Consider the following 72,089-nt stretch of genomic DNA (forward strand, 5'->3'; position numbering starts at 1 on the left):
CTTACAGAAAATAATGCATTTACTATTTACATAATGACATATTATTTTATATTAAACCTTTGGACTAGTTGGTGTAGCAAGTAAAAGTGTTATAAAATCGTATATTTTTCCACGGTACGTGCAGCGAGAGTGAAGTGAAAAAAGTCGTTTCGTCAGAAGTTTAGTACCTATATACTATAATAATATTACAGTATACGTCCACGATAACACCTAACCCAATCGTTCACAATATTTGGTTTTACGAAATCTCTGGGCTTACCGGGAAAACCTAACCCATTCGGACTATATAATAATAATAATAATAATCAGGGAGGGACTTATCAGTTATCGCGGGAGTCGAGCGGCCGGCCGCCGTCGTGGTACGCAAGGGAATTTCGTGTCTACGTGCCAAGGTCGTGTGCTGAGCCGACCGCGACCGCTCCGACACCGGTGCAGCGCACATGACTGACCTCATGTTAGCACTCGGTTGACCCACTGCCGCCGCTCGCGCACGCATTGAAACGTGTATAATAATAATTAATATTGTTATTGTATTTACAAACGCGCCGACGAGTGTTGTGATAATAACAAATTCATAATATAATATTATATACATATTATATTTTAGAACGCTGGCGGTGGTGGCAGGATAAGATTCATATGATTCCAAGCTTCCTGATTCAATTACTATACGTACACGTACGCCACGCGCGAACATCCTGATTAATGTAATATTATTATTATTATAGTTACTGTCGACCGACACGGCCGCGCGCGTTGCATTGGCCGTGGTCGTTACGCGCGCATTTCCAAATGGGGGATTTAAACGCGTCGCAAAATTATTATCGTATTATGATATCGCCCGGGTGTATCGTCACAGAATATAACAGTTCTCAAGACGATTATATATGTGTCTATATTATAATATAATAGGTAACAATAATATGTCCGTTTGACACTTCCGGACCGTTCCGACAATACCTATACATAGGTACGCATTGCACGCGCGTTTCGTCGCGATTTTCGTGCAATTACACAATATTTGAGAACGATCGTATTTAGCTCATGACCCGCACAGGTTATGTGAGCGGAATCGTAATAATTCTAATATCCGATTTGCGAAGGCGGGCCAGGGTCCTTTTAATATACGTCTTAGATCCATAATTCTCGGTTAGTTGTACTCCGTAGTTAGTAACCTATATGTTGAAAACGCGTCGCAAATTACTATAATATTATGATCGCTCGGGTGTATCGTCACAGAATATAACAGTTCTCAAAACGATTATGTGTGTCTATATTATATAATAGGTAACAATATGTCCGTTTGACACTTCCGGACCGTTCCGACAATACCTATACATAGGTACGCATTACACGCGCGTTTCGTTGCGATTTTCGTGCAATTACACAATATTTGAGAACGATCGTATTTAGCTTTTGATGTGCAGGTTATGTGAGTTTTCCGATTTGTGAACCAGCAGGGGCCTTTTAATATACGTCTTACTGGTAGAGCCATAAATCTCGGTTAGTTGTACATAGTAGTTAGTGGGTAACCTATATTAAAAAGGAGGATATTACCATCGTATATAGTAGCGGTCAATCAAATGTGCATTTTTACGTACATTACAACTATACGTATAAATTATATTTATATAATTATATATATTCGTGTTGGCCAGACGTGCGCTTATTGGTGGGTGTATAATTGAATAAGTTGTTAAGCTCAAAAGCCAAATCAAACCGGTTCCTTGAAAAAAATGCAATGTCTGTTTCAATATTATACAACCATGCAATGATATATACTACCTACCAATAAATAATAATGAATATTATACAATCACTGTTTAGTTTCAGTTTTTGTGATTTTTAACGCATTCCCGACTTTATGTGTCATATAAGTGGCTAGTACCTATTGTATTCAAGCATAAATATATATATAGAAATGCCTGTTGATGACGAGTTTTAGAGATGATTTTATGTCTTAAATATTATATCTTCGCTACCTATTGACGTATTGAATGTTATAGCCAACATAGCAGCTATGTTTCAAATATGAACTGTAATATAATATGATTATTTTTCGTAAATAAAATTGTAATATTGTGACTGGTAATCTAACAGTACAAATATTCAATGGAAGTCATTGAAATTATTATTCACAAAGACGTTTCATATTCGCGTTCAATAAATTTTAAAATGAGAACTTTTTATTTGATTAAATAAATATTACTTTTTTTTTTTTATCTAGATCACCACATCCAATTAACTGATTAGTAACTTGTAACACTGTATACTGTATAGGTATACCTAACGTAATAGTATTATTGTGTATAATTATAACTAAGTTTTACTTTTGAATATTGAATGTTTAATAAAAATAATATTATAAATACAGATAATATAATTTACTTTATTATATGGTTCATCATATAGGGACATCACTACGGAATTAAGATCTGAGTTATTTAATGGCTATGTATTGTTTTGGATAGTGAATTTTAGTAACTCGATTAGATAATATATAAAAAAAAACACATATAGGTATTGACATATTCATGTCACTTACATTTGAAAAAAAAAACATTTACCTACCTATTTAAAATATGCAATCTGTAAATTTATTTATAATAAATATTTAATATTTTAATATGTGAATAAGTCATTTATATGGACATGAAAGATAAGTTAAACGGAATTACCCAGCTGTAAAACTTTTCGATGAGATTTTTATTCTTATTTATCAAAGTTTTTACTCCCATTTCTCTTTAGCCCTCTCGGTAGTCGATGATAGAGGATTTACTGGGATACTGTCAAAATAAAGGGCAATGCTCTGTGTGCTCAAATAATTTGGAAGGCGAGAGCAAAGTATTTTGTAAATTGTAGATAACTTATTGCACGAAACGCCGTTAATGCTTTATATACAACCATACGTGTTATTTTATATTATGTACCATTTTATCTAGATTATCTTATACAAATTGTATCGTCGTAAAAATTATTATTTTATTGATTTTTTTTAAAGATGAAGTTATTTAGATGTACATTTCATACCTACACAGTTAATGGTTTGTTAAAATAACCTGTTTAACAAACAAAATACGTCGTACCTCCACAAAAATTTAAATATTTTTTAAGAAATACATTTTCAAATGGTATCTACAAAAAAACGTGTATAAAAATCTCCAGAAATAAAATAATGTTCAAAGAAAATATATATACATATATATATTAGATATATTATAATATATAAACGCTTTTTATTTATAAATATAAGAAATAACAAGTAGGTTATACAAATGTGTTTATTTATATAATTTTTTAGCTCTTCTTTGATTGAATTCGTTTATTACATTTTTAAAGGTAAACCGCCCATCATTACAAACATTCAACATAGGTAGGTACTAAGTATATTAAATATTAATGACTGTGGCTTATATCTACGTCTATGTCCCCGAGTTTTTCGTAAAATGGACACCCAATTTTACGATTTTGTTCTACGTAAGAAGACATTGAAGTGTATCAACACTTTAACAGTGTCGAGGCCTTGAAGTTAATATATAATATGAGCGTTTGAATTTTATTGTACAATTTTGTTCAGCCGACGGCTACAGCGAGTTATGCGATTTATCGACATTTTTTTTTTTTTTGTAAAACGCTTACGTGACTTGGAAAAATGGTGAAAATATGTTAATTATTACATCTTTAAACAGTGGTTACAAGTCACTACTATGGTATTAACTAGTTTACCTACATAGCGTGTGATACCTTTATCGCTCATTAACTAAACAAAATAACTGCTAGAACTGCTATTACTGTACCTACTTTTATTGACTAGTATATAGCTCCATAATTTACAAAATTAAGCATATTATACATTGTATTTTTATTTTGGTATATTTATTTTATTCAATTTGTATACTAGTACTAGCTGTTAAATATTTTCAAATTCATTAAATATTTCATTTCATATTTTCAATATTTTTTGCTATCATATATCACTTGGGGTGAACTTGTATACTTTATAGTCTATCATCGGGTATTATTGATAATACAATATTTTAGATACTACAGTTTTTGTGAAAACATTTTTATTTCGAGTACCTACAATACATTTTTTTTAATATGTTTAAATAATTATAAAATGTATAGGTATACCTATCAAGTTAATTAATTAATTTCAAATCTTGAAATATAATTTTTATATTATAAGTTATGATGGACAATGGATACGTTTGGTACATATGAATGTGTACATTTAAAATTTAACCGGGATAAATTGATATATTTGTTTCTGTATGTGAGTTTGTACATTAGTATACGATACGTATTGTTGATCATTTGCAGCGTATTGCGCATTGCATTTTTCAACAAAATAAATATCATATTTATTTAGAGTATTTGATGAATTATATAAGAATATTAAACTGGTAAATTTTCTAATGTTTGTGTATATAATAATTGTTTGTCTTGTAAATTACGATTTCAATTTGTGGAGTAGGTACATGGACGGCGCAGAGCGACTGCCAAACATGCGAAAAGACATTTAATATAATTATATACAATATTGTGTGTAGGCTGCATTGCGTATTACTTGATATCAGTTTAGCGCCTTGTTTCTATTTTTATTTTTTTTTTCAAATTTTTATGTGTACCTACGTTTAATTTTGATATATTTACGACTAAACTTATTATACTAAAATAGACAAATTTATAAATTTAATTGTTGATTAATTGTTTCTACTTTTTAGAATGATAGAATAACAAAAAGAGATTAAAAAATAAGTAGCAGAGAAATATAGTGGTGTAAAAAGCTCTTAATTTATTGTTGCTTTAGATGTCTAGTACAAATTGTACTAGTGCTTCTACTAAATGGACTTTAGAACAATACGTAATTTAACCAATTATACAACTTTTATTGTTTTGTAGATTAAAAACCACACATTATCTCTGATAAGTTGGTACAAAGGTTTTTAATGTTTTATGTAATTTAATGTGTTTAATATTTCTAGAAACACGCATTATTATATGCATATAATTTCTAATGATCTTTACAATGTCAAATCTGGTGACTATAATAGAACGCGAGAAATATTATGTACACATTATTATCTTTCATAATCTTTATCTTTTATTTTTATAATTTACACAATTCATCATGCAAATGAAGTATGTCATAATAAATGTCATGCGTGCCAGGTAAATGTTCCACGTTTATTTAGTGCGTGTACCAATTTTTCACGAATTTTCAGTACCTACGATCAAAACAATTTTATTTTATTCGTTATTAAATTATTTAATATTATACTCTTATATATTAATGTGAGTATAGTTTGTACTGGGACAATCAATGGATACGTTCATGTGTACATAGTAGTATAGTACAGTTACATTATAATTTGATTTATGATGAGATTACAACCCACATGACTGAAACACGTGTAGCCCTCAACTTGCATGACAGTAACCAACCAATTTATTTTATGCTTCGAGGCTCTGACCGTGTTGTCTCCTAACTCACGTATCGTGATTGTAGTTTAGCCCGGTTTAGGTAACTGACAAGGACATGTATATAAAAAAAAAAAAATGAGTGTTGCTCAAATAATTGTAAGTGACATACACCTCATAATATTATTATACCAACATATAAAATTATTTTCCTTCTATCAATACCCACCCACCCACCCATATTTAAGATATTGTCTGAGCAACACTTGAACCCTATGTTACACGCCACTGCAGTGAGGTTACTAATATAATAATGTCATCTGTGTTTTTGATAAATTATATAATATAGTTTTTAAGTTACTTACCTATCTTTGTTATTCAACGTTCGTAAACAGTGAATGTATATTTTTAAAAATCAGTTTTGTTCTAATTTATTTGAATATACAATGGGTTTTTCAAAATAATAACAAACACAAAAAATGTTTTACGCGACGCAGGCTATTGGGACTACCGGTCTATGGGTTATGTTAGATATTTAGATGTGATAATTGGCAAACTTGAAGACTTTGATTAAGTAGTATATTTTTGACGAATGAAAGGCATTCGTCTTGTGTTTGTCTAAAAATAATTTCTCAAATTATATGTTATAATTTAAGTATATACATAAATGTATAGTGAATTTAAATAAAGCGCATTTAACATAAAATGTTCCTTATATGTTTTATACAGTCCTATAAATTGTTGTTGTCACTTTAAATCAGTAAAAATAAAAAAGAGTTAATTCTTTGATCATTGTCTTTAAATATAGTCATTTGGATCACGAAGTATTATACATTGTAAAATCTGGACGTTTAGTTAAAATAAATTAATCAATATTATAATAATATAACGTACATATTTAATTTTGTAAAATACAAAAATTATTTTGATTTATCAAGAACAAGCTTTTCAAACATTTAATTGGAATTAAAACTAATTAAATGTAAAAGTATGATTTTTACTTGAATATACTTACGTATTGCTTGTGTTTCTACCTATACCATAAATCGTAATACATAAATTATAAACGTAGGTCACTATAGTTTGAAGTTTTTTTAGCATTATTTTCATATTTTTAAGCCTATGACATCGTCTTCTTAAAATCTTTACGATAGTTACTTGTTTTGTTTTAAATATTGTCGTTGGCATACTTGAAAACACTTTGTTATTTATAGTCTATAGACAGTATTCTATAAGTATCAAAATAATTATTCATAATATATAATTTATCAATTATCATTGATTTTTATAATTGTATCGTGTAAACTATTAAGTCTTCGGTAGTAATATAGTGTAGGTAAATAATTGATCTGAACTTAAAACAATAAAACTTACATATTTGAAAAATATGTTGAGTTATTAATTATTATATGTAGGTACTGGTACAAAGAAAATGATAAAAAACAGTATATTAACATTGGATCGACATCAATTAACGATTTACAGTTTGTACTTTTGTAGTATTTAGATAACGAAAATTGTTTAGGTATAAGAACGATAATGACGATTTTATAGTTTAAATAATTTTTTTTATCTTTAATTTATTTTTATACACAATCTATAAAATATTTTTTTTTCAATGAGTAAAATTGCTGTACGATGAGTGTTGGGTTGATTGTGGATAGATGAGAGGCCTTCCATTGAAGGCACATAGGAAAATCGTTTTTAGCCTTAATAATTTGTTTCAAATATAATATTTTATCACACCAGTAATCGTACATTTATTATTGATTTTAAAGTCATTAAAATGTATAGGTATTTCATATTGTATGACAGTTATTATAATTATTAAGTACATAGTGTACATTCTATTATTTAACATTCCTAGTTTCTAAACAATGTGCAAATTAAACAATCCACAAAGAGAAATACATGAAAAAAAATAAGCTATTTCAGAACACATAATATATAAGTATACCTATAACATAATACTATAATGATAAGACAACAAATGATTACGTGTTAGCTACCACAATACCACATTTTTTTTTGAAATTCTTAACTTTAAAATTATTATGACATATTACCTACGTAATATAGATTTATATAATTTTACTTAAGCTGAAATAATGTTAAAACTCAATTGAAAATATATAAAAGCAGAAAATCAGGTATAATGATTTAAAAAAAAACTTTTTGTACAACATATTTTACATTTTTTTTTAGAAATATTTAACTACCGCTATAGCCTATAGGTAGGCTATAATAAATCAAAAAATGTATTAAAGTTATACCTCTGTAAATTATTTACACCTTTATTTTATACACTGCAAGTTTATTACACGAAACATAATTTCTAGTTTAATTTCTAATCTTAGGTTTGGTGAAAGTAAAAAATTAAAATAAAGGTAAATAGGTAAATTATAACATCTTCATCTCTACTAAAGGCCTTGAAATTATTTAGTAGATACCTCGTTAATTACCACCACTGGTGAAAACAGCAAGTCCTTTTCCTTTGTGTGAACCCCGTTCAATGAATCTCTTTTGATCGTCCTCCATAATGTCGTTCTTAAAAAATATAAATTATGCATACTATTAGTGATAAGTCGTTACAAATATATTGAAATAAAAAAAAAAATCCTTACCTGTGTACAAACGAACTAAAAATGGTGAGCTTTTGTGCTCAGGACGAGGACGGCGTGTTTTAAATATATACGATAATAATATTAAGGGGCTCCAACGTATCATGTTTTAAGGAGTCATATTTAGCCAATTAAAATGATTCACATGATTGAAATGAATATTAGTGTGTGTTTCCGAGAATCGCTGTACTTAATAGTTGTCGGATGCAACTCTCGCACGCGCATGGACATGTTTCCATTTCGAAAAAACGAATTATATTCTTGTTTGAATGACTATAAAAACTACTAAAAGCAGTAGTAAATTAAACATACTTCCTGAAGTTCAATTATCATTTCGAAAAAAATGGTCGCATTTTTAAGCTTCTAGACTATGTTCTTTAGGAATCACTTTTTTGATTTGAAATCAGATGTGCTCAAAATAAATACAAATGTAATGCAATTATTTCATGGGATTTTTTGAGGTCTTTTAAAATTTAAAATTTTAAATCGACTTCCTAAAAAGCCTAGATATTTTGTCAAAGAGTTCATACATGTATAAAAAAATTTGAATCGGGACATTCCGAAGTAGGTATGTGTAATTTACCACCGCTTATTGGTCTAAAACGTATGATAAATATGTGTGCTGCGACCCCCTTAAGGTTTTAACTTCAAAGCCCAAAAAGTTATTAAGAAAATATCTGTACATGAGAGACAAAAGGACTTTTATCAAAATTGAGCTTAATATGTTGTTTTCTTATGTGACGTGCGTAATTTTACCTATCTTCATTGTAATGCCACGGGTTATCCCAAGTTACTAGGTTTACATTAAAATAAAAACATGAATTGATGATGAATACAATATTGTAAAAATAAAATATTTGAAAGTCAATAAGAGCTGAGAGCCTGAGGGGGATGTTCCGAGTGAGTCCCTTTTTTATTTTTTTACCTTTTTGCGTCCGTAGTTTTATTGACACTTTATATTGAACAGCCAGAGTGCGTCCTTCGGACCACAGCCAAAACTTTTAAGAGACAGAACTGAAGATCGACTATGATGGTACAAATGTATAATTATATGCGTAATTTGTACAACGACGACTTTGGCAATGGTGGGGACATTTTAACTTCGATAATAACAGAGCATGACTACGACTAATTTAGGTCAATGGGTGTGAGTAACAAACTGATGCTCAAAGTTGTGGCATTAATCATAATATACAAGTACTCGTGTTTTATATTTTCAAAAAATGTCAAGTGGTAGCTTATATAGATACTACAGAAAAATAACTCATCCAAACTTCAAGTGTGTAAACCAAAATAATCATAACCACCTCGTGGTACACCGTACGCCCGGGGTAAGTTAGTAACTTATAAACTTGAACGCATTCGGGCTACGTCAAAAATATGAACTTTTTTCTTGCGACACGTCACTATCCGGCGATACCAGTGATTCCGGACGCACTCGGGAAACTCCTTAACTGAGAGCTGCTTTCTCGCGGTGACTGGTGGGTAATGAGAAATAGGTATAGACTTGGATTTGGCAGAAACGAATAGGATACCTACTTCGTTGAGTCCTAGCGGGCGTCGTGTTACGTATATTCGCCGTTCGGTTAGGCAACCGCTTACCGCAGTCGGGTGCGTTGTGTTGCTCGACGACCACGGCACACGCGGACGCGTCCGCCCGACCGGTAAAACCGACAACACGAGTGTGGCTGTTGCTGTATCGGTGTCTATAATAGGCACTATAGCCACTGACGACGATAAACTTTAATATTATAATAGTCTACGGTACCACATTAAGGTGGGTTTCCACTACATACGTGTACGTTTGCTTGCATATATTGTCCGGATACGTTCGCTATGAACGGTCTGAAAAACGTTTCCCATCGGTTAATATGGGTTAGATCGGTTAAGATCGGTAACAAATTAGTTACCTCATATATTCTTATGTTATCAATATTATTGTTATCAATATAGAGCCGTGTACACGTGAAAAGTTGAATTGGATCCAACTTCATGGTATCATGGTCAAGCCTGTGGTAAGAACGTATAACACTCTGGTATAGGTACCAAAAGCTTACCATGTACACCAACCAATCACAGAAAAGTATTTTTATGCACGTACACGTACACGTATCTAGTGGAAACCCGCCTTTACAGTTAGTTAATAATATAATGAATACCTACGCATAATATCGGTTACCTAGGTATAATACCAGCTCTCGCCGTAGCTGTACAAGTAACGTTACTATTATTTTGCCGGCCAATCGCCCGCCCGCGGCGCAATGAAATAGTTTTCCGAGCGGGCCGAGCGTATACGTTGAAAAAAAAAGCGCGTACCTACGCACGCCGCACAAAATGTCAGCTGTACAAATATAACACATCGACACCTGCTGCACGTATACCTCCGGGTGGCCCGTGAGGTGTTAGGATTATACTTATTATAATTATTATTATTATTATTACGGCGATAATGATCGAACTCGCACGCGGTTCGTCGAACCGCAGGTACCTACCTATACGTTATGTTATAACTTATATTATTATAATACAATAATACCATGTTGTAAGTACCTATGTAAATGTTATACAATCGCGGGGAACTATTAACCCGTGATAAGAGCCAGAGCACATTCGGACACGCGATTCGTCCGTCGGATATTGTTGTTACACATATTATTTACACTAATATGTTTTATCCACAGTCGCAGTTTATGTTATTATACGGAAACAATAACAATAACAATACGTCAAGTATTATTATTTTAATATAAAATTATAGTGCTACAATAATATTTTCACGTTCGAACGGGATCTTGGCGTCTGTCAGCTGCAGCCGATTGTAGCCTAACCTATACTTACATCGTATCGTTTCGTGCCGGTGGTCGTCGGCGAAAATGTCTGTCATCGACGCGACCGTACCTCCCGCTGCGTCCACAACCATCACCCGAGAAGACGGTAACGGCCATTCTGATCGACGACGACGACAACAACAACAACAACAACAACAGCACCACGACCACGGATCGGCGACGTCGGTCGGAGCCGGAGGAGTGACGTTCGACGACTTGGACGACACGGACGCGGCCGTATCCATCGTCGTCGACGGTGCCACTGATCGGACGCCACTGCTGACAAGGAGGGTTACGTACCGCGACGAAGAGGGAAGCTGCAACGACCGCGGCGTGGACAGAGTCGTCGTCGACGGGCAAGTAAATCTCGTCCGAATTTACGAATCGGTCGCTATAACATATTATATTATAATATTATTATTTATTTAAGTCACGGACATCGTCCATGACGGTTTGATCCGCAAAAAATCACCAATCCCTCTTTGCCCCACACCGAAATCCCGCCATTTCTTCCAACCGAGTCTGTAACGTTTACCAAGTCGAAATAGTCAGCGGGGACACCGCTGACGATTTTATTAAATAATATTAGCCAGATGCACTTTGCACATTCATATTATATCTGCATCCTCTTGCAGTCGCCCGCACGTTCGCTTGTTTCGATTTTATACCGTGGGTACCACGGAATCCCGTTTTTGGTTTTTGTATTTCGTACTCGTCAAAGTCACCGCTGCCACTGATTTATAAATAAGCTACGGATCGCTCACTGCGGGCTGGGCATTTATTTATAATCAATGGTGAACTGCTGCAGCTCTATACATAAATAATTATACACGCGACGTTGCACTTTGTGTCGTGCTATATTGTGTTGGTTGCCTTTACAAAGTCACTATGCACTATGTAGCCATATTGTTATGATAGCTGCAGCCTGTAGGTACTATAACATGATATTTTGGTGACAATGTTAAGAACCATTTTTATTTATTTGTCACGGCATATAATTATTGTTCAAGAGACGATAATAGTTATTCCTGTGTGATATAAGAACAAATAATAGCAGTAGAAACATTGCAACTTAAAAACGTGTACTTACCTACAAAAACTGTAGGTATTATATTCAACCGTTAAGAGAAAAATGTTAGTAGGTACTTAATTTATTACACGAATACGAATAAATTGCTCATTTAATTGACACGTGGCCACGTGGGTATGAATAGATAATACTATAGGTAGGAATACATTCATAACCTTTTAAATTCTTTTTCCATTAATGTGTACACTGTTGTGTAAAATGTAATGAACGAAATACGCTACAGCACGTATCACGTATTTTCGTGTGTATAATTTAAGATGCGAGACAGAACATTATGACGTATCTATAAAAAGTTATGCTACATTACTATTTCCAATTACTATATTATTATATTTAATTTCTTCAGGAATACTCAAAGTCACATTAAAATTGCATAATAAATTAAGAATGCGAATGTTTTAAGGTGTCAGTGAGTTGGCGATATGTCTCCATTTACCCCTAATTGCAATATTGTATTTTAAATTATAATAATTGTATAATATCTTACTACCTTAGTAGTTAGAACCTAGGGCCATATAAATATCCTTCTATAAACAATTTGATATATGAAATAAATAAATATAAACAACAAAATCATAGGTAAGCCATAAAGTAGCAGAAATATTATCGATTATTTAATATGTAAATTGAATTACATTATAGAACATATTAGTTATTTTTTATTTAACAGAATCTCTAACTATAAATACAACTATAAACTAAAAACTTAACAAACATGGAATAAAAATATTTTTGTGATACCTTCATGGCTATATTTTTATTATACATATAAATATACAGATATACTATAGCTTTCTATAAAAAATAAACCTATTATATGTACAAAATAATATACACATTGCACGTATTATTTAGTTCCTATACCTAATATGTATATAAAGTATGGGGTAATTTTTTTTTAAAGGTATAGGTAAATTTTTATTTTCTGAAAAATTATTAACGTTTTTAGAAATATTATTTTCAGAAAATGTGATGTCATTGCATTACAACGTTTTCGGATAAAAAAATGATATATTTATTTTTAACTGATTGTACTTATATCATTCTGAAAATTCCAATTAATAAAAACTAGTAGTTATAATTAGTATAGTTCTCTTATAAAGTTTTGATGAGCGGAGTGATGGTCCGCAGTATCCACTCATTTAAATAATTGTAACTACTCGTTCGAAATTTTTATGTTTCAAAACTCGTAGGGAAATATTCTTTTTTGGAACAGTGTTAAAAATATATGCTATCATTTAAAAAATTTATAAAAATACAAACAATAGATTTTTATTGTACCTAGGTACCTATAATTGGTATTTTATATAAATAATTTTATGAAGCTTTCATAACATCTCTCTCTACTGATTCTACTATATTATATTATTACTTATAAGTATAACTTCAAGCAAAATATTATAGTATATTGCAAAGTACCTACCTATATATAATATTATAATTTTTGATAAATAAATATTATCTTTTATATGAAAATTCTGTTTAACTAAAAATACATTTTATCACGGTTTAATGTAATTTATTGTTATTTTATTTTAAAAATGTCGAACTATACACGTAACTAGCTATATTTTTTTGTAATTTATGACAATATCTCACAATTAAGTTTTTTTTAATATGGTTATTTTTTATTAAAAATATAAAATTATAAAATGCTTAAGTATTTTATAGACATTGTTTCATTCCATCATGAAAAATTCAGTTTTTATACGATTTTAAATATTCTAACATCTATTATAAGGGGATATTAAAATGTCAATTGATACATTTTATCTACCTATTAATATTGTATCATACCTATAGCAATATAAAATTATGGTGTCATAATAATACTGTGTACACCGTATACTTATATTATTTACTTAGATCATTTTTTTTTTAAAAATATATTAAAGCTTGATAACTATCTTTTTATTTATTAAATACGTTGGCGTATTTTATGATAATCGTAGATAATATAGATATCAAATAATTTAATAACTCCGAAGTAGGCTAATTTCTAACAATAAAAGTGTAAAATATTATTAATTTCAACAATTAATTGTTGAATTTTTATTTAGATTATTTTATTAATAGGAAGCAATAATGTTCGCACACATTTTACTAATATATAAAATGTATAACTTTAATTTACGGATTTGTTATGTATTATATTTCACTCAGTCGATTTTTATAGTTGAGCTAAGATCAATCTAAACTTGGTTTTCTATTTTCGAAAATCGTAGAAAATGATGTGTATATTTTTATTTTTCAAACAATATTTTTCTCAGTCAGTAAAAAAGGATTTATTAGTTATTGTAACCATATTCTAATTACTTATAGCCTATTATAGGTATTACCTACATTTTATGCTAAGTAATTTATCGTATGGAAATAATTTGTATTGATAATTTTTTTTAGTTGAAATGTATACAGGACAGGTAGGTGCATAATCAATCAACTTTAATGGTGTATAATATTATGTAAATACAATAAGTATTATACCTATAATGAGAATAAAATAAATAAACAGATACCTATACCAAACTAAAATGCGTATTATAGATGGTCGATGGCAATGAACTTTAAGTGCGTTTCCATTGAATATAAAATAATACATTTTGTTACGAATCATAATACAACAATATCCATCCACGAATCATAATATAGATAAATCTATACTGTCTTAGAGACCGGTTTGTATATTGTACATTATACTCGATACAATTCGTGTTTGAAATATTATTTATTAACCACTTTATTAATACCGTTTATTCATTGCGCATATAGATAGGTACAACATATTATATTGGAGAAGGGGACCGATGACACAAATCAATGTGGAGTTGTATAACTCGTAGGTATAGGTATGTTTATTATAATATTATGTATAATTTACTCGTACAACATTTATGATGCAATAATGTAACATACTAACATGTATTATAAGTACATAATAATAAAGTGTTATATACCTACGTCACGTCGTTCTCTGAGGTCCGAAAGAAATGTCGCGTTCGTACTATAAGTTCCAACATCTATCTATAGTGCATTTAAAAATGTGTTCTTTTTTACATTATTTATCATATTTTTGTTCTTATAAAAAAATCGACTCAATCGCCGATGAAGATTTTCCAAAATGTTTTTGTTTAAATTATCTCGCATCAAAGTATATCGTTTTCTATTCGTAATTCATATAGTTTTTGAATAATGTTCATTCAATTTAATATTATGGTTAAGTCCATTATAATAATGTAGTTACCTACCTAAATAAATAATTTTTTTTTATGTTTTACTTACAGTTTATACTTTATTTTGTGTTATAAATTATATTTTGTCCATTTTTATAACCTTTTTTTTTTTAAAAAAAAACAGATGTTTACAACACATACATTTTATCATAAAATACATTTTTTCATTTTTTTCTTTTGAAATATTTACATGAGAGGGGAAAACTTATCCAGTGGTAGAACCACTATGTCATGTAGTTATTCTGGATAAATTATAGTGTTGTAATTTTTCGTTGGAATTGTTTTCTTTATTTCGTAGTGATTCCCATTAAATGCAATGTTCTTCGTTCTAACAAACGAAAAATAATACACGACTGTTATACCAATCCGAACTTTAAATCTAAGTATAATAAAATCGAATAAATTCTGTACATAGTAGGTAGTTGTTTATAACAGTAAGCGAACAATGGTAGTGCACTTTTATGTAAATTTTAAATATTGTAAGATAATGCAATTTTACGAGTAAAAATCTACATTACGATACTTGTTAGGTACTGGATTTTATATATCGGAAATCTCGAGAAAAGAAATTATTGTGAGTTGGGATTTTGTCAAGAAGAGGAATTATTATAATATACCGACGAGCTGTAATTCATAACTTTGTTGTGAAATGTATTGGTACTTGAAAATATACCTACCTACGTGGTCAAAATATGTCCGGAATAATTTATTACTGTATATGACCATGAATTTGTATAGGTCGTATTTTAGAATTTATATTACGTAAATATTTGCATTGTGATGCGCCGAGTGTCTAGGTAATGTACTCGTGTGGTGTATACAATTTATTCGGTGTCATGTTTTAATGGAAACGAATTGTTGGGTAGTTAACCTAACCTGTAGGCCGGATCACATTTTATATATTATATTTTATAATAACACAGTTTGAATATAGGTCAGAAATTTGTAGAATTGTTACCATAATATTTTATAATTATTATTGATTACGTTTATAATATTATGGATAAAAATAGTATCATAATATCTAATTAAATGCTTACAATATTGTTCAAAATCTTTTAAAACTAGGTAGGTATAGTAGCTTTAGATTTTGAGCGGTAAACCATGATTCAATTGGTTTTACAATGATGTGTGGTGATGTTTTGTCTGTTATCATGATTTGGGTCATTAAAAAATATTGAAAGACGAGAACATACCTATTGGCTATTATTAACTACAAAAACGGCAGTTTTCAATAAAATCAATTTAATAATTTTTTTTGTAATTCAAAAATGAATAACTGCTGCAGTGACTTATAATTTTCACAAATAACTTATATTATTTTAATAATAGTTTAGCACTTCGTGGCTTATTTATAAGTAGGTAACACTTGATATTTCTTTTGGATTAAGTATTTAAATTAATTTAAATACTTTTGTTTATGCGTCAAACAGTCTGAACAAATAATACAACGTTTGTCCTTACAGAAATTAAAAATATCAAAAATTTATGGTCACATTTTTTTTATAAGCGTTTAATGTTAAAATATTTTCAAAATCACGAACATTTCCAAATTATTACGTAGTTGTAACTAATTAAATGTTCAATCTTAAAAGTTTAAACTTGAAAATGTGATAAAAAGTTCTGTATAAATTGGTCTTCAGTATTCTAAAAATATCAAAAATAGATTGGCACAATTTTTTGTTTTTTTTTTATACATTTTAAGTTCCTTTTTTATTTTACTTTATTTATTAACAATTTTACCACTTGAGATTTTAGTTATAATGTTTTAACTTGTAATTCAAAAATATTAATCATAGAAACTAGAAAGTTTTCCTCCATTATGTATTTTATTATTTTTTAAATTAGTTCAACAACAAGGTCTACTATTAGAAAAATAAATTACTAATAATAATATAAATAAATTATAAAATATCCTTAGGATAGAGGATACGGTTTTACGGTGTGTAACTGCTTGGAAGTCAGACTCGTACATATACAATGATTTATAATTGAATTATAATTTAACACATCCATTAAAGTAACCTCGATGATGAGATAGGTACCTACCATCAAAACCTACTATACAGCAGATCGACTTCTTTGGTTTTTTATTTCATAATGTTGTAACTTGTAGGACTTGTATGACTTCCATACTCTCCCCCCCCCCCGCCCCCATCAGTAGATACGCCACTAACTTGTCGATGAGTTCAAAGGATCCTTAAAATATTGGGCAAATGCGAGGGAAAATGTAATTAAATATAATATCGTTTAATTATGAATGAATTTATAATATTGATTAAATCTACAGCTTTATTTAATAGACAATATTATTATATACAAAGTGAAAACAAGAATTGAAGTGTGGTACCTATGTCCTATATATTTTTAAAAAATGGGTACCAACTATCTTAAAAAAACGTCTCATGATTCTCGGAATCCAACTGTTTTTACACAACTACGTTTTCACGTTATTATTTTATTCTAAAACTTGGTCGTCAAAATAATTTTTCTTTTTCAATACAATTAAATTATATTCTTGATTTAAATCTCAAATTACTATAATTTCTTTGGTATATAACTGCTTTGGTGCATTATCAAAATATGTCCGTCTATATAACTAAATCTTTTCATTTTGTTGATTTCTTCCTGTCCTAAATTGTTTTCATTATACTGATGAATGTCTTATTGTCTTGTCTTTATGCTTCGTGACTCCGTGATCTGATTTACACTCGATGAAAATAATATTACATTTTAATGTTTGGTATTATTTTTATTGTTCGAGTATAGTCGAGTTTTTTCAAATTAATTTATCATGAATAAAAAAAAATATATATAATTAATTTAAATTATTTTATAAACGTAGGTACTGTTTTGATATAACTACGTATACATCATCAAATATTATAATAGCTATATTGTGGTAATATTTATGAATTCAAATGTACCTACTACCTCCTATACATGGCTACATAAATTCAAAGACGAAAAGTACGATCTGGGGGGTCTGCATTGGCGTAGCAAAGCGGCTAATCAAGGGATGGCCACCTCTAAATTTTTTAGGGGTTGTTGATGAGTGGTTAATAATTTATTTAGTATCGACTAGTACTTTTAGTATTTACTTGACAGATAATATTTGAAAATTTGAATGCTTTTGTTTTGGTTTGTGTGGGTGGATGAGAGGTTGGAATATTAGACTTGCTTCTAATGAATATCAAGCTCACAACGCCACTACAGGTTGTATATTTTTGGGCGGGGGGAGGGGAGGCACTGCGTATTTATATATAAAATAATATATATATTTTTTTTATTGTTCTTGAATAAATCTAGTTTCATTGACTGGGCTATTATCTATTTATTTTATTCACTTTGCGGACATATTATGTCCAATACACAATATCATTATGAGATAACAGGGTTTATTTGAAGGTTATAATAATAATAATGATACCTAATATACTAGGTGAATATTGTTTATTTATATTTTCTTAAAATTCAACTTGTTTCATGATTAAAAATACTACTTGGTTTATAATTTGATAATAAATAACAATATTAATTTAACATAATTTATGCATAACTTAATTACTGTCTAGAAGACAGGTATAATTGTATAATTATACTTATTACTAAAACTTTAATGCATTTTAAATTTATAGAGTAACACACAATGCTTTTGGATCGATTTTTACAACTTTTTTTAGGAAGTATCTACCATTTTATAAGAAACATAATTTTTGTATTTTATAGTTTGGGTTCTGTAGATGGAAAAGACTTAAATCACGAGAGACAGGGTCACGTATACCAATATTCTAAAAAGTAGTAAAAGTAGTAAATAATATCAAATATGAAATAGAACTTATAGAACCATAATATGACAACATATTTCCAAAAATCTAAATCATATTATAATATCATCAATAAGGGTAGTGTTAGCACTGGGTGACTCCTCCCATCAAGTACTCATGTATTATATTTTCTATCATCACATATTATTCTTATTGTCCCTAAAAGAACAGATTGTATATACCGTATAAAAAAAAAAATAAAAAAAATAAATATTATAATAATAATATAGAAAGTATATTTTTTGCACAAATACTTACCATTGGGGGGGGGGGGGGGCGTTTCAACATGCCACTGATTATTATTATTATAAATACACATAACCGACTAACTGTTAATCGACATAATATTAGTCACGGACTCATCCCTTTTTGAAGTCGATCGGATTTTTCCGACCAACCAGCGAACGCCATCTGGTTTATTTTATACATGGCTAGAATATCAGTTAGGTATGGTAAACAGGCGGTGACGATTTTTGTCGGTCACCAGTCAGTTCGACCTTGACTTCTCCGGTTTAGTTTTCGACAGGTGATTGAGCTTGGTGGGTCGAGCATACCGGTGATGACTATATATTATTGCTCCGGACTCCGGATTATTTCCATTTCGAATTTATGTTTTTCAGTTAGGTATTCCATTATAATTAATTTAATAATATAGGTAGGTATAACAGAAATTGTTATTTCATAGACACCTCGAGACATTATTGTAATAATAGTAATAAATGTATGACGTATTAAATAATTACTTAACGTATTAAATTTTAATTATGGTGTATAAGAGTATTTATACATTTTTTTCCATCTATCCAAAATAGGAAAAATATAGTATATCGTTTTAAGAAAAATTTATCTATAAATTACTTTTAATAAAAACTTAAGGTGAACAAATTATTAAGTGTCAATTCTTGAATTTAGGTACCGTTCACACTTTTTAATCGCATGAAAATTATGTACATTGTACCAACTATTTTACCGTGTTGTAAAAATACAAATCACATTTTAAAAACTCCATGTGACTATATTAATAATATTGTGTAAAATACATAATAAATAATAATGTTATAATTATCAATATAAAAATGTTTATCACAAGTAGGATGCCGTGTAAAAATTTAAAAAGTATACATAAATAAATAATTATATTATTTCAAAACCCTACAGATTTTCATGCTTGTAAAACTTTTATTGAAATGTATTTAAAATAAAGTTCATAGGTGAAAGATTCGAACAACGTTAATAACTTTTTATCGTTATTATTGCAAGTTTAAATAATATATTATACGACTATACCCATACACACAATTTCCCTTTAACATAATATTATTAGGTATTTTAAATGTTTAACTGCGATAAGAACTTTGGGCGATGAAGTGTAAATCATGAGAGTAATTTTAACGGAAATGAAACACGGTGAATAATTGCATTTGTCCTCGAGTAAGTTCAACGTGTCTTTTCATTATTAAACTTATAATAATATACAAATTGCGTATATATATAGGTATTTGTACTAAATATGAACAAACTGTTTAGTGTTTACCAGAATACATTTGCCGCTAATTTTTTATTTTTTTTTGTCTTAGCCTAGTATAGTCTACGTAAAGGTGAAGCCACAAGGTTATCACAAATATTGAAGGATAACTGTTATTTTTCTATGCAATCGTGCACTCGTCGCCAATGTCCCGGCTTGGCCTCATAATGAATCTTTCTGTTCCTGGCTATTCGCAATGTGATTGACACATTCAATATTACTGTCAATGAATAAAAATGACAACTATACATATATTTATTGATTACGAATTGAGGATAAGAAATTGTAATTTAACTTCGCACATAAATAGTTACATAATATTATGTTATGCATGCTTTGCTGGATATTGAATTTTTGCCAACTAAGTGGCAAAATATGTAAAATGGATTTTCTACACTTTACATTTTTAAAGATTATTACTTAATTGCTGTAATGTATGATTATTAATATTTTATACATATCTAATAATTATCGAGCTCTAATAATATTATCATTTATCATACTAAAAGCTAATAATAAAAATAAAATAAAAATCAGTTAAAGAAAGGAAAATTACAATTTATTGCAAACGTATTTTATTCAAATTTAGTCCAGTACAGAACTATTATAGTACACGGCTATTATGTGGTATTATTGTCATGCTGTCTACCGCACACTGTCTTGTCGTCAAACATGCATCTACCGAGTCATTCGACTTATTGGGAGGAATACGTTTGGGCGTATTGTCCAAAACACAACAGTTTAGGGCGTAATATTTCCCTACATACTAACACGTTTGTACTTATAAATTTTAGATTTATCTACATATATTTTAGATTTATCTATACATAATATAAGCACTATTGGGTGCGTATATAATTCTGAGCCAATTAGCGTTACCCAGAAGACACCTGCACGAGGTTGGCTCAATGCTATAGAGTCCAAAAATATGTTTGAAATTTTATTTATAGGTATACTTTTTAGTATAGTACCTACTAACATTTGTACTTGTGAGTTGAGATAATAGGTGATATTTTTTTTATGTGGGCAATTAATTATTTTCCTTCAAAATGTTGTCCTCATTTTTTAATATATTTCAATGTGTGTATACCTAATTAAATTTGAGATATTTTCTATTTATTAATATAGGTATGATTCATTTATTTTTTTTTGTCACAAAACGTTGTCTTATGTATTTTTGTATAATTCAATACATTTCAGTAGGTAGGTATATCTTTTCATAATTTATTTATTATTTTTTTTATAATTATGCAGGTCGTTTTTAAATTGCTACAGTTTTGCGTCAAAACGTGTCTTTCATTAGAGGCCAAAATAACGTGTTTTCATAACTTCGCACAAATGTGTTTACAATTTTAGGTAAAAAAAAGATTGAAAAAAAAACTAAAATGACCAAACGTTCAATTCACATTTCACACCGAATCGACGGTGGTGACGACGATTAAAATTTATCCTAATCAAAGTCCACTTTTATTTTAATAGTAATATAATACCTAACCTGTAGGGTCTAGAAGTGTAATCGTGACTATAATCGTAATCGTATGAGATGATCAGTTACAGTTTAGTTCGTGTTGTACATACGTGATATAAAGTTATAACATTATACCTATCAGCCAAAAATTTCGATTTAACTATTCAGTCGGAGAAAAATACTATTTCGTTTTTAAAGAAAAAACGACTTATTCAAATTGATTCTCCTCCTTGTGGACACTATGGCTATATATCATAATATTATATCATAATTATATACATGTATGTATGTATATGCGTATGTTTTTATTTATTCTCCAACAAACAATTCAATGTAACTATATTATATAAGATTGACTAATATAAATTGTATCTAACCATTTCCTAATAAATATCTACTATACAAAGCCTTTTCATTTCGAAATATAATTATCTCGCCGCTTAACCACTATTAGATAGTTACTTAACCGTGTGAAAATTCCGTTATGTTATATTTATCGTTGTATATGCCTCTCTTGATATACTGCTGTGGTGGTGTGTATCAAATTTATAAATTCTATGTATTTTATATTTTTTTTAAACTGATAAGTCATAAAAGTTAAAAACCTAATAATTCATATTTTATAGTTCTGTTTATAGTATTTTAATATTGATGCGTGATCCAAAATGTACTTCTACGACTTAATATATTGCCGTTAATTTTATCACATTGTTATTTTATTGTCTTTACTGTTTTGAATAGCCATTTTTAATTATTTCGTCTTGTAAGTTGTAGGTATATCTTAGTATGTAAACGTCAATACATGTTTAGACTACCTATATGCGTTTATTAATTTCCAATCGTTTCAATGTTTCAAAATAATGGAATGATATTTGTTATAATATGTATAAAGTTACATTCTAAATTACACATTATAACTGAACCAAAAATGTAATACGCATTAAATAGTTTATTTTTGTTTCTTTAATAACAAGTGTTATTAATTTTAGATTATCTTTAAAATTGCAAATACTGAGTGAAATATCTATGTATTATTTTATTACTTAAGTATCAACTTAAATAATTTAATCTTATGAATATTTTTATTTTTCTATATTTTATACAGGTAAATTCATAAATACGTTTATTTGATAGAAAAAATAAAAAACATTTTTGATTGTGTTTTATTGTGATTTCAGAATGTAGTGTAAATGTTTAGGAAAATTGTGTAATTTTCTTTGAATTTTCGTGTTTGAGAAATTTTTAAAATGTTAATGAGAAATAGGCACGTTACGAATTATGTGATTCTGTTAATTGTTATACATGCACATCATCTAAGATGCATATTATATTATGTACACGAAGATTCACTAAGCATACTCAGTGCTCACTTCTTTTTATTCTTCAACAATACGCAATTATTCAAATTCTGTTTATTGGATTTTTTTTTATAGGTAACCCATACTAAAATACCATGATCCAGAAACTTTTTATACCTCTATGAAGTTTAGTCCTGTGGTGATACAAACTTTTCAAATGAGTTTTAACAGTTTTTTATTAATAAAATCGTTAAATCGATGAATTTTAGTGGTGAAAATGGGGGTGTGCATATGCACGATGAAGCGTCCTGTATATATTATAATGGTACCACGCACAAATTCGCGGACTTGGGGATTAACTGGTTTTAAGCGTTCCTATCCTAGATATTAGAATAAACTTCATTCTTCTGCTCATATAATAATATTCAAAATACTGTAATACCGCATCTATGCACAGTATTATGACTATATATTATGGTGCACGTGCGCGGCTGAATATTAATTTTTCGTAGATAACGAAAATGTCGGTCACAGTAATACCTGTATACAATATACCTATACGTAATACGTGCATTTGTCCCATATACACATACTTATATAATCATAATAAAATACATATACCTCTGCGTATTAAAAATTATAATATTATTATAAACGCGTGTCGCGGAAAGCATTCTTCAGTGGCGGCGATTGTAGCTGCTGTTAAAACCTGACTCTTGACGACCGTGACAAACACTATCGAATACATTTTTTTCTTTAAAAACGGTACCTACATAGGCACGCACGGGATTATAAAATCTTAAACTATGTCGAGGCGGTGATGGTGGTTGATTATAAAAGTGTATACTTCATTATAATAAACCTATAATAATGCGACATCGCTTGTGAATTAAACACACACTCCATATCATAGTCCGTACGAAAAATCCTATCCAACTATATAGTTGGGTTAAGTTATAGGTACTAGTAAACTAGTTACACATACCTACGTCTTGATTAGAATAATTTTTTTCTGTGATGCACATTCGTGCAAATCTTTTATCTTAAAGGTATTGAGAATAAAGAGTACCTATACCCACTTAACAATGTAATTGAGTACCTATTATTATTTACATTTTATATTATGTTCAATATTATTAATTTGTATTTTCCGTTACTCTCTCCTTAGTGGATTCGCGTAACTTCTATAATTGTTTTAATATTTTATGCAAAAGTTAATGTATTTTTAAACTTTTATAATACCTATATAATGTTATGGGCACGTTATAAAAGAATACATAAAAAAAGTTCTATAAAAGAATTAATTGTGTTTACAAATTAATTTGTTGATATTTTAAAACTAGCATTTTCAATGTTAGGGTTTTTATAACAGGGTATAAAATATTAAAACTTCATTTTACGGGACGGATTATTTAAATCATGCCATAATAATGGTCATTATAATTTATGCGTAGCAGGCATACAATTGTTTTTGGTTACAAGTTATAAAAACGTGACAGCTTTTTCTTAAGAATATGAATTTGAATAATATTCATCTCGAATGTATTCCATAGGTGCAATTTGGGAGGTGCTTGATAGTTGATCATCGAATTTTTATTGACTATAATATTATGCCATAGGTAAATATCTACCATAGGTGGATACATATATTTCTAAGACCTTATCATTTTCATAATAATAATAATACAATATACATAGGTACCCATCAACATAATAATATAGATAATAATATGTATTATGCTAAAAAACAAGTCTAAATGGCAATCTATAGACTATAAATAGCTCAAAAAGAACTAAAACATTTTGAAAATGATAAAATGTCTTGAAAAACCCAATACTACTAGCTAATATTCAGTGAATATTTCAAGTATCTACGGTTGTTTATTTTTGAATACTACAATAGAAAAAAATATTACATTTTGTCAAAAACTGGCGTTGCGTAAATATTTGCGTAATTTTTTTTAGTTTTCACTCAATTTTTCCAAATTTGGAAAATACAAGGAGTTATTTGATTTAATATACCTTGTTTAAAGTACAATATAGATATTCCACCCTCGGACAAGCACTTATACTGCTCAAAAACTTAATGACAGGCACACTCAAAAAAATACAAAAAAATTAATATTAAAAATCACATAATTACACGCATTGTTGTAATATCGAACATTCATCGGGCCGCTTAAAAGACAACTCTGATTAAAACGCTATTATATTCGAATACTTTACAACACTGACTTCTATCTCGCTTTACCTGTCTGTAATATAGGTATGTATAATGTATATATATATATTATATGATACCTATATGTGCGGTCATACCCAACAGTTATTTAGAATATGTAATCGGCGCGTTTACTACGTCGACGGGTTCCGGTCGTCGTCGTCGGGGGATGGACGCCGCGTGCACACAGTCCAACGGTGACGATAGTGATTTATATACACACAATATAATTATAATATTGTAAAACCGTTTGTTATACACACGCGGTGGGAAGAGAAATCGTCGCGGAAAATAACACACGGCGTATTATACTGTCACAGCGCTAACCACTCGGTTAAATGGGTATGCGAGCACCGCCGCACGTTCATTCGACTGTCGTCCGCCGTCTCACCTGCAGCACCGGTCATCATCGTCGCGCACCTCTTCCGTCGCCGAATTCGCTTTTCACGTGATATTATTATAGTTTATTACGATTATTTACACGCTTACCTATCTAGCTAAACGTTTTTTTTTTTATATTTTGTCGTTTGAATTGTGTTCGGTTTTCCCGTCGCAGTGCACCTACCTATACATTATTATCGTTATGTTTGATTAATACCGCACCCCGCCGTAGCGTGCAGTGTCTCGCTCGCGAACAAGTAATAATTATTATTTATTCTTCCGCGTTATTCGATATATTGATATTATTTCCTACACGATTTTAATATTCCGATATTATTACATCATTGACAATATTGTATAGGTACGTGGGCGTGCGAATATATTCGCTTCAAAACTAACCGAAACTGCGTGTGCGCATCCCGTGTGGATTGTTTGAATCCTGCAACTGTTACGCGAGTAAGTGTTTTGACGATTTTTTTTTTAGATAATATATATAATTATCGACAGGTGCGTCACCGCTGTAACCCGCGTGCTGTGGAGCGTACGTTTTGCTTTTGGCACATTTTTTTTTTTTATCCAGACTAGATCGTTTTAAGGTACTTCAGGGTTAAATATTTGTGTGGATAAAAAACAAATTACTCCGCTCAAAAATACAATTCAAATGTTTAATATATTATCAACAGTTTTCCTCATAAAAGTTTTACGGGGTTGTTGCATTTTCAGTTTTCTCAGACTTAAAGCTACAATTATTATTTTTAATGAATTTTTTGATAAAACTGTACGTTGTGCTAAAATACAATGTTATAAGTGATAACATCATTTTTTACAGTTGCATAAGAATAAATTATTCGAAGTAAACACCAATATTTTAATCGGTAATAGGTATTATAAATCGCTCTGTTAATTAATGAATAAAAATAAATAAATTTAAATTCATAAAACAATTACTTAACATTTTCTAATATAATTTATTTAAAATGTTTTACTATAAACCAAACCTTATATTAGTCTGTTTGTAATTTGTATGGGTGTAATTGTATTATGATAATTAATTAATTTAGGTACAATAATACAAAACTAATAGAACATATAAGGGAAGGAGAGCGGAGGTATCTATAAAAATGCAGTATGACATAAGTATGGTTAGGTTGTGACTTGTGGTAACTACTGGTAATTGTGATCAATGTAATTAGAATAAAACTATTAGATAAATTGTAAATATCTATTTGAACTTTTGATGATAAAAAGTTATGTTTAGGTACTTTTTTATACATTAAAGCAAATAAGATATTATAACTATACATCTATATCAGACTATATCTAAACCTAGTTATTATAAATACCCTCTTAAGTATAATTGATATGCTGAAAACGATTTCGATCGATTCTGTTTTTTTTTAAACGATGCTCACAACAAAATTGCTTTATAAATTAAAGATAGAAATATTTAAAAATAGTTTAAATTGACTATTTATTAATATTTCAAACAATTCTGATGGCTTTTAAATTTTGGATTTGAGAATTTCTATTGGGAAAAAAAGTATTATACTTATTATTTCAAAGATGGACAAGTGTTGCATAACAATTTCTATTTAATACATACATACAATGTGTGATTTAAAATGTATTCTGGTTTCCTGTTATTATGGAATTCAGATATATTATACGTACTTAGACAATTATTATTTGCCTTATAAATAATAGTTGGACTAGGCACAATTAATATTTTGATATGTTCTATTAATGTTATGTTATTCTTTGTGACGTAATATGTTATTACGAAAATAAGTGATAACTAATAACCTATGTTTTTTTACCGTTTGGAATTTGATTTAAACTAGTAACTGTTTTAGGAAGAAGTTAAGTGATTTATTTATGTATCTTTGTAGTGGGATTACAGATTACTTTTCCTTTCATTTGACTATATTTGTTGTTTATAAAGATAATAATAAATAGAGAGTTTTTTGTATCCGGAACGAGTGTCAACTTTTTTCATTTGTAAATTTACTCTCTCCTTAAACAATATAATTATAAATAAAGTAAAATAGCCGAATTCACAGTTAAATTTAGGAATTATAAAATTAAATATTTTATTTTATATTACGATTTTATCTTACGTTTTGATAATAAATAACTATTATATACCTATATTAGACAAAATATTTTTTAAAGTTTATTTATTATATAATTATATAGTTGTACGCCTACTAACTATCATATAAATCTAAAAAAAGAGCTTATCGGTAATCCTAAGTTATTTCCACTGAAAAAAATAATAATACTTTGGTAATACGTATAAAACGCGTATGCGCTGATACCACAAAGAAATCTTAAATACATTTTATAAAAATGTTTTTTTTTTTTACTTTAAACGATTAAACGAAATATTTTGTCTGAACGAGATTTTTTTGTTTCGTATAATCCCTGTCTTTAATTACACGCAGATATTAGGTGTACCTATGTTATTTTACAATAGTCTTACGTGCCCTATTTTAATGACTAACCTGTCTTACGTAATATTATATTTACGCTTTGAAAATCTGATATTGTTTTAAGTACTTGTATTATTGTTAGATATGTTAAATTGTTTCAATGTGTTGTATTAATTTAGTTTTATTTCACTTGTAATATGAGACTTAAATTATTTACTATATTATCATAACATACATAAGAATAGTCAAAACTATTGTATTACAATCATATATTTGAATACTGACATTTTCGTAAAATATACAGGGTACACTACTGTGATTATACCTTTCGAAATCTTTTTAGGGCTGAATTTTAAAGGAAATAGGAATTAATTTAAATTTAAATTGATTGACTGTGACAACAGTATGAACGCATCGACCACTTTGTATGTATTTAAGTGTTTTAATTAGGTACCTACCTAGTGAGTGATATTTTTTATGTTAATAGCTGCATACAACATTTTCTGTATGGTTTTAAGGGATTCAAGTACTAACATTTATATTATAGTTCTTATATTTTAATACTACCTACAGTTAAAACAAAACATATTTTGTCTTTTTTAAATTATTGAACCTTAAATTGTATTTATTTTAGTATTTTACAATGAAATTCTTGAAAAAATTTTATGTTTATTCCAAATGTACAAAAAATATCAGATATAAATTTAATATCTTAGACATATAATTATAATTTGGAACCAACTAAAAACACCATCTAAAAATATTTTAGAAGACTAAAACAGTTTTAATTTAATTTATTTGTAAAATAATAAAAACATTTATTACATAGGTACCTACGTATTGCCATTTTTAATATTTTCTTTTTATAGTAATATTATGAATAACAAATGGGTGTGGAAACATTTTTAAAGTTTTTTATTCATAAAATGTCAATTATACATAAATTGAATGATAATAATTAATGTGTTATTTGTTAAATTATCACCCTGTATAGTACTGAGTGTAGTTCGTTAATAATGACTGTAACACTGGTCACTGATTAACTTGACACAATATGTTGCTATTTGATATTTCCTATTGATAAAATCTTTAAAAAATAACCTGGTTTTATTAAAAACTTTAAATTTAAATAGGCATATTTCGTCGTCATATTAAAACGGGATAAATTACACTTTACTGAATTCTAAGATAGCTAGATGTTTTTATCATTGTTTAAGAAAAGAAAATGCAATAATTAAATTAATATTTCCATATAATTATTTAAAAAAATATCCGCGTAAAATATTGTTTGTAAAGACATACATGATGAATACTATATATTTTGTATGTAAATTAAAAACTGCTCAAAAAAGTAGTAACTGATGCTATTGTTATTTAATTATGGCTTTGTGCATTAATCATAAATATAAAATATCCCATGGGATATAATGCACGGGGTTATAATATTAAAATATTGAAAGAACATAATATACATTAGGTATAGGAAACAGCCTATGAATATGATTCAAATTTAGTTATTTTATTTAGTTAAGTATTTATTACTAATCTATATTTTACAATTTTGTACGGTTTAACATTTGTTTTACCCTAAAATGAATTAATATACTTAATTGAAATACTTTTATTTCTCTCTATTGTTTTGAGATATATATATAATATATATATATAATATATTTATATGCGATCATTATCCGGGGCTCTCGACCATTTTCCTCCAGGTCCCGCTTTTTAGCTAGGTACTCCTAGTTAGATATTTTTGATATGGTAATATTGGAAATATTGGAATTCAGTAGTTTTGATTTTTATTTTACTTATATCACACCAATCGTTCGAATAATTGATGATTTATAGTATATTATATTTTTAACCAAAAACATAAAATAATTGATTTTTTGATATTCTATTTGTATTTTGTATATAATTATTTATGATATATTTTATATTACATAATAATCATACCCCCCCCCCCCCCTATACGTCATCACAGCACGATACACTAATACGTTTGTATTTACATTTTAAACAAAATTAATGTTTTCAATAATAATTTATATTACAGGTTATTAGTTTATAACATTATGCAGTGATAAAATCGGCAGTAGGCGTAATAAGTATACTCTTTATAATATATGTTGTCTAAATGAACAATGTTCATTGTTTCTAATTGATTAAATAAAAATAGCTGATAATATAGGTATGCATTATGCACGCCTGAAGAAAAATAAATTTAATTAATAACAGTAGTGCTAGCTAAAAGCTAATACTCCAGATAATAAATATTATACTGCGTTTATATTATTTTGCAACCTTGTGACTATAGGTACTATAGGTAGTAGTAATTATTCAGTTCATATAATAATAACTATTAACCTATCTCGCTATGTTCTCATTTACAGTTATTGTGTTTTAATTATAACTTGATTAAATAAAAAATAATATGAAATATGTCAAAAGATATTTAATTAATGCATTTTAAATTCTGAGTGGAGATTCTGAGATGTATTGGTTTTACAATGATGAATGTTTTTTTTGTGCCTGAAGACAATTTTTCTAGTAAAAAATAATAGATTATCATCTTCGAGAGAGGTTTTTCAGATTTCTGGCAGCATATTGGATCTAATTTGAACTTTGGGGGAGTCAAAAGTAGAAATTCCCTGTTAATATTTAAAATTATTAGGAAAAACAAAAACAAATGTTATTCATCTCTAACATACACAAACTTTTATTCAACAATAGTCTTACATGGTTTTTTAATGGTAGTATTGTTAAGCATACAGAATTCCAAGTTGAATAACTCACAATTAAAGTTTAACAAATCAATATATAACTTGGAAGATTATAAGAAAATATTATATTAATTGCGTGTTACGATATTATCCATATGTACACATGTATACCTACAATTTAAAAGTAATAACAGCTGGTACTGTCTATATATTTTGTTGGAATAAAAATTATGTATTTGAAGTAGGTATATACTTAAGTTATAATTTATTTAAAGTCATGTTCCTAAAGTTGTTCATATTTTTTTTTTAATGTTCATATATATTTTATAAATGCGCTCTTCTGCACGCTTACATTTTTAAATAGCTCCATACAGTCCATATTACACAGTTTAAATCTTCTGTCTAAAACTAACAAATTATTATATACAAAACTCTTATTAAATGTTACACGGTTAAATATATATTGCAATAGAGTATGAATTATAGAAGTTCCGGAGTATATGCAGAATCATCTGTATGACCGTTTTTTAGTCTGTAAGGCCTCTGTAGAGGACACCATAATTTTTATTGAATTAGCTGGTATATGATCATTGATCACATCGCGGATATTAGAACGGTAATCGATGATTGGCGATCATTAGTAGTTTTTTCTTATCGATTTATTTATTGTCTTCTACTCAATTCGTTTTTAATTAACCTGGTAATACTTGGATACTCAGGTCCTGTAGTAGTGCGGTAAATATTTTTTTTAGTCAAATTACAAATAATATTTACGATAATACCAGCTTTCTCCCTGGTCGGTATATTACTTATCTATAAATCACGATAATATTTTATTATCCGGACAGCGCTGGTCGTCGAATTCGCGACGTCCGATAATTTTGTATTATTAACCCACTTGCCTCATTTTTTTCTGTATAGTTTGAATACGCCTATAATTCCGTTTAATTTGCTTACGTGTTTGTAGACCGCCAAGTCCACCTGCACCGTCCGAAAACCGCGTCTAATCAAACGCCAATGTACACTATTATATGTATATACATATTTGTATATGCTATATTTATATAATATACATATATAATACACTCTCGTCTTTAGTTCATATTTATATTTTATTTTTTACCGTTTATGTGTACAGAGACGTCGACGACGACGGGTTATCCGGTCGTGGTAACTAGATCAGACGCAGTCCATTATACAAAAAATATACTGACCAAATAATAATCGCTTCGGCCGAATTCCCAAAAAGATTTCTTTACATAGTTACCCACCTATAGCGTCTCTATTAGTGGGAATGACGTTGCGATATATAATTTACAGGCCATCATAATACGAACACGTATGGAAGGGCGTGATGAGCATTTATAGATGGAGATTTGAATCTGAATTTCAGGGGAGGCTTAATTTCTAAAGGCAGTACATTTTATAAATTTAAATATTCAAACAAATTCACATAGCCACTACTCCTTCTCTCTGAATATATTTTAATAATGTTGTTCTCTTTACAATGGATATTATACCTATTGACTATTGTACAATAAATCTAATACACATAATATTGTACAACAAATAAATACAGTTAATAATAATAAATGTATAATATGTTTATGACATCAAAAAATCCAGTGTAGTGTACACATATGTAGGTACCTACTTATTGATATTTTTAACTTTTTATCAAATGCATTGTAAAATAAATTATTTTTATTTGTGAAATAAGATGGGTTGAACAAAGATCGAAAATTGTAAATGGTTTTTTGGTGAGCGAGGGTGGAAGTTATTTAAGGTAAGACCCTAGAGAAAATGACTATATACACCACTTTTGGCCTGTAGCAAGAATCTCTATATACAGATAGTTGTTTATTTTTATATTACCTATTATATTGTATTGTGATCACCGTGTGTAAAATAATAATAATAATTTTTGAATTACGGGAATAAATTTCAATTACAAAAAGTTTTTCTGTTATACACGTTAAGTAACAGCAAAATGAAGATAATTCATTTTTAATTACTTAGGTAGATAGATATAGAGTGTAACAATGAAAGACCTGAAAATCAATAATCAAAAATTGATACAAGTTAAAGTATGAAAAAAATTATATTATATTATTATTATATGGATAGTAAGATTTAAGATTTACTTATGTTTGAAATTCTCAAAAATAATAATTTAAAAAAAGTTATTAAGTTTCAAATTAATTTACTAAAAATAAATATTGATATTTAAAATAGTTGTAAAAAAAAGCTATTTGACTTAAATAAAATACATTTTTTTTTTAAATAATAGATTAACATATTGAATATTTTGAATTTTCCAAAAAATTGTAATATATTGTAAAATTTTTTATTGTCAGTAACTAAAAATACAAATAAAATATTGTAGTGTGAGCGTCTATTAACTAGAAAAAACAAATTTTAAAATATTGATTAGAACAAAAGTTAGGTTTTCATTTGTCAGGTTCTGTTACACCTTGTATATATGAAAAAAAGAAGAACTAATACCTATATAGGCTATAATAGATTAAACAAGTAAAATATTCCCTACAATGGTGATTATTATATTTATATAGTTTATTATATCATACTATCTGTTAAACATATTTTATTAAAATAATCTATATTTTGTATACAGCGAGCAGACTTTAATACATTTGATGGAGAATTAAGTATAATATTATTTACCTACTTTGTTTCGGTATATATGAAATAGAGAGATTAGCCATTCAACAATTATTAATTTAATTTATTTTAAAAGTATGTTTTGTAGTATTTCGGGACAATATATTATCATAGTATTATACTATTTTTTTTTTTTTATTGTGACAAATGCCTCGACAACTATGGGCCATTGGCTACAAAAAAATGTTACATAGTATTTATATTCATAATATAAAAGTTACATTAAATATGGTAGGTACATTATACTTATAATATATATTAAATTTCTTTATGAAGTTCTGTATCCCTTAGGAATTTGAGAACGTTGGTTGTATCGATGTTGCGGTTTTCAGTGAGATGGTGAGTTAGATTGAATTTTTGACGTTGTAATTCGTACTTTCTGCAGTCGGTGAGGATTATTATACTATTATTCAATATTTCATGCAAACATTTAAATTTTAGTCTCATAAATAGCTGTTCTAGTGTTTGCGTATTAAAAAAAAAAAATGGATGACAACAACACTGCAGGCGTCTGGCGGCGACCGGCAAATCATAATATTATATTGTTATTAATAAAAATAATATGATTTATAATATAAATAATATTAGTATATTGTTTCCAATCGTTGTCATCCGCCGCGTTCTTTCTTCCTATCTCTCGAGTACATTATTATTATTATAAATTCGTGGGGCCTATTTGCTGATAGTAAATATTATAATATTATGTACACCTATATTATAATAAAATGCATGGATACGGTATGGTGGCTATTTTCGCTTGTTTATCGCACCTGTATAGTCTATCGTGTTATTAATACGCGACTATACACTCACACTCACAGAAAGTGCTTTAATTTATTTTTAATATAATATGATATTATAATGTGTGAACTGTGTAGGTACGCTGTAACACAGCACACACACACACCTTCATTTTTTTGTCGACATAATACCGCCATGACTTTATTCGAAAAATACACGACCCGCTTGTGATCCATGTAAGTAAACACAAACTGTTGTATAAACGTATGATAATATATTATAAAATCGAAAACAAACACTGGCGAGAGATTTATATAGTATTTTAATTTACTATGATGTCGGTGGTCGTCCGGTTTTTACGTATAAGGCACCTGCAGATCGCGTTTATCGCAGGGCTGCAAAAATATACAGCGGAGTCTTATTTTTATTTTTTATTTACTCGATTTCTAACGATTTTTTCGAAATTTACTGTTCATTTTATCACTATTGATCGATAATATTACAATTGTGTATGTGACTATCAATAATTAATAATTATAATGTACATTTATTATGTTATCGATCGTAGCTATTCGATTTTATTGCTTATTTTCATATAGACAACAAAATAACGACCAATAAAATTACCATTAGTTACTAACAGCTGCAGTTGTTATACACACATAATATACAAACTAATGCCTTTCATATATTTTAGTACCTACAGATAGTATTGTATATGTATACGATTAGCTGAAAAAATTCATTAATAACAAATTAAATCTTTTTATTGTATTTCAAACTTTATAGTTTTTTTTCTATAAACCTATATATTATAATATTACTAGAAATACATTTTCAATAATAATAATTTCTATATTAAACTAAACTGAAAATATTGTATTCAATATTAATTGTTTAACCAGAGAAAAAAAAAGGTGAAAATTATATAATATATAAGATCTTTCATCACTGGTTTATTGGTACTTTTAAAATAGTTTTACCTATTATTTTTAACTATCTTAACTTAAAAGACTAGTTTAAAATAACTTGTTCATCCTTGACTCTCATTGAAGGTCAAGTAGTCTTTAAACACTTCGAGGAAGTGGCACTTTTGGTAATATTTATATGTATGCATATAGATTGTATTATAATAAACGTCAATTATATACAGAGAGCTCTTGTAAATTGGATGGATCTTGAAATAAGATTAATACTTTCACATATCACATTGCGTAGCTACATATTATGTATTTAGTTTAACAACTTAAACAATTGTTTGCTAATAAAAAACTTGTAAAATGCATGACATTAATTTTAAGGTAAACGATTTGATATTTTTAGTAAATAATTAGGTAATACATTTTATTTAATCCAATTGTAATTACTTAAGTAGTATTCACGATGACTTTATATTATGTTAGTAGTATTAAAGTAGTATTTTTTCTTTTTATTTAAAATTAAAATTTCTTTTTTAATTTCTGGTGTTATAAAGGGAAATAAAACAGTGATTATAATAAATCCGTATCATGATAAATTTTACATAATTATAGCTTGTGGTTAGATAATACTGTTTGGATATTTGTGGTAAGACTGTGAGTGTAAACCGGTGATCAGTCGCCCATACTTCTTTTAATGCAAAAATCTTTTATATTCTGACAGTTTTCTTCTATTTTTCTTTAATTAGAAAATCAGAAAAATTCTAATGACATTTCTAATTACTTTTTAGTAGGTATACTTTTATATAATTATACTATTATACTATTGTTTTTTTTACGAAAAACAACATCATGATAAAAAAGAATACCATATGTTTGGTGTCATTTTGATTTTTTAGCTAAAAACATAAAATTTTTAAAAATATCTCGCTGAAAACATAATTCAAAATTATAATTTATTTGATATAAAAATTGTACATATAATATTATAAAACTAGAAAATATCTAAATAACAAAATCCATAACTCATTCAGTAAAACGATCAAACATTTTATACCTAATATAAAATGTGTTCATTGCGGTGTCGTTTATTTAAAAGTGCCAATCCAGTAAGTTTATGATTAGCCATTCTAATTCTAAACTAGGTTTTTAATTTAATAAACAATACCTTAAGTCACAAAAGAAATAAGCAGAAGCTAGGTGTTAAGTAATTGAGTTACTTAAATACCTACCTAAATATAGTTTTATAAAAAGTTTGAATAAAGTTATATATTTTATTCGAACACAGCTGAAAATACAACCTACGAAGAGTTACCAACAAAAAAGTTACTTGAATAAAATGTTAATATAGATATAATATATAGAATGTTAATAAGACAGTTTCAAATGAGAACTTCAGAATAATGGATATTTTGTAACTGAAGAACTAAATTTCGCATGGCTCAGGGAGGAGGTCATCCTCGTCCCCGCCAGGTACACGCCTGCAGGCTTTCACTCACAGTATTAATTAGCTTGACAATTAAGAGTTGCAAATTTGTAGTTTGTTAATTACTGTTAATTGATTTTCATAAACGTAATGTTAACTCTAAAACAATAATATTGTTATTAGATAAGCTAGGAAGTTGGACGGACGTGGCCTAAATTCGCCTTCAGTTATATGAATAAATAGATTTATTTAGATAGATTCATTCTCTCCTCATCTTTGTTGAATATACATTTATTAAGTAGATACGTAAGTCGTTTGTATGAAATAACTCTAATTTAAATGTACGATTTAAAATGTTATATGTATTATGATTTATGAGATATGATTAAAACAATATTATGAAAACTCTTGTCTATTGTATAGCCAAAAGTCTTATTATATTTTCAATATCACAATTTTTTAAAGTATTTATTTTACGATTATTTAAGCTTATTAAATATAAATTATGAAATAATTAAATAGGGGATATATGATATTACTTTTATATAAAATTGAATATAACAAAACTCTGTTTCAAAGTCATGTTATAAAAATTATTTAATAATAATAATAATAATTGGTATGAATATACTATTACCTATAATAACTCTTGTTTATTACGTACTAATTTATTCAAAATTAACAACCAGCTATTGACTATCGGTTATATTTCTGTTATTTGGAATGTTATGTAACAGTTTTATTAGTAGTTAATTTAAACAAGTTTTATCAAAGTTTTTTTTTAGTATTTTATACCTATGTTTATTATGTATATTGACCATTTCCCTTTACATATATTATCAGTACTCGAATTGAAATTATTAAGTAGAGGAGCACAACTAACGATTTAAAACTGCGTTCCAAGTTCAAAATTATTTAACACAGACCCGTAAATACCAAAAACCAAAATGTAGGTATTTTTGATATTAAAAATATAAAATTAATTAAATATATCGCATTGACAACAATATTTAAATCCAAACCACATTTTAATAAAAATTATATTGGGTATTAGTTTGTGATGCCTCTCCCCGTCCAAGTAAAAAAAAAAGTTGGGGAATGCAAAAAAAATAATAAAAATAGTAGAGGAGCTCCGCGTCCCTCTGTGTATCTTTCATATTGAGCAATGTATGTTAAATATACCAATTGATTATTATTTACAGTTGTGATTAAATTTAAATGTATGTTTCACGTCACATATATATATATATATATATATATATATACAGGGTGAATTACGAAGCCATGGATTTATCTTTCGAGCACAAAATTGAAAAACTCAAAAACTACTCGTACGAATTTTGATTCTGATAACTCAAAAATTTTAGAAAAATTATCCACTGTATAATTTACTGTTGAAAATGTGTTTTCTCATTTGAAAAACAGAAGTTTGTATCTTCACTCCTCAAGTAGTATGAAAAATCTCAAAAAATTGAAAATATGGTCTTAAAGTATATTTAAAAATTCTAAAAATTAGATTTTGAATAACTTCATTATTGAAGAAAAAATGGGGGTGAGCATGCTTGGTGAAATGCAGTGATACTTCTGCATTACAAAGTCTCATGGGGCATTAAAAAAATTCATATTATAGAGAATTTTGTTGAATACAGTTGAATAAATTTGGTTCTAATTTGGTCTGATTATCAAAAATATTTCGTTTAACGGAACATTTTGTTAAATGAAAGTTCGTCGTTATACGGAAGTTTCACTGTAATCATATAGGTAACTAGTTTACTGAATATTTTGTTAGTGTTTAGTAAAAATTTCTGGAACACTATGTGTATCTACACACTACATACGGCATTTAAACCTGCATAACTTTTTCATTTTCGATACTTTCAATACAAAGCATTCATAAAATGTTCAATTTGTACCTAGTTACTTATTATAATATTATTATACAAGTATTATACAACACTACAACAGCAACAATAATGCATCTTATTGTCTTTTAAGCCTGCAATTTCATATTAAACTAAAATTACTTTTAGTGTAATTATTTATATTTTATAGGTGGTCAAAAATCCTTTGAAAATCTTTATGCGAATGAAAATTATTAGCGTAACGTTGACGTTTCCGGTCAAGGTTAGTGCCTGATGTTAATTTAAAAATGTCTGTCGAAATGTTTGATCATGGACTATTAAATCCAATGTCGAATACAATAAATTCTGAATACACTGTGTCACGATCTAATCATTGAACTAATCGATTTCGGATTGTTTTATTACGTACTAATTATTTAACAGCTTAGTTTGAAGCTTTAGTTTAACAGAGAGCTTTTCTACTTTTATTAACTGGCCCGCTGATACGCGTAATTTACATTATGATTTTTTTAAATTTTAATTTATGGTCTTTATAGTTATTATCAGATACCTACCTACCCATTACTTTGTATCGATTTTCATAAAATGAATGCCTGGTTTCTATTGTTAATTTAAATGAAAACGTTTACTTTTCTCTAAATTATTTTTTTGTATGGCTTTAAGTATAAATTTGATTACACCTATAATTCAAATCAACTACTTTTATTCAACTAATTTCTCTATTGTACACCTGATATGATTTTTTTATAAGAGAAGTATGTGCATACCATAAAGATGATTTATTATAATGTTAATTTATAATATTACTTACTTATTTAATAGTTTATACCATAGTCCATAATTTAAATATTTATTGCTATATTATACTAGGTGATGCTAATAAAGTTATGAAATAATCATATGTTTAATAATTATAAGTTATAGTTATAAGTTATATTTTTTTCTTACAAAAAGGTATACTTATGTCTTATACATTGTGATGGAGTTTAAAATTCAATTATTAAACACTATATTTATACAATTTAGAAAACACTGTATCAAATAAAATACCTTACACAAGTATTATTTTTTTTATTAGGAATATAGGCTTAACAAATTAGGGTAATTAGCCTATAAAGTTTTACATTGGTTTAAATTTAATAGGTATATCGTTTTACATAATATACGTAATAGCGAATAAGAGTTCAAATGTATATACATATACATATTATTTAAATTTTAAATGTTTATTTACAATATAGGTTTATAAGTCTAGGGGCGTTGTAAAACTTATAAATAGCATCTGTGATGATTTCACCTAACGCTTCCTCCGTCTTCGTGGGGTGGCTTAAGTCGCTTAGGATGTACAACTTACTGTACAAGTATTATTAAGATAATGTATAGCATCATAAATCTTGAGTATGGCTATATTATTTTTGTTTTTTATAATCAGTTTAGTTATAATTATAATAAGTTCATTAAAATACTAAAAGCTAAATGTACTTTATGGCTCAACAAGTGCTTCAATATTCGTATTTAATAATTTTTATTTTGATTAAAAAATTATAGAGTTTTTGGTTTGTTGTATACTTGTTTTAGTAATATATAATAATAACATTTATGAAATTGTCAAAGTCAAACACAAATTGCAAAACATTAGTCGACTTTTTATTTTTTAATCGTTTCTGTCTTACGAATAATTATTAAATTATAATTTATTCATGAACACAATATTATTGCCATCCAATGACACACACACCTAGCTTTTGTTTGTTATTTATAATTCAAACATTTAAATAAACATACCCTATACATTATAGTCGTCATCCTTTAACTCTTACTTGTTTAAATAATATATGTGTGATTACAATTCATCATATTTATTTTACTAGACATTATTTAATCTGTTTGTAGGTATCATACATAATATATATTTGTTAGTTATTTAGTATAATAGCTGATCCCGTTAGGCGTTAAATATACCAACTCTCTATGACTCAAACTTTGTTCATTTGGTTATTTAATATTCGGTGTATGGTGTTCAAAATTTATCTCAACTTTTCCGTTTCCCGGAATAAAAATTCTGATTCACAGCACTATATTATCAGGTAGGCAATCTACCTGCGGTAGATCGCGGACCCCGTGCTGTTTGTACGTAAGTATATGATTTAACTCTAAAGTATCAAAGTTATACCAAGTTTGTCGTTTTTACTTAATTCCACCTACGGTGGTTTAATATAATCAATTAATAAGAAATTCTATCCTAACCTAACCATACTAAAATCCGATGAATAAAAAAACAAATTTAACCCTTTTTTTAATTAGTCTATCTTATTTTCCTAGAGGTCTAATCTAGGTACCCACAAACATTCATTTATATATATATCTATATCTATATATTGACAAAAGATAATAATACAAATCAACAAACATGCCCGATTAACCAATAGCAAGTAGTAACCAATATATCAACACTATTATTATTTTAATCTGCAACAATAAATTAAATTTTTATTTTATAATTTAGTTTATTTTTTTCAGGAATTCAGATTTCCCACTTTTCCTAAAATTTTCTTTCATAGAAACCTTCTCCGTGAAATACTCTTTCATGTAAAATAAAAATCAAGAAGATCTGATAAGTAGTTCCAGAGTTTAGCCTGTACAGATATTTTCATTTCACATTTATATAGTTAGATAGGTACCTACATCATATTATTTGAATTTGTTAATTTATAATTTATATAAAAAACAGAAACTAAATATGTAGTATGCACATTACATTTCAAGATAAACATTTGAATGGGCCAAACAGTGTTGATAATGAGAGTCAAAGGTTATTCGTGTCACCGTTTTCATGTATGGATTATTATAAAAATACGTGATGCGTTGCCGCGTTTACTTAAAATATTACATCAAGAAAAGCATGTCTGAGTGCCACTGTAAAGATTTATTTGCTGTTATACTTATACGGATCTGAATGAAAATAATCTCAAATAATGCAGAACAAATATAGTAATAATACCATAAGGTATTATTACCACTACAGGTGCGTTTTAATCTCAAATCTCGAGCGCAATGGCAACGTAGTTGTTGGGTGGAAGCGAAACCCCCTCCAGGGTTGTATCATCATAATTAGTGTAGATAACAACATGGAAAACAATTTCAATATATTTTTTTTCCACTTTATTATATGTTCAATATTAGAGTGCTTATCGGACCAATTCCATCGGTAAATATTATAGTCGTTACTGAAAAATGGGACTTGTTGAACGTATTTTCTTGTCTCGAAACGAATATTATATTTTAAATTTCGATTGTTGCATGACGTAGATATGACTGCTACGCTATATTAGCAGTGCGATTGTGCGCATAGTGTTTCGTTCTATCGTTGTATATCGATGTTCTTCGGTCTTGGCTGTAATAATATAATATAATAATAACATAATTATTATAATATATAGCGGTTTCGCCGAAGTCTTACACAGCGAATTGTCGATCCTAATGCACCATGGAAAACGAATTTATTCCACTGTAAGGAACGACTGCGTGTGCTTTAATATTTAATATTATTTTCCGTTTGTGTTTTATACCCGTTTTATGCATACGAGTTTTTCTTGTTTATGTATCATAACTTATTACAACAACGTTTGATGTATATTTACGGTTTTTTTCATTTTACAAAATTACCTATACTTGTATCTATCGTTCTATAAACGATGATATGTCACGATGTGTGTGTGTCGTTTTACAGTGGTAGAATAATAATTATCGTTTTTTTTTTTGCAGGTTAGGCGAAAGTTCCAAGTACGGGTCCGTTAATGAAGACGTCGTGTTCATGAGCACGACACCGACGATGACCGGAGCTTTTGTGCGGCAACCGTCAACCGGTTCTGGTAAATTAGTGTACTGCATACATGGCAAACCGTCCGGCTGTTGCGCCACTCTACAGGTGTCGACCGAGGACAGCAATTCCAACCACGAAACCCCCGACCCGGTAGACGCAAAACCGCCCATCACAATCTGTAAGTGCCCGTCTACGGTCTACTTAACATAATATTACATACTTACATATTTTGTGATATCGTCATGCAGATAGATAGTATAATAACGTCTACTGCAGTCTTATTAAAAATAAGAAATCGATAAACTACGCGGAGACGCGATTCTATTAAATTTCTTCACTTAAGTATTAAAATAATTACCATAATTTTGGTTTCATAGAAATAAACTGTTTTTAATTGATCATAATATTATAACAAAATGGTATGAATGATGAATACATAAAAAAAACTGTTTCTACGTAGAAAGTGCGTTAAAACGTTAAAACGTTAACACGTTAAGTGTTGACGTTTTAACGTTTATTGTTTTATCACCTATATATATACTTAAATTTAGGCAGATTACAGTAACTACCTACACCGATAATAAGTGGTGTATTTTAATGTGAACAAATTTAGGTACATTTTCCGGTAGCAAAAATATCAATAAAACAGCGAATTGTATTCTGAATAACACTTTAAACTATTGAACGTTTTACTACAAATACAGCATTTACTGTATAATGTTTTATATAATATACAGTTACACAAAAAGATTAGATTAAACGAATGTAACAAAATTAATGATAATACAGTGTTATATAATATCTGTTTTTTTTTTTTGATAAGATTTTTCATTGAAACACAATTTTATAATGAATATATTATGAGCCTTGTATTCAATTTTCAACCTTTTTGACCCAATGAATAAAATGTAGTTGACATTTAAAGAAAAAAAAACTAAAAAGATTGGAAAATTCTCTATATAAAGTGTAAACAGCTCAAAGCATGTGAAAGTATTTTTAAAACTGTATGGTGTATAGAAAATGATAATAAAAACATTTAGTGAACTTTTCATTTATCTACGGTTAATTTTTTTAGAGTTTCACCAAAATCAAAAACCGATTTTACGTGAAGATTTCCGTTCTTCCTTAATTTTTTCTATGTTTCTTGGCGTTTTTGAAAACTTTTGGGAATTATTTACTTCTGCCCCCAAAGTACCAACTATACATTCATTTTATTATCAAAGAAGGTGCTGTTGAAGAAAATCTAAGCATTTTTACTGTCCTAAAAGGTGACCAGACACAAATAAAATTTTTTTTAAAAAATACACTTTATTATAAAACCAATAAATTCATATCGTCCCACTCAGAATCTAAAATTGAAGACCTGTGAAAAAGTAAATTATCATTAAAGGCGTGAGGCTGAAAAACTATTTGAAATATTATTTAAGTATTTAATCATGTATATAATTTTAATTTGTTTTGTTGTAAGATATTTATTTTCTTATAAAATATTTGATATATTATAATTTATAATCCTGTATATAATACAGGGTGATTTACCAAAAATGATCATCTACATTTTTCGTTTAGTAATGAATTCTATTCAAATAAACAGAATTTTTATACATACTTAAGGGTATTTTTTAAATTATTTGCACTTTATAAAGAGTGCACCTTGGAGAAACAAATTTCTGTTTTTCTTTTTTTCAAATTATTAAATTTTTCCTTGTTTATTGTAAATTATTTAGTGGATAATTTTTTCAAAACGAGTAGTTTCTCAGTTATTAAATTTTTAAAAACTGCATTATTGAAGAAAAAGGGGAGTGATCATGCTTGGCGAATCGCTCTGTATATAAAGAAATATTATGTATATAATATTTATTTATGCTGTTATTTATATTTATCCCAATTATAGATATTAAATTAAAAATATCCCCAAAAATTAAAAAAATGTATTTGCATGGTCGAGTACCTACCAGGTTAAGTTAGACACTATGAAGTGTTATCGCCCACGAACCTATATTATTACTATACTCACAGAGTATAGCCCGTTGTATATCCACAGATTATGCCTAATCTGCTAGTAAATATAATATAACACATAGCTGTCGCTGTGTATACATAAATTAAACGATCTCGGGAATGTTATTTCCATGTTATGTTTCTCGAGATATTTTGAAATGGGAAAAAATTATTTTAACATAATATTATTAGTGTGAGTCGATATATATTATAATATTGAGCCCACACACCTCGCTAACAACGAATCGATTTGTATAATTCGCAGTCAATGAACATTGTCATCCGAACCGAGAGAGTACGTCGAGCAGTCAGAAGGCCAGGCGGAAACTCATATTTGCCAGCATACTATGTCTCCTGTTCATGATCGGAGAGGGAGTCGGTGAGTTTTGGGCGGGAATTATTCATACTTAAAATATAACGCTCGGTGTGCATTATAGGCGCACGGCGTGTATATAATAACATACTATTGCACCGATATTTTAGATATATTATATTAGATATTAATATTACGTGTACCTACAGGAGGGTATTTGTCGAGCAGTTTGGCGATCGCGACGGACGCGTCACATCTCCTCACCGACTTTGCCAGCTTCATGATATCACTATGCGCCATATGGGTGGCCTCGAGGCCGGCCACGCAGTCGATGCCGTTCGGATGGTACAGGGCCGAAGTGTTGGGCGCCCTCACGTCCGTTCTCCTCATCTGGGTGGTCACCGGCGTGCTGTTGTACCTGGCCGTCGAGCGCCTCAGAGACATGACATACACCATCGACGCCGACATTATGCTCATCACGTCCGCCGTCGGACTGTGCGTCAACTTGGTGTGAGTATATAATATTATTGTACGTACGTGCAATACGCGATATGCGCGATGGCGAAGCGATGTTACAATAATATTTATCGTTATCGCGTGACGTGTATATATCGCGATCTATGTGATCATTGAACTATGAATGATCGAAGCTGCGGTAGTCACGTGGGCTTAGGAAAATTGTAGTTCAATCATCGGAGGAGGGATCAATAAGATAATACATTTTAGCCCCATAGCGGTCGATCTCTCATGCCGTAGGCCTCCACGCGTGTGTGATCAATCCAATAAAATAATTAAATATAGTGTGCAAGGAAGATGTTATCTGGGGTCCACGGGAATCAGCCCCTTTTTTTTTGATGACAATATAATGACGTAATAAATAGTCAAAAATATCTTCGACTAGACTCCCCACACCTACCTTGAAAAAAATTATAGATTCGGCCTTGTACGCACACGTGTTTATTAATCTCCTTTTTCTGCAGATAATGTTATGATATAAGACGTGTATTAAAACTATGATAGTTAATTTAAAATCTAGATAATATATTACAAATTATATCAAAAAAATAGAAAAATATTTATACAAGCAACATTTCAAAAATATTAATTTAAGAAATAAGGAAAAATAAACATTTTTTTTAAAAATAATTTGAACAAATATAGATGGCCACTACTATTTCATGCATATTTAAAATTATTATTGCCTACAGAATTTAATCTAAATATACTAAATGTCTAAATATACCTACTACAAATATAGTCGAGTGAAAAATTAATGTAATTGTCCAAGTACAATGGACCAGTGGCCACTAAATAATGTCCAAGGGACCATCATTGAGCTCACTATCAATACATTTTTATTGATCGTTCGTTCGACCCGACCATAATATTATGTATGAATATGATAATATTGATATTAATATTAATAATATTTATAATAATATTAATATTATAATAGCTGTGATCCGATTTTAATGTCGCTTTCACGCGATTGCGTTCGTTTTGTATTGTTACAGAATGGGCTTGACGCTTCACCAGCACTCGCACTCTCACGGTGGCGGCAGCATCGAGTCGCACAGCCACGACGAGGCGACCGGCCGGAGCACTTCCAACATCAATGTTAGGGCCGCCTACATACACGTCCTCGGAGACATTATTCAGAGCCTTGGCGTGTTGATTGCCGCCGTTATCGTTTACTTTAGAGTAAGTATATAGGTAACTAAATTATATTAAGAGCGAATACGTGCCACCCAGCACGTTTTATGTTCAACGCTCGCTGAATACTTAATGGACATAAAATTCCTAGCCGGTATTTGATTCTTTTTTTTTTTTTTAATCCTCTTATCTAACTCTTTGGGCTATTTTTGTATACAGATAGTATTACAATGATTATTATATAACGCATTTTGTATAAGTGTTGAAAAAACTGCTATCAGCGTGCGCACAATTTTGAGTCTCAGTACCCATATTGAATATATCCTTTTGTAATGTTGTATAGGCTATGTTACTGATCCACAAAATATTTGATACCGAGCGATATGCGTAACTACCTATATAATATCTATACCTGTGCAGTGTACGACAAGCCTAATAACGATTATTATACTCCGTCACGTTAAAGAATTGTATTATATTATTTTTGATAAACACTCACCCCCCCATCCCATTCCTCCCGCATAGTAATTGTGTGATAAAAGTTTTTTAAAAAAAATGTTGTTTTACATAATAATATATAGTAAGTCTTGTAAACCGCAGTAAGGAATTGACGTTAACACCGCGTTTAGCACGAAACGCGTATGAATCGACATAAGCAAACGTATTAATTTTTAATTAATTCAACAAGGACGGTGTTTGTTTGCGATATATTTGATTAAAGCGAACTCGTAATGCATTCGTATTCCCCATCTAACGTTTACCTATATCAGGTATCGTTATAATTTCCAACACTTAATTCAACTACACAATATATTTTACGTATATACGAGTAGAATAAAATGGGTACGTTTCGGGGTTTGTAATGTAAATAATATGTATACAGTGTAATAGTTTAATACGTCACGCAGTTCGCCTAAACCTTGTACGTGAGCTGAGGTATATTGTATAATATAATATAATATAGTATCGTGTCAGTAAAATATTAATATATAACTCACGGAGTTGTCAATCGTCGACTTAAATTATTGTTTTCTGCGTTGTGAATTTTGGTTTTTCATTACTTATAATTAAGGTACCGCCTTAATCATTATTCGTTCGTTCAAGTTCGTTTCATATCTCGCCGGATTTAAAAAATATTTTACTTTTTTGCTTTTTTTTTAATTTTTTCAAAGAATATACATCATAGATACCCACTATTCTTTAACTTTTCATTGGTCTTTTATTTACGTGATAAAAATAGAAGCAACCAAATGTATCGAACGTATTTTTACCTTAAAGTGTACATCCCTACTTTTAGTACTTGAATGTTGAATACTAAAATATGTTAAATTAAAAATACATATTTTATATTTTTAAATCGCACTTCACCAACTATCTTCATTGTTGTATAATATAAGATATAAATATATAATATTATATACAAATGACACATTATAGAAATATTATACGCCTATACTAATAATATTATTTAATTTTTCAGCCTGATTGGAAAATCGTGGATCCAATATGTACGTTCATGTTTTCCTTATTAGTGTTGGTCACTACGTTCAACATACTCCGGGATACCATGATAGTGTTGATGGAAGGCATGCCGAAAGGGGTGAATTTCTCAGATGTCCTGGAGACATTCATGAGCATCGACGGCGTGGTTAGGGTGCACAATCTCAGGGTGTGGGCCCTGAGTCCGGACAAAATTGCTTTGGCCGCCCATCTGGCTGTCAGTGAGTATAATCATGGATGTCGTTTATGCGCACATCATGCAGTGATAAGATAAGTGTTTAGTAACGGTCACTCATGGTGCAGACAGAGAGAAGACTTTCGATTGTCTTTTAACGTGGTTAATATAATTTCCTCGGTGACCGTTGCAAAGAATAATATTGTCGCTTTATAATATTATGTTCCATTATGATATACATACAGTCCAGCGATTCTCAAACTGGGGTTTGCCAATAAATATCTACTTTCTATTTTCTAATGATACCGTAATAAAAGGGTTGCCATACATTTTCGGTGACATTATAGGGGGTGGCGGCCTCAGAAATGCAGTCGAGAACAGCTGATGTACACGACATACCCTATATTAATATAATATATTATGATCGCATCTGGGTGAGTTTATTAATCACCTGTGTGTGTGTTCTTTATTTAAAGGGCCCGGCGCGAACACTACTACAGTTCTGAAAGAAGCTTCGCGCAGGATGTACAAAAAGTACAATTTCTTCGATTGCACGCTACAAATCGAAGAATTCGAAACTCAGATGGAGAACTGCAAACAATGTCAGCCGCCCATTTGCTGATGAAACGGTTGTCCATCCACAACTGGAGCCCTCACAACCCTCCCTCCCCCAACCAAAAATCTTCACCTTACGTGTTTATTATAATTTCCTATAATAATATTATTATTGTTTATTACACTGTATATAAAACATATTATTTTAACCATCGTTTCTCTACCGCGAGAATACTAAATACCTATACGTATTTATCACCCATATATTATATATATTATTGTTATACATATTTTTATGTGGTTATGTGTATGTATATTATATATAAATCATATGTATACGATTAGTATAGATCATAAACTGTAGTAAATGTTGGTTATTTTTAAACGATAATTTTTATTTAGTTAGTGTTTATAATCAATAGTAATACTATACAAAATTATGATTTAAATTTATAATTTTAGACAAATTCAATGTTTTGGTTGTATACTTAACTTTTATTGTGTATTTGCGACTTGTAAATTCGTTGAACAATGCTATAATTAATATATTTATCAGAACTAATTGTCAAGTTCAAAAATCTAGTAAAATATAATTTATAAGCAAATCCATATCTTTTTAATAATAATTAAAATAATACAATTAAAAAAATTGTTTATTTCATATTACCTATAATAGGTTAGCTTAACTATTTTTTTTTAATCATAAATAATATTATATCTCTGATTTAAATAGATTTAAATTAACAAAATCTAATACATTAATGTGAATAATTTAGCCTCGTGTCATGAACCTATTTAGTAGCCAGTAGGTACCTAAATACATTTTAAATTCGCTTGTTTGGTTTTTAAAGTTTCATATCACGATAAATATATAAATTGACCTTACAAAATCATTAGTTATTAAAATGCACAGAAAAAAAGATTCTTCCTTATATATATACCAACAAATTTGTTTATTTTTTATATAGTGCATGTACAAATTAACTAAATAACTATTTAATTTGTATTAATAATTTTAAAGAAAATAATACTGTATTGTATTAAATATATTATATTTTAAACTATTTATAATTTATATTTATAATAATACATATTACTCACTAATAATTTAATCTAAAAAAAAAATCACTGTGTTCAATAATAAAATTAGTACTGTACTATTGTAATATATAAATATAAATATAAATTATTATAAAACAAACACGATATTTTTTAGTAAAAAAATTGTTTTTATTTAATTTAATTTTTTTGCTTTACAAATTATATATACAAAGATTACCACTTACCCCTTTAAGATAAACTTGTGGTGATGAGGTAGGGAGTTATAACACACAGAATTACTGTTAACTACAATTTAGAATTAGTACCAAATAATTTTATAAAATAAAATAAACTTGCAATACAGATACTAATGACAGGAATACACATCAAAGCGAAAAATAACAATAACAAATAATTAATTCTAAAGTAATTTTATAAGCTACCATGCAGTAATAAATACTAGATAACATAATACATAGGTACAATGCAAATAGTGCAATTAAAGATTTCATTTTTAGTCTCTAGAGGAATAGAGCTATTAATAAATAAAATACAGTTTAAAAATTATTATAAATATATTATAGTAGTATATAATAGAAAATTAAGTTATGAACAAAAAATATACTTCAATACTTTTATAAGTATTAACTCTAAACTGATCGTTTTTATGTGTATATGACTGAATGGAGTAAAAAAAATATTTATTTTTATAGCATCGTGTTTAAATTCCGAAAATACTCAAACGATGCAAATTATTGCGAATCGCTATAGTTAAAACTAGAATATTAAAATTTTAAACTTGAACGGCTTGACAAAAATTGTATGCAATTATATGATAAAACATTATTGCTCTGTTCGTATTGCATAATGTATTTATTAGTGTTTGAAATGGTCTACCTACTAGTATTTCATAAAAAACAAGAGTTCAAACAAAATCGACTCGGGATAGGTACATCATTGTAAAACCAATACACTCTTCGCTCCGCTCAGAATTTAAAACAATTTTAAACTATGGGTATCAAATGTAAGTACATATTATTAATTCACAACTATAGGTACCTACTTAAAATAAGAAAAACTACGATACCAACGAATCGCAAAATTGTCGTTTCTCGTAGCATACAGTTCATCTACGATACGTACAGTAAAATCAGGTTATCGCGGTATAATAGTGCAGGTGACAATATTTTATACACCGTGTGCGGTATACCGCAATCATAACAATAAGGTATAATATTTTATACCTGGGTATAAAATTATATTGTACACGAATAATATTGTTCACCGGCCGCAACAGTTCGGACACAGACGGGCGGCGCCGCGTCTGACGAGCGCCGCGCAATCCGTCACGAACGCCGTCGTGCACCGTTTCCAAAAGGACTTTTCCGGCGCCGCCTCCTCTCCTTCCGCGTCACGTCTCCGCTGCTGCCTTTGCTGCCGTTTCCTTTGCGCCTCTGCCTCCGCCGCGGAATCTACTGCGGCCGCCACCGTTATGAGATCGGCGTCCGGCGGCTGCGGATAATCGCAACGGCACCGCTGCAAAGGCCCGCCGACTTGCTGCGAATCGTCGGACGTCATATTATGTGTGATGTTATTACTGTCGTCGACGTCAATTTTATTTTCCCGCCGCAGGCCTCGTGTGCTATGCGGAAATCGGAACTGTTTGTACGGAGCTGCAGACGACGCCGGCCGTTTGATATACGCGCGGTTGACGTGGAGTTGCGGACGATCTCGCGTGTAAGACGGGCGAAAAACTCGAAATAAAAAATGAGTTTCGCGACCTTTACAGGTTGCGATGGTATATTCACCCGCGGCGAGTCGCCGACTGCAGTGATTTGTTTTCATTTCGCAACGTCCGGCGACGCGTTGTAATAATATTCACACCCATATTATATAATATAATATATATTATAATATCTAAACACTCGTTTTTCTATATTTATATAAAACAAACAAACAAACAAACAATCAGCGTGTGAGTATTAGCTGTAAATATTGATGTTGGCCATCGGCAGTATAGGTGGGTAGGTTGTAGGTGCTGCGTACCTATTAACTACTAATTTTAATAGGACGGCACTATTGTTTTTGGCGTTTTGTCCATAAGCGTATGTATAATCACCGAATAATAAGAGTGTATCGTATACGTAGGTATGTACTTTAAAACGTAAACTTATTTATTATTATTTATTATAGCGTCCGAAATGAATACGTTTTGTTTTTCAAGTCGTTGAATTTTTCGTACAAATAGTATGATACATTATTTTAATTACGTCAAATTTAAATTTTTATTATTTATGCGTTTAAAAATTATTATATTTATGGATAATATATTTATTGTCTAGTCGTTAAAACTATTTTAACTTAATTTATTTATTATTGTTATTAATTTGGTTTTTTTGTGCTGTGAAAAATGAATATACATTTTAAGGACAAATCTGGAAACACGAGTGATCTCTATACGGAAGCGTTAAAAATTATTATGTCAATTTAACAATAATATCGCAGAAGGTACCTCCTGCTGGAAAATCTCAATTAAATATTTCAACATTGAAATCTTAAGTAAAAAAATTATGTATATTAGGTACACGAGTTATTTTTGATGTTTGATGTAGGTATCTATTATATTATGAATGTAGAATTGGTCGTACAACATCCGTTTTTATAATCCAAATGTCTATTATTGATAGGTAGGTACTTTGAAATTTATAGTCATCCGCCCAATCTAGAGACCCACGCAGTCACACATCAACTCATAATATCTAATTATTTCACTTTTTTTTTTTTTAATTAAACAATTATTGTATACTATCTATTCAGGATAACCTTGCCCACTTTCGCGCTTTCAACTGAGCCGCCCAACAAGGGTCGGACCCCCCCCCTGGCAAGAGTCAGGTGCACTGTGATTGTTTGTAATAGTTGTCAACCCCTACCGTTGCCCGCACTCAACCAAATATACTGGTGTTTTTAATAAAAATGTAGGTTGGTTTAACAATTTGTTTGTTAATATAGCGTTAATAAAATCTTTATTAATTTAGAAGTATAATATTTGTTAATTTAAATAATAAATCAATAATACGTATCATTGATTCTACAATATGTTTATCAATGCTTCGGATAATATTATTATTTAATTGATCGAGGATTTATTTGAATCAACCATCGTTTTGTTAATTCAATCACTCATTTGTTTAAAAAACAAAATATTTTGTTGAAACTACAAATTACCTTTATTACTTATATTTGTTAATTTAACCAATGAATTAATAAGATGTTTTGTTCATTCTACAATATATTTTATTAATACCAAAAGTTAAAATGACGGATAATAATTTTTTTTCTTATTATTAATAAATTATTCATATATCATATAAATATAATTTTGTTAAATCTAAAAAATATTTATATTATTTATAAGTAAAGTGAAACCTCCCCAACGGACACCTCCAAATAGCGGACTTTTTTGGGAATAAACTATATCAACACCTACAACCTAAACCCTTTGAATAGCGGACACAATTTCAGTGACATTTCAGACATTCTCAGTGTCTCAGTGAGATTTCAGAGGGTATATGTAAAATAGTAGATTAGTGTCATAATTTATTTGTTTGAAAGAAATAAAAACAGAATACATTTTAAAATATTTTATTAAATGTATTATTTAATCATTAAACATATAATATTAATATATAATAGTCCTAACACAGTAACACAAATATATTATATATTAACATTAAAAATAGTGTATAATATTATAATTATTATTAAACAATACACATATTAAGTATTATACCTATAGGTAATTTATAAAAAATTAAATCTGTAGGTACCTATAGAAGTATAGATGTACATCGTACATGCAATTAGTTAAGAATGTATAATATTGTAGATTGGCAATCTAACTATATACATAATTATTATTTATAGTCACTAGTCTAGTAGGTATATACAAGTGCACAACTAATAATAACAATATTATGTGCCTATATGGCTATATATAGATTATAAATACAAAATAGTTACACAATAAGCAAATTTAAAATAACATAATATAAGTAACAGGTTATTAGATAATATTATAATAACAAAAACAAAAAAACTAATATTATATATAAAAACGAGCAGGTATATTAACTATTATTATAATTTTTTTTTTTGGTAATTTCATAAACTGTATAGGTATTAGGTATAGGTACCTATATAATATTTAATAAAATGTATAATAGGTATACTTACTAACTAAACAATTGTATAATATAAGATGTATCTACAAATTAATTATCCTAAAAAAAAAAACTACTATTAGCCTTCATTTATTACTATTTTCTATCTTGTTAATTAAGCATGCTTTATTTTATTGTACCTATATTTTAGACTTAGAAAAGCTAAACTAGAAAACAAAATTTTTATGAAAATGTGAATGACAGTTGGTGTATAAATTTCTAGTGTTGTAGGTACCATATTAGTTAATTAATTATCATAATTTACATCATAAAATTTAAAGTGCACAGTGGGTACTGTATATATATAAAAAAAATAACTGGTAATAAAACTAGTAACAATTAAGTCCAACTTTCAATATTTATACATCAAACATACATTTAGAATATTATAAATTCAAAATATAGGTATATTGGTACAAAAATGTAAAAACTAATAATCATCAATTTAAAAAGTAATAGTTTTTTTTTTTAATATAGATCTATAATAGGTGTATTATTTTTAATTTTTAGCACTACAAATTACATTGAAATAAAACTTTGAAAATACGAAAATTTAAAAAATAATTGATGACTAAATCAAAATGAATTCCAGAAAATGATCGGCGACTGCATTAAAAAAAAAACTATTCTGTATAAAAACTATATTGTATATTTAAAACTATAATATATATGTACTTACACAGATTTTAATTCAGAATTGGATATCAGAATACGACAGGCGATATCTATAGGCAGCAGAGAGCATAGAAACTAGAGAAACGTTCTGTTCGATGTCAAACTTTGGAGTGATGGCTAGCTGGTCTATAATTTTGAATGTATGAGTAGAAAATGGTTGAAGTCTTATTTTGCGATCTCATTAGACTTTTCTCGTAATATGCCATTATTGATATCTAAAATAAGTAAACCATAGTTTTCGCAGTAAAACTTTCATATACTTAATATAATTTGTGTACCTACTATATCTGTAGTAAGATGATTAGCTAATAGACTAAAATATGGAAAACCTTATAACTGATTCAGATTTCCAGAGAATACGTACAATCTCACATACTTAATTATTAGAAAAATAATGTAGGTATCTGGATAAGGTTTAAAATAATATTACCGGTGCCACTAGTATTAAAACTTAATAGTTATTAGTTACTACTAACTAGTATAGTATAAGATATAAGTAATAATAATACCATATTTACCTTCAAATTAAGCGACTCCTTGTAATCCTTAGTTTCATTTTTTTCATTTAGGTAGGTACAGCTTTAATGTACTTCAGAATATACAATTTAAAAAGATTATTATCTAAAATACTGAATTCATAATTTACCGCGAACATCATAACTTTTATGAAGTAAGGTACAAAAAAAAGTTATTGAAATTTGAAAAAACATAAAAAACGGATTTTAAATAACAATAATTTTTTTGTTTCAATGATAACAATTGGAAAAAACGGTAGGTACGACGGAAATTATTGTCTTCTTTAGTATTGTGTATAGGTATGAATTTCTTTTTCCAGCAAAATAATTGTTTACAAGCATGCTGTTTACGGGCATGTGCCGGTTTCTTAAGAGATCTACTCCACACTTCCGCTTTTTAAGGGGTTATATACGTTATACTTTTTAATAATTTATGCCCAATCTCGATGTTTGAAGACATAAGTTAATTGGTTATGAAAATATATAGAAGTATTGAGGCGAATTGTTATTTTAAACATAATATCTATAAATTTAATACTATACATTTTTAAATTAATAAAACCTGTATTAATTGTTCAACTATATTTTGTTAAATAATAACTTTAATATTTTGTAAGATCTAAAAACCAAATTGTTATTTTGAACATAATGTTTATTAAATTAATAATCTATTTGATCAAAATAATAAAAAAAGTTCCATTTTAAAAATTTAATTTATTAATTTATTACCTAAATATTTTCTAAATTCTACAAACCCAATTTATTGTTATAAACACATTATTTATTAATTTTATAATATTTTTGTATAACTAATTAAATTATTATTATTTCAATAAATGTATATTTATTAAAAATTGATAATTGCATATTATTATTTATACTAGTGATATTTGGTTCAGTGCGTTGCTGACTCGCCAGGGGGTCGAACCCTTCAAGCGGCTCACTTTAAAGCGCAAAAGTAGGCAAGGTTATCCCGAATAGAGTATAAGTATTAAAATTTGGAATATTTATTATTAAGAACAATAATTATGTTTTTTGATTTAAATAAATATGAAAGTAAATAATAAAATGTATATAAATATTTAAAACAAATATGGTAAGCAATCAGAATAAGTACTGTGAAAGCAGTAACACTCTTATTCGCTATTGTCAAAAAATAAAAATAAAAAGTTTAAATGGGGTAGGAGCAATTGTTTGATAAACAAACTTTTTTTTTATTACTTTTTCTTTATGATTTCCGTTACAACTGGATGACCAGCCAATTAGGCATCAGTATACCATACGTTCACAAATGGTTGATTAGTTATTCAATTTAGATTTTCATAGCTATTTAAGTTAATTTTATTATATGTAGGTATAGGTATTATACTTATCTAACGAACATGTCTTATAACATTTTGCATTAAATAACTTCATTTTAAATCTAATCCGTTTTGTAAGCGCAATTGTACGTTTTTAAAAACGTGATTTTTTAAAAATATTTTCTTTTTATAGTTTTTTAGTTACGTTTGAACAACATTTATCTTAAAATACTTAATTTAGCACTTAATTTTTGAACAGCAATAAGGCAATAAATTTAAAAAAAATGTTTTCGGTTTTAAGTTGCACTTAGCCTTAGATAATATATTATTGATTACATATTAAAATACTCACTTATATTAATGATCCATTTAATAGTGCTTAGGTACCTTATTCGATAAATTGTCTATAAATGTATAATACAATAACTATTTTCAGTATTTTCACACGTTGATACTGTTAAATTCATAAGTAAAATAAATGATAGATGATGCACGACGACCTGTTTCGATCACTTTACCGATATTATTTTGTACCGATATCAAATGATCGAACGGGATAAGTACTTTAATATGTATATTTATTTACTAGAAAAGGTAAAGACAAATAAAAGTGATTGACTGAAAAATAAAATAACAAACATTATCAATATTTTCGTTAGTGTTATCCATAAAAACTATGTCAGAAAGATATAGCAGTACTCCAATAATCTAATACCTTTTAATGTATTTCTAAGAACCGTTATAGATTTGGCTTTAATAATAAATTTTATTTTCATTTTTAAATCAAACTTTCAAATTTATGAAAAATAAAAATTTAATATTTTATTTGTTACAATTTAAGCGTTGAAACAATAAATACAATTTGAGGTACCCATATGGCTATATACATACCTATAAATTTCCTATAGAACATTACATTTTTATCACAACCGTAAAAATTATAAATTATAATTTAAACGCTCACAACATACATCATAATTAAACCTCTAGGTACATACAATTAAAAAAAAAATTTCTAAAAATTTCTCACGATACCATACATTTAAATTTATTAAGTTCTATATTTTATGAGCCATTAGGAATACTTCATACTTGATACTATGCTATTTATAAAATTATTTAAACGGTTGATTATGAATAATTATTTATTACCATAATATATTGTGGGGATCATTGTAATTATAATAAAATATTGAGTATTTATAAAAAAACTCTGACGTTTCTATAATTTCGGTACCTAAATCTGATTATATGAATAATTTAATGATTTTACGCATTTCACCCACGAGGTTTTTCTGCGTTTAATATATGAAGTAACAATTTAACAACTTCAACATTTATTTAAGTACCTATTAATTGAAAATAAATAATATTATCAAACATTATACCTATGTACGACGATATTATATAATATTAGGAAACTATAAGTACCTATACTATAAGTACCTATACCTATGGTATTTATCGGATCGAGTTTGAGGAATGAGATAGGTAAATATTATTTAGGCTAAACCAGAAGAAAATACATACACAGTATAATAATATGTAGTCATTCGATTTGGAAAACACTTGAGAAACATCATAAAAGGTTTAAATTAATGGCACTCGAAACTGAACTAGAGATATTAAACACGCGTATTATTTGAAATATCAAAACTTCAGTTGTCGAACGCGTGTCTTACACTAATCTTTACAGCCATTTAAAATTAATAGTATTAAGTATATACTTTTTAAGTATTGAAACTTCCTAATGAAAAATATTGTTTTTAGTCGTGTATAGGACGTAGATTTTTTATAATATAATAACAATTAATATTAACAGCAACATATTCTGTACATCGATATATATAAAAATAAGTGTACATTTTGAATACATTTTATAACTCAAGATCCACCAAACCGATTTCGATAAAAATTTCAGGGCATGTTAAGATTGATATGTAGATGGTTTCTGTGAAGTTTCTACGCTGTGCAATAAGTGGTTCCGGAGTTAAGTGCACACCTGGTGCCATAGCCAAAAACAACAACAACGTCTATTCCTTGGTCATCGCATCACGCGTGAACGGCTGGACCGATTTTGCTAATTCTTTTTTTGTTGTGTTCGTGATTTTCAGGAGAAGGTTCTTATGTAATAAAATTTTAGGAAACTTAACCGGAAAAGTAGGAAATATCATCAAAAAGCAACAATAGTGGCGCCATCTGTCCAGAAAAAAAGAAACTAAATAATACAAAATTTAGTTGCAGATTAAAATAATAATAGTGTATTGTATACTTCTTGCTATTGGTTACGGGTATGATTGTTGATTTGTATTATTATTTTTTGTCAATATTTATATATATACTAGCTGATCCCGCTGGCACTTCGTTGACCGTTAAATGTACCAATTCTATATGACTGAAACTTTGTTAAATTCGTTATTTAATGCTCGGTGTATGGTGTATGGTGTTCAAAATTTATCTTAACTTTTCTGTTGCCCGGAATAAAAAGTCTGACTCTTAGCAGTATATTATCAGGTAGGCAATCGGTAGATCGCGGACCCCGAGCTGTTTGTACGTAAGTGTACGATTTAACTCTAAAGTATCAAAATTGTACCAAGTTTGTCATTTTTACTTAATTCCACCTACGGAGGATTAATATAATCAATTAATACAAAAGCCTAACGCAACCGTACTAAAATCCGACGAATAAAAAAAAAACAAATTTAACACTTTTTAAATTAGCCTATCTTCTTCCCAGAGGTCTAATCTACACACAAACATTCATTTTTATCTATACTAATATATAAAATGATATCGTTTGTTCGTATGTTCGGGATAAACTCCGAAACTATACTGAACCGATTTCGAAAATTCTTTCACCAATACAAAGCCACTTTCTTTGTGAGTGTCATAGGCTAATTTAAAAAGGGAAGTGATCATCCCCGGTAGGTGCTCAAACAGGAGTTTTGAGATTTACGATAGAAATTTTTGTTTTTTAATGGTTGCTATAGGTCATATATATAGATAAAAATAATTGTATAGACGTTGTTGTTGTTTTTGGCTATGTCACCAGGTGTGCACTTAACTCCGGAACCACTTATTGCACAGCATAGAAACTTCACAGAAACCATCTACATATCAATCTTAATATGCCCTGAAATATTTATCGAAATCGGTTTGGTGGATCTTGAGTTAGGTTAGGATAAAATTTATTCAAAATGTACACTTATTTATATATATATATAATTCAATGTTTGTGTGTAGATTAGATATCTGGGAAGAAGATAGGCTAATTTAAAAATGGTTAAATTTGGTTTTTTGTATTAATCTGATTTTAGTATGGTTAGGTTAGGATTTTGTATTAATTGATTATATTAATCCATCACAGGTAGAATATGACAAACTTGGTATAACTTTTGTACTTTAGAGTTAAATCATACACTTACGTGCAAACAGCACGGTGTCCGCGATCTACCGCAGGTTACCCGATAATATACTGCTGCGAATCAGAAATTTTATTCCGGGCAACAGAAAAGTTAATATTAATTTTGAAGACCATACACCACCATACACCGAGCATTAAATAATGAATTGAACAAAGTTTGAGTCATATAGAGTTAGTACATTTAACGGGCAACGAAGTGCCCGGGTTCAGTTATTTATATATAAATAAGTATATCAAATACTATAAACGATAATGCGGGACGTTTGCATATGAAAACTGGCGAACCGTTTCTTATCAAAAAAACATTACAATATTAATTACCTCCGAGATTGTTATAATAGTTGCCTATTTTACTCCTTTAGATTAACATGAACAATATCGCAAAATACAGGCAAATTATAATATACAATATCAGGAGGAAATAACAACAATTTGTTCGCCACTATTTTAGTACGGCGAGTATGCTGTATTGTCGTTTATAGTATTTGAATACACGTATTGTAATTATTAATTATCATATTAAATATAATATTATAGTAATAAGTCGTGATTACAAATAATTTTACAAGAAATTTATGCTATGATCAATTAAGGTTTGGGCATCGATGTGTACAATTAAATTACAGAAATAAATATTCCATCGAAAGTGTTGTTAAATTTTGTAAGTAAAATGTTCTTAAAAATCTAAACGGTGGTACGTTTACACAAATAAAAAATACATATAGGGGACATATTTTATTGTAAATATAGGTACGTAATATTATTTTCTAATTGCACTGTAAACTATTTTATGTTCCATATTCCTACATATTACTTTAATAATTAATATATATTTAACTCATGTTGTATTAATTATTCAGGTATTGATAGAATTTCTTATACGTCGACATTATCTATAAAATTAAATTCATAAATTATTATTAATTTATTAATTAACAATATATTATAATACCTATATAGTTTTATATTATACTAGAATTTAAAGGTGTTACGTCCTGATGTGTTTACTTGCCTTCTGGAATCTGCAGAAACGAGATCACAACTTATTAAAGGCGGGAAATGGTTGCGCAACTACCCTGCCAAACACGACGTTCTTCCGTTATTTACCAGAGTTGTTAGAGGTGGTCAACATAACATGTTCAAATACATTTCCAACAATATTATTTTTGTATACATTTATTTTATATAGTTATTATTTTTGAATGTACCTACAAATGAAAATTTAATAAAATTAGTTTTATACATTTTTATATTGATTTTCTAAAATTTATTCACTTTACATATAAATACAAATATTACAATTTATAAAAAATGTTTTAATATTATTTTTAAAATAAATTTAAATGTTTTTTTTTATTTGTAGGTTGTTTGTAGGGGCTGGACAAACGGTTGGTTGAAACACATTTATATGACGTGTAGCAAGGATTTGTTGCTAAAAATCACGGGTGGTCACCCATCCGGGAGCTAGCGATACCGGCGCCGATACGTACAGAGTATTTCGGCAGTTAAGTGTATGGACCGCCACACGACCTAGCCTCATAAATGTTTTTAAAACAATAACTTTAGAAGGGATTTGGCAAACTTTCTGATTTGTTTAGGTACCTATTGAATAATTTTTGTACAGTTTGTAAATTATCTTGAATACAAAATAGTTAGATTAATATTGAATTTTAAAGTACAGTTTATGATATCATATTATCAAAATAATATTGTTATTAGGGCACTATTTAGCTGTATCAATAAAATTGATCTATTAGGAAAGTAATTTCGCGCTGAATATAATAATATAGTTAAAACAATGTACAAAATATTTATGTATACATTATAATATTGTAACATAAGTTTTTTCTGGTGATAGTTTAGTGTGATCAAATTCAGTAGGAGGTATATTACATCACAAACAAAAAAAAAATATGGTATGGTATAGGCAGCGAATCCCGAGTAAACACAAAACCAGTGTTAAAACTAAAAAGTAGACTAGTTTTATTATTTTATAGATATATATACTAATAGAAAATTGTGTACCGACTGTATAACTTAAAATGGCTAATACTGGTAACCGTGTTTGATATTAGTGGCGTATTGACCGTGATTATGAAGGGCACTCGCCCGATAATTTTAAAGAGGTGAGTACTGGAGGATTTAATGAGAAATTGTAGTACAAGATTAACTTCATCTGAATATGATGGGTATTAAACAATAATAATGAAATCAAAAATAAGTATTATATTGAGTAGGTGGTAGGTCATTCAAAAAATGAATTGCCTGATAAAATAGTTCACTTCGCCACGCCACGTCACTGTACCAGATCGAGTTAAAATGTTACTCGTGGTGCCTCGATATAATATTATCTATCTAATGGGCCGTAGGTATACGTATAAATCTACCATTTTTATAACTCATGCGCTCGTCTATATTATAAGTATCTCCTTCGTGTTATGTAATACATATTATATAAGTATGCCTATAGCCTATATACAACTTACACATAATTCCAAGTGTGTTTATTCTCTAACGATCCTGATCTGTTACTTATCTGATATTCTACATAGCTATCTATCGAATGACCCATTGCCATTTAGTATTTATACTTACCAGCGTGTGGTTTACTACGTGTAGATTATAATATGGTATTTGAATTTGTGAAGTGTATTTGCGATGGTATACAAATCATGTCCAATTATATTGAAATGAAAGCATTTAGGGCACGCATAAGTGTATGGTATTTACATACAAAAAAAAGTATTGTTTTATTGTATGTGTCACTACTTAGAAACTTCGCTACCATTCAGTCGACTTGTGGTTTAGAATACAATTTGATACATAAAAAAAGTGGACGAGTGGGTATCGCTCAGCTGTACAGCAGTTGTCGAACATATATACATTTTGTTATGTTGGATGTGCGTTATATTTGAATTCAATGATAAACCATTGTATACGAAAAACGATTCTGAGTGGATACGTTTCATCTGCAGCCTAGCATGATACTTGTATAAATAATCAAAAAAAAATTTTAATTAAACATATTTCATTGCTAATAAATAGCGTAACTTTCCGGTGAACTTTTTCATTTTTTATAATATTATGTAGAAAAACTTATGTGAAATCTTCTAACATTTTTCATCTTACGATACATTCGCTCCGCTCAGAATCTAAAATGAGATAATATATTATTATGTGATATATACTAAATCAAACGGTTATAATTAATACGTTTAAATGTAAAGCAAATAACAAATCTGTCATCGGTATAGGGGGGTACCAAATATCAATACCAATCGTTTTCTATTTACATGTTTATTTCGTAATTTTAAATAAACATCTTAGCATGAGTTAATTACGATTATATCGACGTCGGAATGATAAAAAAATAATGATATAATAGGCACCAACACAGGAGTAAGACGTACGTAGGTAGATAGTGTTTAAATATTATGCATTTTATCCTGTCACTCGATGATTTGAGAAGACATACCTACTACTTATAAGAATTCGAGTTATAATACTGAAGGCAACAATGCGTGCATTTGTTTTGTATTTACATTTTAATGCGGTGATGGCCATTGCGTTTAGCAGCTCGATGATTTGAGAAAAACCACAACATATCGCTAATGAATCACGAGCTCTGCGCACTCTGGGGCCGATGTAAATAACTGGCGGGAAGTCAAGGGGTCAAGTTGAACGGAGTTGTGCAATATATAGACGCACAGACGTTATACATATAGGCAGGCTACATTATGATATTATTATTATGCTCGCGTCATTTGCAGGGCGGCGTACCTCATGAAACGTTCCCGACCTGTTGCGCCTCATTACGCGTCTCGTTACAGATAATATATTATATATTATTATGATACTATATAGGTATTATAAATGTCCACTAGGTACCTACTACCTACCTATATATGCTATATAATTTACTATATTATATGTAGACTACGGCTGTATACCTACGTGGGCGATGTGCCTATAATACAGCTACTGGCCTACGTCGATGCAAACCTAATATTGTACGTGAGTGATAATAATAACCGTCATTAACTTGCACAACAACAGCAGTTGCAGTGGCACCAGTAACATTTCGGCCGAAGGTTTCTCGGCGGTCGTCGGCGGAAAAAAGCGTTTGCAAATTATCATAATATATAGCCGGTATATCTCACGCGGTGTTTCACTGCAGAGACGACGAAGCTACTTTTCGCGGGGCCCAGGACAAGATAAATTACAACTCATATGCGGAGTTTCTGATCACACTGTATAACACTCCGACATCCCAATATCCGGTCTAACTGTTATGAGTGAGTCAAGAGACTTTCAACAAAACACTTTCCTCTGAGATTTAAACTGATACGAGTCAAAAAACTGTTTCTAGGCACGCAGGATTTTTTTTATCCTTAAAAAAAATACCTAATAACCTTTATATAGTATACCTATAAGTTATTATTGGCAATTTTCAATTCCTCAGTAATCATATAGTTGTTATTTTGTTAGTTCTTATCAACAGTTGAATCCGAACGACGTAGGTAATGATATAATGTGATAACATAAACGTCGTTACGTTTTCAGCACTTTGCGCAGACTGCACGTATAATAACAACTGTAAAAAGAAGATCTTCGCGAGATAAACTCAGTGTAGCTATACAAAACTGTACACATACTTCCATGTTTTTTTTTTTATTTATTTCAGTTTTTATTTCTCTATTTCACGCATGTTTTCTGAACACTCTCTCTAGTCTCTACGTCCACGTCGGCTACGACTGGTTTTTACATTTTATGTTTACGTCATAGCGAATTTCGCGTGGACATTAATAGGTATACGTTTGTTCAGTTTATTGTCACTTTTTTTGATCCTCTATTTAGATAAACCTAGGTATATATAGACCATTGTTACATAATAATTCTGAGCCGTTCACAGAAACGGTACACTTTTTACCGTCACATGTTTTCTGTGTCTTTCATAATATGATTCCGACACTTAATTGGATAATAATACTTCAATACTTGATACACGATATTACAGGTATAGTGATGTATAAAGCTATATATTTTGTATACAGTTACCTATTCTCAACTACATGCAAGATGGTTTTTTTTTTTGATAAACGATTAGAAAAAAATAGTCTGAATGTGACTATAACTGATATAGTATAACTATCAAATAATAATTCATATTTCATTATAACACTAACCCATATAATATAATATATGTACCTATACAAATAGGCACTGTATATGTGTCACTATATAAAAATGATAAATTATAACGATTTCAGTTGCTGCAGTGTTGTTATTATATTCTACGGTTTTTTGTTGCGTAATTAATGTTCGTTTCTAAAAATATTTTTTGACTGGTTATACTATTTAAAAAAAAAAACCAAAAACCTACTACATACTACCGATCATTACGTTACATATGAAAACGATTTTACTCATTATTTATTATTATTATTATTATTTTTATATATAGATATTTGATTCTCTTACGACGAGTGTCATTCCAACGGTCCTGCAGTTTGCGAAAGGCATTACATATTAAGTGTATTATTTCGATTACGTTCGCATTCGATTCAATAATATGAGTTACGAGATTAGATTATTAGGTGCTGTACTGCTTTGTACCTACTTTTGAGCATATTTTTTTATTGCACTATGGCGACTATGGCCATTAGCATTTTGTAGGGGGGGGGGGTTACAGTTGGCTTTCGAGCATGTATATAATAATATTATGTATACAATTCACGGGAATCCAAACCGTACGCGTACATATTTATATACGATATACCTTAGGTATACTGGTACACATAAAATGCGGTATACCGTGTTTTCCAGTCGTCCTTTTGACTTCAACAGAAGAACAGAAAATAACTGCAGTGTATTACGCTGGTTTATATACATAGGTACATAATATTTTTATATTTTATTGTGCACGATGTTGTACGTTGTATCGTGTATGTATAATATAATGCTAGTTCACCGCAATGGTCAAGTCCAATTGGGCCAGTGTGCATATTATGTGTAGGGATAAAACGTCTAAGAAAAATTAAAACCCCAGCAACTCTTGGCGACAACTCTATTTTTTTCAAAATCCTTCCCCTGCTTCGACTATTTATTCATTCAATCGGTTTTCATTTTCCCTGGTTATATTATAGGCATCTATATATACCTATATATAGAAGGTAATATAGGACAATAGGTACACACATTCTAGGCACAGCTACAGACTTCGGTTTCTAAAACTGAATATATTGTCTCTTAACTGATACGTAGAAGATAAAACCATTGGTTCTTACAATATAATATTTACGAATAAGCTGTAAATAATAATTAATATATAATATTAAAATATAATAAGCCAGGCTAAATGCTAATTGTTGTGGGTATACGTAATTTGATATAAGTTCGTATCGTTCGTACAAAAACTGACCGTATATAATATGATACATAATTTCATACACATTAACTTAATGGACAAGTACATATTATTATATGTTAAGTATGAGATCGTTATTTGTAATGCGTTTCCTCACGTGCGTGAAAAAAACGCATCGTAATAAATATAATTATAATATAATATAAAAATTAAAAATAGTTATGCATAAAATGTATGATTGTTGCAGGTGAATCGCCGTGTACACGTGAAAGTATCTGTGTGTGTTTCTGTATTACGGAGCTGAAAAGTGTATCGGCCGAGAGGTACAGCTGCAGCGTAGTACAGACGGGCGTTACGAAACCGGCGACGATCTATATTATAATATTATGATCTACCCGGCAATAATAACGAGGGCCGTTCTCACGTGCGCTCGGCGACGTTATTTGACTTCAAGTTTCGTTTAAAGCGCGGCGGTCAACTACGCCAACCGTGCCGCGGAATCCAATTATTATTACACACACTTGCCTACACACACACACACACACACACACACACACACACACACACACACACACACACACACACACACACACACACACACACACACAAGTATATTATCTCGGGGCCGGGATAAAGCCCGAGGCCACGACTCGAGTATAGGTACCTACCACACGCTCGCGTGCAGTCCTTCGGTTCTTTTTTTGCACCTCTTTCTCTCTTTCCTTCGTCTTACGAGAGTCGCATGCAGTTGTAGGCCTCCCGTACATGTTATTTTTTTTATATATAAATACGCGTCGGATGACCGTACGCCTTCAGTGTCTCGACTCGCGCACGCTCGTCTATAATATTTATTATATTACCACTTTTCTACAACTGCTACCCATTTATAGTATACCTACCGCAGCAATACCGCGGTTGTTCTTCCAAACCGACATTGGCCCGCTGTCAGCTCGGAAAAGTTCTGCACATAAATAGCTAAATATAATATAGATACGCCGATATACTGCTACAATGTCACCCTACACGGTAAGTTTAAAATACGGTTGATATCTATGTGCATATACCTACTTCACCTTAATGTATTCGTTTGTTCTAACAATGTAATTAAATACATTAACCATAGATATATCTAAAAATGTGTTTGCACGTTCACAGAAAATATTTAGTTTTTTTTTTAACGCTTTCTGTGATATATCATATGCCGTACTTGTATTTTTATGTATATATAGTGATAAACGCTTAGATCATATATTATGTATAGATATAATGTAGTATATATTTTAAAGTTGAGGCGTGGGATTGCAAACGGCTAATTATTTCAATCAAAATGTATCAATGTTTGTCAATCGTACCGATGGACCTGATAACGCGATAAGACTTCTGAAAACTGTTTTGAATTCATTAATATGTCTACGTGAGATCGATCAGGCCACTTTTTTAAAATTTTGTTCCTAAACTCCTATACATTTTGTTTAAATATTTAAAATTTACGAAATTTTAAATGTTGATTATTCGAAAACTAAATTAAATATCTTAAAATGTGGCCCGATCGGTCTCAAGTAGACATATTAACAAATTCAAATTAGTTTTCAGAAGTCTTATCGCGTTATCAGGTCCATCGGTAGGATTGACAAAAAGTACATAAAAAACATTGATTAAAATGAGGACAAATGAGCATAAATTGTTTAATGCTCACTCGTGCAACGTCGTAGTGGTGACTTGTATGTGCGTGTGTGGAAGCGTTCCATTATTTTATTTACACACAGTCACACAAACTAATGATCACTTACTACGCACACATTTGCAAGACTCACAACATGTATACAATTTGAAAATTGTCTATTTTGAACCCCTTAAAAACTGTCCGTTTGCAATCCCCTTAAACTCAACACTGGGCAAGTTAATGGTAATTGTTAATTAAGTTAAGTTGAGTTAATAGAAAACATTTAAAAAAAGTTTAAATTTCATAGTTATCCTTTTTTTTTTAACTAGGTTAAGTTAAAAGTTACATTGAAACTTACAATTACTAACTTATTAAGTTAAGTTAAGTTATTTAATTTTTTTTAAATTTTTAATATAACATAAATAGCCAGTATCTAATATGTTTTAAAATAATAAAAAGTTCATACAATATCCATTATCGCAATAACAATTAAATTATATTTAATTTTCAATGTTTTCTAAATTAACGTACCTAACTTAGATTTGATTAAAAGTAACTCGTTATTTATTAAGTTTATATCAATAAATATCAGTAAAGTTAAAAATTAAGTTAATGAAAATTACATTTTAAAAAGTTAAAATTAACTTAACTTTTAAGTTTTGACTTAACTTGAACTTTTTAACTCGTTTATGTTTAGGCTTGGTTAAAAAGTAATACATTTTGTGTCATAATATATTTATAATTTTATTAAGTTGCACGGATTTTATCAGAATTACTAATTCTTATCTACAAAACTAGGTTAGGTATACTAAGTGTTAATTTTAGTGGCCAAAATTGGCAAAACACGTCTCTCTGTGGTACTCAAAAGCTGGTCGTTCGCATTTATGCGTTATGCCGCAATATCACATCAGCATTCAACATTAAATCTGTCTAACTTTCAATAGGTAGCTAACAATCTAACATAGTATTATATTATAATTTATGATCACTCAAAACTCATAACTCGTTTTAATAATATACCTTTTCGAAATTTTCATTACTCTTGAACGTAAAAACAGGTATAATTTTTAATTAAAAAATTATATTTTTTTCACAATTTATTTGTTCCAAACGAGTGATAATAGCTGTTATCAATAACTTGTTACACTCGATTTTCGTCATAATATATAACAATGTACTTAGGTACTAAAACACTCTAATAACACATTATTATAATTAGTCTACACATAAGATCATAAGAATAGTTTCACACATCTCAAAATAGGTGATTTTTGAGTTTTCACAGAATTTATAAAGTATCTTAATGAAATATGTATATTTTTATGTAGAATACATTTAGCACTTTTATATGCATTCTTACATATTTTTATCTACAAAAATGAATAATTTATAAATAACAAATGTAATAATTTTAAATGTCAAAATCATTCTATTGAAAAATCACGATTTTTGTGTGCGTGTCACTATTGTTTTGCACAAGTAAGTACGAATGTCTTGTGCACGATTCGGTGTGACATACATTGCTGGATTAACCTATAATATAATATTATATTTATGAATTTTGTAATATGTCTAGCACTCGTAACATCTAAATAGTTGTGTGTTTCCAGTTTTCACTACGATACCTACTAAAGAGCTATAATACAATAATATATTTATGTATCATTATATATAATATGTATTATTAATAATTATTACTCAGACCTATGTTCTAGTCACACAGAAAGGGAGAAGTAGTTATTTCAATTATAATTATATATTTGGCGTGAATGGTATATTAGTATATTATTATCATTTAAGATAAATATAATAAATTAGTAAGTTAATTTGAGACTCTAGAAAACTACTGACGCAGTTATATTCATACAATATATAACATAAATATACATAATGCATTTTCGTTTACTGAGTCTAAAAAAGGGAAAACGCGGCGGTTAATATACCGAGTAATTAACGGTTCCGTAACCGAAACTGTAGCAAAAATCCTTATCGCTTTGCTCCTTTTTAGCAGCTGCGGTCACTGGTCGTAGTCGCCATCGCCACATCATCACTGCTGCAGATGACGTCGGGCAGCCCCTTGTCGGTGTACGGTTACGGAGCGGCCGCTCAGCCATCGCCCGACTACCGACACAACGGCTACTACGGGCGCGCGGCCGCGGCCGACGAGCACGCCGCCGCCCCGCCTAAATACAACTTCGCGTACGACGTGTCCGACGCGTACACGGGCGACTACAAGTCGCAGACCGAAGTGAGAGACGGCAACAACGTCAAGGGACAATACACGGTCGTCGAACCGGACGGTACCAGGCGCGTGGTGGACTACACGGCTGACGAGGAGAACGGCTTCAACGCGGTCGTGTCCAAGGAGGGCCACCCGGCCGCCGATGCTCCTGCTTACCGACCCGTAGCCGCCGCTCCCGCTTACCGACCGGCCGCCGCCGCTCCCACTTACCGACCGGCCGCCGATGCTCCCGCTTATCGACCCGCCGCCGTCCCTTCTTACCGACCGGCCTACAAACCGGCCTACAAGCCATCCCTGTCCGCCGCTTACCGTCCGGCACCAGCCGCCGTCTACCAGCACGCCGCCGATGCCGCCGCCCAGCCGCCGGCTTACCCGGACGCCCCGTTGTACAAATCCGCCTACAAGCAGCCACCTTCCTATTACCCATACAGATCGTACTGATCTAGTCGGTTTAATGTTTATAATAATATTATTATATCGTTCAGTGACTATAATATTCTTATTACCTATGACTGTATATTGTTCATTATCACTACCTATTATTAAAATATTGTTAAACGAGATTGATTCACAATAAATAAAATAATATAATATATCTTTACTCGTCGAACTTGGTGTTTGTGACAACTGTACTTAGGTACGTATCTACCTAACTATGCGGCTATACTGCAGTAGCGTACGCAGTCCTATTTATTTCGGTTAGGGTTTTACCTAAGGCTAATCACAACCCGTGGGGGGGGGGGATTCATCCCCGTGTAGATAATTTTTTCTAAACAGTTTAATTTGTATAATTCGTCAAAACAAACTATTGAGTTATAGTCTCAAATTTAGTCTAGAGTATTCGACTTGGTGTCTTGGTAATCTTTGTAACCCCTTCAGTCCATAATAAACGTGGTATAACAATCGATTATGGCAGGCGTCTATGTTTTTAAGCAGCCGAAAAAAAATTGAAACTATGACTGTCGATGTTATTGCAATTCCAATTTAGTGGCTTGGCGCGGAGCGTTGGCTGCTACTAGTCGCGCGATGCGACTGAGAGCAAGTAACACCCGCTGCTACTAGTTCTCGGATGGGTGACCACCCGTGTTCGTAGTATTAAAAACCTTGTCGCACATACACGTGCTTGCTTATCTGCTGTAACAACACCTTACCACACAAACCTTACCAACCACAGTTCATATTTATCTACAATAGCTAATGGCCATAGTTACCGGACTTAAATTCAATAAAAAAAAAATTACAATTTACAGTTTATTATAGGTATAATATATAATATATAAAAAAATGACCAACAATAATTAATCAACTTTGTGTATTGACTATGGTGCGGTAAATAAGATTTTTGTGGGAAGAAAAAATTTCAAGGAGGATTAGAACCGTATAGAACCTTACCCCTGCATACGACACAGTTGCTTAAATTGTATAATATTATAATGCACATATTTTAACCGATTGACAAAAATCGTTATCAATATATTGAAACGTAACATGTGTTATAATATATTATATTATAATAAATTTATAGTTATTATTATTATTATTATTATTATTTTTTTTTATTAATCAACACACGGCAACTTTGGCCATTGGGTGGCTTTTAACTGTGGGGAGGGTACTGTAGGATTAAACACGCGTTTTTGTTAATTTGGCAGATTTTTTAGTGGGCGCCCGTAGGCGGGCGTCAGTCGTTTCCGCCAAAAAACTCGATTTTTGTTTCCACCAAATCTATTTCTACCTATATTATTGAGCTGGAGTTTGAGAACCCCTAGCCTGCCTGTAGTGCTATCGACCATCGATGTACCTATGTCGATAAACCATTTAATATTTAAGATATCATAAAGAGATAATTGATTTTAAACGTATAAATACCTACATAATATTATAAATAAATATAAATCGATTAAACCTATATCACGTGTAGA

The 72,089-nt window shown here is 29.4% G+C and overlaps 2 protein-coding genes across 5 annotated transcripts; both read left to right on the plus strand.

Annotated features, from left to right (window-relative positions):
• Positions 1 to 10,668: 10,668 nt before the first annotated feature.
• On the plus strand, positions 10,669 to 49,005 carry LOC132946433 (proton-coupled zinc antiporter SLC30A2-like). Of its 3 annotated transcripts, none has more exons than XM_061016430.1 (7): positions 10,669 to 11,229; positions 42,465 to 42,700; positions 44,789 to 44,902; positions 45,046 to 45,346; positions 46,351 to 46,537; positions 47,970 to 48,210; positions 48,641 to 49,005. In XM_061016430.1, exons 1-7 carry the CDS (start codon positions 10,919 to 10,921, stop codon positions 48,784 to 48,786), a joined length of 1,536 nt encoding a protein of 511 aa, XP_060872413.1. In that variant the 5' UTR covers positions 10,669 to 10,918; the 3' UTR covers positions 48,787 to 49,005. The 3 variants fall into 3 exon arrangements, with proteins under 3 accessions (XP_060872413.1, XP_060872414.1, XP_060872415.1); XM_061016431.1 differs by lacking the exon at positions 10,669 to 11,229 and adding an exon at positions 41,813 to 41,907; XM_061016432.1 differs by lacking the exon at positions 10,669 to 11,229 and adding an exon at positions 41,925 to 42,209.
• Positions 49,006 to 67,058: 18,053 nt separating this feature from the next.
• LOC132946451 (cuticle protein 7-like) lies at positions 67,059 to 70,762 on the plus strand. 2 transcript variants are annotated; one of them, XM_061016456.1, is made up of 2 exons: positions 67,059 to 67,288; positions 69,934 to 70,762. In XM_061016456.1, exons 1-2 carry the CDS (start codon positions 67,274 to 67,276, stop codon positions 70,606 to 70,608), a joined length of 690 nt encoding a protein of 229 aa, XP_060872439.1. In that variant the 5' UTR covers positions 67,059 to 67,273; the 3' UTR covers positions 70,609 to 70,762. The 2 variants fall into 2 exon arrangements, with proteins under 2 accessions (XP_060872439.1, XP_060872440.1); XM_061016457.1 differs by having other exon boundaries at positions 69,937 to 70,762.
• Positions 70,763 to 72,089: the final 1,327 nt, after the last annotated feature.

This window comes from Metopolophium dirhodum, chromosome 6, assembly GCF_019925205.1.
Source record: "Metopolophium dirhodum isolate CAU chromosome 6, ASM1992520v1, whole genome shotgun sequence".
NCBI classification, from domain to species: domain Eukaryota; kingdom Metazoa; phylum Arthropoda; class Insecta; order Hemiptera; family Aphididae; genus Metopolophium; species Metopolophium dirhodum.

Bases quoted from the DNA above. Each gene is read 5' to 3' on its own strand.
- LOC132946433 (XM_061016430.1), top strand. From the start codon at position 10,919: ATGTCTGTCATCGACGCGACCGTACCTCCCGCTGCGTCCACAACCATC. The intron at 44,903-45,045 runs GTGAGTTTTGGG...GTGTACCTACAG, and splicing joins CATGATCGGAGAGGGAGTCG to GAGGGTATTTGTCGAGCAGT. The intron at 45,347-46,350 runs GTGAGTATATAA...GTATTGTTACAG, and splicing joins GGACTGTGCGTCAACTTGGT to AATGGGCTTGACGCTTCACC.